The sequence below is a fragment of the Patella vulgata genome, chromosome 7 (genome assembly GCF_932274485.2).
Source record: "Patella vulgata chromosome 7, xgPatVulg1.2, whole genome shotgun sequence".
In the NCBI taxonomy this organism is placed as follows: Eukaryota; Metazoa; Mollusca; class Gastropoda; family Patellidae; genus Patella; species Patella vulgata.
In genome coordinates, this window is record NC_065885.2 from 55161382 (window position 1) to 55233470 (window position 72089).

The window sequence follows — 72089 nt, forward strand, 5'->3', positions numbered from 1 at the left end:
TGGGTGGCCGAATTGTTAAATCAGAAGGTCCGACAATGAGTCAAGTGCCGTTTTGTATCCCCGCTACGTGACAAGGAGTAGGGTCGCCTGTCCAACTGGGTTTTCTGCGGGTTCTCATTTGCTAAAGACCCCACGCGCAAGTGAATTATTGAAATATGTTAGTCCCGAAATGACGTAGTTGATGTCGCGTGGACGTTAAACCCCATTTCTCTTTGCCTCTTTTTGTTTGTTTTTTTGTATCATATTATTATTGTCATGTTATATTTAAACATACATTATGCAAGAGCAAAATATGCTTATTACAAGTCTTTCTTTAGGCCTGAAATGTTATCTCAATTATCAATTAGACATTAATTAACTTACCCAGACCATAATAAACTCTCGATGTCAAGGCTAGCCTTCGATGTTGGCTGGATTAGATTCCTATATACCGCTAACTGCCATTGATAAATAAATTTAAAAAAGTGGATAATCGAGACTATGCTGTTTATATTAATGATTTTAGTAATGATGACCGAGACTATGCAAAAATTTCACCCGCTTCTTTCTCGGCTCATAGTGGATCAATTTGACTGAAATTTTCAGAAAATTACCTTTACACTATCTAGTTTTTAACTATTATAGCGAGAACTGCCATCTCTTTATCTAATCTCCCATAATGTATCTTTAATACGTTATTAATATATTTTGTACAAGCACAAAAAGTGTAATCTGCAACATTAACTATATGACACAGTGACGTAATCGTTTAGTGGTTTGTTCATTATTTATGATCTGAAATTATATAATTATAGTATCCATTTTTATTTAGAAATAAATGAAATCAAATCAAACAGGGTTAAACGTCCAACTTTTCTGCATCAACTGTGGGGTAATGAAGATGGGCATAAGTCATTTAGTGTGCTATGAGTGAAATTTTGCCCGGACAGTGGCGTTTCCGTCAACTCATCATCGAATTCCAATCACCAAGTTTTCTTTTAAGTGCACGTCAACGTGTACATCGGACCTTGGTTTTTCGTCCCATCCGAACCACTAAATGATGTTCCTTGTCTTCGTCCAACACTAATAACAAGTGAGAAGTACGCTGAAAAATCTCGAGGGATTGTCTCAGTCAACACCGGAATCGAATCCCGAACTTAGTGAGTCAGCGATTTGCCCATTGGAGGACTGTAGCTTTCAGTTAACGTACCTTTTATAATTTTTTGACAATGTTTATTCTTTATTTGCAGAACGTAAACAACGTAAACGTTGATTGTATCTGTATGGTGGCTGATTGGTATCATATCGTGATGTAGTGATGTCGCCCTTTAAGGTGACAACCCGAAAATCCGACATCACAACAACCCGACAACACGACATTTTTCACCACTGTCAAAGAGGAATCAAATAACTGGTCTGGTTCCAATTTCTAACCCAGGGACAAATAACTCGTTTGAACTCGATTCTCTTTCAGAAACGGGTTGGAATTAAATGATTGGGATCAAAGTTCACTAAATTTCGCTTGATAGACAATCGAGTCTATGTTGACTTTCTAAAATTATCCACGTCACCCTCTTTAAGTCACCTGGACATTTTTTAAACGTCATCGTAGACTCGATTGTCTACCTATCGAAATTTAGTGAGTGGTGTCACTGGTAGACGGAATCTAGAGTAGTGAACTTTGATCCCAATTATTTAATTCCAACCCGTTTCTCACCTTAGTATCGTTCATATTGGCGTGCACGTAAAAGACTATCTGGCAGTTGGAATTCAATATAAGAGTAGACCGTAGCGCAATTACCGGACAAAGTTTCCCTCATAGTACAATACTGTATAGCGTATGTCCGTCTTCATTAGTCCAGTCGGAGCATAACAGTAGGATGTTAAACCCAATTTCATTTCATTTATTTTTCCAATCAGCCAGCGTATATCTGTACTAGATAACAATTTTATGTAACGACTCTAAAGTTAAACAACAAACGGGAATATTTGATTGTTTTTAGAGCGATTACCACATGAACAGTTTAGCGTAGGTGTTGTTAGCAAAATAAATGAGTAAGTATAAAAAGGGATATTCGTATTGTTTGTCGAGTGATCTACAAGTGAACAGTTTAGAGTGGGTAGCAATATAATCGAATTGTTTGATGTCCATGTTTAGCGACGCCCTCAAACCCATTATCTTTAATTATACCCATGTCTCAACCAGAAGACAAACATCCAATCATTAGCGCCATCTTTATATAGTTTCATTATAGTTCTTGTATCTGTTTTCCATGACCATCATGATATATACAAGTGCGGGTTCATTTTAAAACGTGACAAAACATAAGGTCAGGGACCGACATTGTAAGAGGCTAGTGCAAATGTTTGTTTCTGAAAATAATGTAGGTTGGAAATGGAGTGTAATGGACTATTAGGTCTTGTCAACAAAATAATTCGATCATTTGAAGGTTCAAATTTGGTGCAATTTATTTCTCGTTATTTGTGCAATGCTAAGGGGAATTTTGCCGGGGAAACGGTGATTCCCATCAACTGTACGTTATTCGATCATTTGGAGGTTAACATATGGTCAAATTCATTGTTACGTGTGCAATACTAGGGGGACAACGGTGTTTCCCATCAACTGTTATATTCGAATTCCACCCCCAGGGCTCGTTTACTTGCACGCCAATGTGCACCCATTTTCTTCCCATTCAAACGATAAAGCATGCGTCCCTTGTCCAGCTTGGAGGGGCTAACCCCGACAAGTCCCAAACTGGGACATTCTTGTCGAGAGGCCAGTACCACTGGACGGTCCTAATGTAGGTTAGTCAAGTGCAAATGTTTTTGAATTTATCATTCAGATGCTAATTTACAATTGTTGTAATTGGTTGGTTATGACGATCATAATGTACGTTATATAGGTTGAATTTAAAGGGCAACATGGTGAAGAGAGAGATATAAATAGGGTCGACACAAACTAGGTCATTTCTGGACTAGGCAACGTGGTGAAAGACCAAAAAATAAATATCAGCATTAAGATAGGGCGACATGACAAGCCCGATTATTATCACAATTTTGTTATATTTTAAAAGTTCAAACAAATGTAAGTTAATATTTCTTGAAATCGCGGGATTTTAGCGAGGGATTCGAATTTTAAAAAAAAAATAGTAGGTAATTATATTTTAGAATATTGAGTTTGAATTAGATATTGATCAAAAAGAAATTGTGCCAAGATTTTGAGAGATCAATGAATAAACACCAAAACATATTACGTGACATTTAACCATCTACATTTAGCGTAAATTGATTGGTGATATTTTGGCGTTTTGTTGGTCTTGCTTATCGTATCTTGATTAATGATACTTATTGTGTTTTGGGGTTTTACTTACTTTAGGCCTGAAATGTTATCTAAATTATTAATTAGACATTAATTAACCTATCCAGACCATAATCAACTCTAGATGGCATCGCTAGCCTGCGATCTTTAGTGGATTATGAGCAGATTTACTGCATAACTTTCCTTCACGATTTAACGATTAAATGGATAATCAAGACTATGCTGTTTATCGCACTGACTTTAGTAATGATAATCGAGGCTAGGCGGAAATTTCAATCGCTTAGTTCTTGGTTCATAGTAGATCAATTTGAATGAAATTTTCAGCAAATTGCCTTTACATTATCTAGTTTTTAACTATTATAGTGAGAACTGCCAACTCATTACCAAATCTCACATAATGTATCTTCAAGTTCTCGTGCCCTTCCATGCCCTATGTACATACTCGTGTCGCTAATCTTATTAACTCATTTGTACCCAACTAAATCCCGATATACCCGTTGTATAATTTACTCATTTTTCTCAACTAAATCCCGATAATTACAACATTGAGAGCAAACATATTTTCTTTGTAATTTAAATCTGTATATAATCACGATTATAATTTAAACAATGTATATTGATAGCTTATAAATAATTACTTACGGGAGATGAATTTATATATAAGCTCCGGCTTATTTTCAGATCCCATTATTATAATTGTATTATGTAAATATTTATTGAATATATAGTGTCACAGAAACAAACACTATTTGTAGTTCTGTTATATACATGGGAGCCGTGGTGACTCAGTGAGTAAGACCTGGAGGTCCCGTCTTCGATCCCCGTGCTGGCCGAGAAAGTTCATTGGTGCAGGACAGAGAGCCTGGCAAGAGACAACATATAGTCGTTCGGATAGGACGAAACCAAGGTCCCGTGTGAATTATTGGCGTGCAGGTAAAAGATCTCTTTGCAGTTGGAATTCGATAAAAGAGTAGGCCGTAGCTTCGCGCTATCCTCACCTTTATTAGCCCAGTCGGAGCAGACCAGTTAACCGTTAAACCCCATTTATGTCATTTCAGTTCAGTTCTGTTTTACCATTATCAGTTACAGGCATTTATCAATTGGAAGCATAAAAAAACTAACAATGTTATATGTGGGACAACAATTACAAGCGCACCTTTCGATAAAAGTCGTAATCATGCTTATTGAAACGTTAAACCTGTACATAGAGAGATAGAGAGGGGGTCACTTCGAGACCACCAAACCGCTGAATGAATTTTATTACAATAATTCGCTTGCACGTAGTGGTCTTTACCCGTGGAAGGAAACCGGGATATCAGGAAAAGAATCACGAAGATGGACAGGCGAACCTACTCCTTGTCACGTTCATGTGATATATTTAATAAACGAGTGCTTGAATTGCCGACCATATTATGAGCCCCAAAGGACAGGGTACACCACTACTAGTACAAATACTATAGAAGTTAACGCCCGCTTCCACCCTGGAATATATTGCAAACGGGGCATAAATATGTGCTAGCTGTGTTTATATTGTCATTGAGTCAACTGGCGTGGTTTCGAATCCCCGGTTGTACGTGGCAAGGAGTAGGGTCGCCTGTCCAACCTCGTGGGTTTCCTCCGCTATCCCGGGTTCCTTCCACTGCTAAAGACCCCTACGCGCAAGCGAATTATTGAAATAAAATTAAACCATATGTTAGTCCCGAAATGACCTAGTTTGTGTCGAGTGGACGTTAAACCCCATTTCTCTCTCTCTATCTCTTTATATTTAAGTAATATATATGAATTGGTCATATTTTTAGTAATATTTTAATACATTATAAATGTCAGCTGAAACAGAGATATCTGAGATGTTTATTTAGTTCGTTCTCTGGTCTATCTCAAATATTATAAGCTTACAATTCAAACAAACCTTGATAGATTAATAGCTTATTCAATTGGTTTGATATCGGTGAATAACCTGGATGATAGGACTGGTCTATCGTTTATAACCTTTTATTACTCTTTTATTATTATATCTCATATAAATTCAAAAGAGGCATTATAACTTTCAACATGAAAATGGACGTGATTGATTTTGTATAATCTATTAATAATGTTCATAAACTGAATTATTTATGGGATATTCAAGTTCAAATCTACTTAGAGCAAAGCATTTTGTATCATAGTAAGCTGAACGCCTTGAAATGAAATGAAATGAACTGGAGTTTAGCGTCCTACTATTCTGCTCCGACTGGCCTAATGAAGACGAGCTTAAATCCGCCATATATTGTGTTATGAGGGCAATTTTTGCCCGGACAGCCGTACCACGGCCTTATCGTACACCGAATTCCAACTCCTCCCTGGGGTTCTTTTACGTACAAGCCAATGTGTACACATGGCTTCGGTTTTTCGTGCGATCCGAAAGACTACACAGTGTCCCTTGCCAGGCATTTCGTCTGCATCACTGACACGAACGAACCACGGTCGGAAAATCCCAATAAACTTTCTCAACCCATAATGCCTTGCACAAATATTTCAATATTCAAATTAGAACAGATCTTTAAGAGTGTTCGAATTGAGATTTTTAGTATTCGTTATTCGATTTCAAGTTAGTTTGTATGAATTTTACGTGGCCATATTTATGTGAGTTTAAATTCTGCCATTGGTTTCGTACAAACTATTCATATTTTAATTATGAAATGTTTTGTTTGTTTACATCTTCTAAGGTATGCGGAATTACAGTAAAATATTACATTTCACTAATGTAATATCCCGGTGATGTTCGAAAACGTTTATAGGTTTTCCAGTCAGGCCCTGGTACAGAGAAAACGCCTAGTCGATCGGATGGGACGGAAATCCGAGATCGATCCATCACCTCTACAGGGTGCACGTAATAGAGTAGAACTGTCCTGGCAAAATTCTCCTTCCACAAAAACAAAAATAACAGCATGTTAGATTAGTCTAAAATGATTGAAGTATTGCGTTGTTGATTAACTGCATTCCTTTCCTTATTATTATGAGTACAATATAGATTACCCACTTGTACGTGACAAGGAGTATGCGCCCCAGGTCCAACCTTGTAGGTTTTCTCAGGGCCCTCCGGTTTTCTCCCACTGTTAAAAGACACCTACGTACAAGCGAATTATTGAAAAAAAATAATTAAACCATATGTTAGTCCCCAAAAGAATAGTTTGTGTCGATTGGACGTTAAACTCTCTTTGGAATTCACCTTTGCATATAGATCAATCTGATTAAAGATCTATATTTCGTTTCGTTTTTTATATTTTCGTTGGCCTACGCTACATGACGACCTGACCGGTTGTACTGGAAGGTCGCGCCAGGGGTCGTACGAGCTGCTTTTGACGCTATTCCGTCAGACATTGATTAATCAATGACGTTTCTAGTGGTTTACCATAGTTCCGTGCATCGCACGCTAAGAACTCGCCGTAACATACCATTTCATTGGTTAACCCCTCACTTCACCCTGAACGCCGGTAATATAACAACTCTCCCAGATCCTAGTGCAGTACAGACAAGTAAAACGAAATTTTGAACTATAAAAAAAGAAACGAAATAGGATCTGTGTTTTAATCAAATTGCATATAGATAATACCATACATGGTCTCACTAAGTACACTATCGGGATTCCAACGTGGTTTCCCCTTGTCAGTGGTGCAGAACGGAGGGCCTGACAAGGACAGCTGTCTAGTCCTTCGGATGAGACGAAAAACCGAGGTCCTGTGTATACATTTGAAAGCACGTAAAAGATCCCTTGGCAGTTGGAATTCGATAATAGAGTAGGCGATAGTCCCGCTGCCCGGGCAAAATTTCCCTCATAGCACACTGTATGGCATATGCCCGTCTTCATTAGCCCAGTATAGGAGCAGAACAGTAGGACGTTAAACCCCATTTCATTTCATTTCATTTCACACTATCGGGACCATGCGGGTAGAGTGTTGAACCTTAATAATGTACTTAATATTGATTTGTACAATCTAAAAACAAATTAAATATTTTATAACAATACGGTTAAGATAACAGATGATAACAGTATACAAACAGAGTTTTTTTTCAATTTAGTTTCTAATAACACGATATTTATAAATTGAATTTGTAAATAAATAAATGAAATGAAATGTTTTTTAACGTCCTACTGTTCTGCTCCGAACTGGGCTAATGAAGACGGGCATACGCCATACAGTGTGCTATGAGGGAAATTTAGCCCGTACAGCGGCACTACGGTCTACTCTTGTATTGAATTCCAACTGTCAAGTGATCTTTTACGTGCACGCCAATGTGTGCACGGGACCTCGTGTGCTATGAGGTACATTCACATTGTGCCTGGACAGCGGCGCTACGGCCTACTCTTAAATCAAATTCCGACTGTGAACGGTTCTTTTACGTGCACGCCAATGTATACACGGGACCTCGATCTTTCGTACATTCCGAAAGTCTATACAGCTGTACTTTCCTGGCCCGCAGTCCTGCACCACTGACCGGGGTCAAGTCGGAAAATCCCAAAGAACTTTCTAGGCGAACACCGGGAGAGAGAGAGAGAGAGAGAGAGAGAGAGAGAAAGAGAGAGAGAGATGGGTTTAATGTCCACTCGACACAAACCAGGTCATTTCGGGACTAACATATGGTTCAATTTTATTTCAATAATCCGCTTGCGCGTAGGGGTCTTTAGCAGTGGGAGGAAACCGGAGGACCCGGAAAAAATCCACGAGGTTGGACAGGCGACCCTACTCCTTGTCACGTACAACCGAGGAATCGAATCCACGCCAGTTCACTGAATGACAGACGTTATGATACAGCTAGCCATCATCTTAGCCACTGAGCCACAGCGGCTCCACACAGAAAAGAAGTAACAATATTACTATATATCCACACCACTATGACCATTTATTTTGAAGGAAGGGGCCGCAATGGCTCAGTGAGTAAGACGCTGGCGGTCGCAGGTTTGCTCCCGGTGTTGATCGAGAAAGCTCATCGTGATTTTCCGGCGTGGCTCTCCCTTGTCATTGGTGCAGGACGGAGGATCTGACAATACAACAGACAAATACAGAGCATAAACTATGTTTGATCGGCTGAACAATAACTGCTGATTTTATTTTAAGATTTTATAACAATAGAACAGAACATTAACTCCGGTCTTTTTGTGTCATTCATATACCCATAATGACGTATTGGGAAATTTCGGTGGGTCCCTTTATTTTCGTATAATGACATTCTTTAATGAAGCATTAGTTTCGTATTTGTTGTGTCAGAATGTATAGAAAGGTGTGCTCTTTATGTATATTGATATGATTAATAATTATATATTAATTGATCTCATATTGTATACGATGTCTATATTTAGATATTATTGTAATCGGACTACTTCAAGCTCGTCTATAATTTATTCAAATACCAGAATGACGTCGATTGCCGATCCATTCATGACTATAGGGATTTGATAATGTCGAAATAACAAAGGTCTTTCATCAGCGATTTCAAACGCGTCTATTATATAAAAACTGCTGATCCGGTTATCTTTTTTTTATTCGATTCATCAATCCAATGTCTGAACTAAATCCTTGATGATTACCATACCGGTCAAGGAAGTGTATCAGCATTTTTATTGTTTTCTATTTATAAAATATATATTGCTTTGTTCTTGATTCCACGCCCATCTATATTTAGGTACACGTACACGCGTCCCCACGTTTACAACGCAATAATTTTGATCAATACAGTGTAAGCCAATTTGTATTATGTTTATTGTATTTCAAATTTTATTACAATCATATTTATATATTTATATATTTTTATACTTTGTCATTTATTAATACGATATATTAATAAATGGCCATTTTCAACCCATTCCCTGAATTGTTGTATTATCCTGTATGACCCCGTGGATGTTTCAAGCCATCAAATCTGGTCCCCGGGCGAATTGGGCCCAGGACGACTTGGGTATCGGATGAATTTGGGCCCCAGGCAAAGTCGGGTATAGTGCTAAAGTAAAATTTCAAACAACCACCAATTATTAAAAAAAGAATTGGTGTCCCCATCGGATCTTATTCATCACGTAAACCAGCGATCGTTGGGTCACTTTGTCGTCTACGGGTACTTGGTTCAAAACTTATTCGTTGTGTTTGAGTCCAAAACTACCGATCATATATTTAAAATGAAACTTTTGAGTGAATTTAGAGGAAATCGTGGACACATTAAATCAAACTGTATTTTCTTTAAAAAATTATACTATTTATTTAAGACGTGATCCGAGTTCTGCCGCCTTATTTTTTATTGATGTGGTTACGCCAACACTACCTTGACCCCATCTTTTAGTTCGATAGTTCAGTGATTGAAGACAGACAGATCGTGATGTTGTCAGTAGTTTTTATAATCATTCATGTTTTGATATTGTCTATCGCCTCACCTTTATTTATATACGTCGTCTTGTCTGGTAATAACTGTGCGTTCAATTTGAATTTTGATTTTTTTTTAAAATGCGTAGGCGCAGTAGTAAAGTCATACTGCACCCATATCGTCAAAGGTTAAAAATGTATCCAAATTATATAAATTAGGACCGTCCTTGGTCACGAATAAATTGAATTATACCTCTCAAATAAATCATTTTAAATATCACATCTAAAGATTCGTTTGCTAGTTATTTCAGATCTTCCCGTCTTCATTATCTCAATCAGTGCCGAACAGTGGAATGTTAAACCCGATTTCATTTGTGGAGTTGGATGGCCGAATGGTTAGCACGTGCGCGCTGTATCATAAGGTCTGTCATTGAGTCAACTGGCGTGGTTTCGAATCCCCGGTTGTACGTGAAGAGGAGTAGGGTCGCCTGTCCACTGCTAAAGACCCCTACGCGCCGGCGAATTATTGAAATAAAATTGAACCATTATGTGTCGAGTGTACGTTAAACCCCACTCTCTCTCTCTCTCTCTCTCTCTCTCTCTCTCCCCCTCTCTCTCTCTCTGATTTCATTTCATTTCATTTCATATCTTAAAAACATAACCATGAATTGGAAAACATATATTACCAAGTAAAAATATATTTGTTTGAGATAGGTCACGTGAATGTTATGTTTGCTTCTTTTTTTTTTTTTTTTTTTTTTGTTTTTTTGAAAGCCTACGCATTTTAACGTCGCCGCCATTATGTACATAAATACACGATGATTAATGGACTGCTACTCGGCGAGAATGGTGCTGATTCACTACGGTTCCGGGTATGATCTAGAATTTGGATTAAGAAAGATCCTCAGGATTTTCCAGTATAATTTCCCTTTGTCAGTGGATGGTGGGTCGGGGGTTAAAATTAAGCGTCTAATCGTTCATATGGGATTAAAAACCGTGGGTTCCGCGTGTATTTTTGGCATCACGTTTAAGAACCCCATAAAAGTAGGCCGTAGTGGCGCTGTCCAGGACAAAATATCCCTAATAGCACACTCCATGATTTATGCTCACCTTCATTATCCCGGTTGGTGGAGAAAAGTAAGACGTTAAACCCCATTTCATGTTATCGATCATTTTTACATGTTTATACACGGTGAAATTAATCCGATCAAATCAATTAATTCAGATCAGCACCTGTAAGCTCTATGACGTTGCCCGTCTTCATTTTCATGGTCAGTGCAGAAAAGTGGGACGTTTAATCTCATTTCATTAATTACGTTTTTATGCTACACGGTATCCGACTTTTGGAATTAAACCGATCAATTCTCTCTAAACCGGATCCCCACCTGCAACCTGGTTAAAACACAGATCCTATTTCTTTTCGTTTTTATAGTTCAAAATTTCTTTACTACACTTGGATCTGGAAGAGTTGTTATTTAACTCGTGTTCTGAATGGTGTCAAGGATAAGCCCATGAAACGGTCTGTTACGGCGAGCTTTAGGCGTGTTTTTCACGGAACTGTGGGTAATCTACTAGTAACATCAATGCTGATTGGTTAATCAAATGTCTGACATCATAGGTTCATATGTCGGTCTTTTGACCCCTGACGTGACCTATCGCTACAACCGGTCAGATCTTCATGTAGTGTAGGCCATCGAAAGTATAAAAAAACGAAACGAAATATAGATCTGTACTTTAATCAGATTGCCCCACCTGCAAACTGTATGACGTTGTCCGTCGTCGTTTTCATGTTTGGTTCAGAAAAGTAGGACGTTAAACCCCATTGCATTTATCTATATTACGTTTTTACGCTATATACGGTATTCGACTTTTGGAATTAATCCGATTAATCTCATTAAACCGGATCCTCACCTGTAAAATGTATGGATTATAGGTAATATAATGATTCATTAACCTGGATCGTGATTAGACATTAGATAAATCCTTGAGAGAGAGAGAAATGGGGTTTAACGTCCACTCGACACAAACTAGGTCATTTCGGGACAAACATATGGTTTAATTTTATTTCAATAATTCGCTTGCGCATAGGGGTCTTTAGCAGTGGAAGGAAACCGGAGGACCCGGAGAAAATCCACGAGGTTGGACAGACGACCCTACTCCTTGTCACGTACAACCGGGGATTCGAAACCACGCCAGTCGACTCAATGGCAGACTTTATGATACAGCGCGCTCACGCTAACCATTCAGCCATCCAACCCCCCTAAAATCCTTGAAGGACGACTGAGACGTGAAATACTTGATTAATGATGTGTGAGTTTTATCCGTTTGCTAACGAATGATTTTTTGAAAGCACACATTTTCCTCACTTACTCGTGATTGCATGATCTTGTTACTGAATCAGCATGAATTTCCAATCAATGTCTCACAAGCTAATGTTAAGAAAAAGAAACAAATAAGATTGTCCTTGACATTATAACTGAATTAACTCGTTCTATGGTGTTCGGGGAGCGACATAATAAAAGGAATTCAACTTGGTTAATTAAATAATGATGACAGATTGGGTCTGATTCAAATGTTAAGTATAAGTAAAAGACTGGGGCCATTTGGATTTTTGTGCTAATGGATAATTGTAAAGAGAAATGTGATCCATCTTTCTGTGACATACTTATCGCAAGCCATGGTTCACTTTCACAAAGCACGGGCACCTGATTGCCAATTACATCATTTCCAGGAATTTTTACGGCTATTTTTATTTGTGGATGCCTCTGTGACACTGGTTCACAGACTAGGAAGATCCTGCTTCGATCTTGGCTGTGTTGGCTGCGAAAGTTCTTCGGTATTTTACAGCTTGGTTTACCCTTATCAGTGGTTCAGAAGGGCGCGAAAGGAAAGAAAACTACCCTATGGAGTGGAATTTACGACATGTGACAGTAAATTAAAAATAATAACAGAAATAGAACAAAACACAAATACCGACTGTAATAATTTAAAAAAAAAGTCATACAAATTAGCATTTTTACATGAGTAAATACCCAATTTAACATATGTAAGTAAGAATTTACATTCATATAAGCATATCATTATATGTATTACTAGGTTAGGAGTTAGAAATATGACGTAAATTCCGCTCCATACTAGTCGAGGTCTGGTATATATTATTGTTAGTACGTTAAATCATTGGTGAAATCATTTTATTTCGCATGAGATGTTAAATATATGGAGACGAAAGCCTTACCTGAACTGAATAGAGGAAGTGTCAACCAACGATAGTATAATATACAGAATCTAATAAGGTTGAAATAAAGGATGCAGATGTACTGTATCAAGAAAATGTCTTTTCCATATCATGTTATAAGATAATCATTTATAAGTATCATGGTACTGACCCATTAAAACGAGGTTATACTAGGATCTGGAAGAGTTCTTATATAACCCTGGTTGATGTGAGAGGTTAATCAAAGAAAACGAAATTTAGATCTGTATTTTAATCAGCATCTACCATAGAGGAAAGCGAAGGAGACACAATGAAGCACTTTGCGCCATGGTTCATCCAGATTTTCCGGCGTGGTTTCCCTTGTCAGTGATACAGAACGGAGGGCTTGACAAGGACAGCTGTCTTGTCGTTCGGATGTGGCGAAAAGCCGAGGTCCCGTGTACACATTGGCGTGCACGTAAAAGATCCCTTGGCAGTTGGAATTCAATATAAGAGTAGGCCGTAGCGCCGCTGCCCTGGCAAAATTTCCCTCATAGCACACTGTATGGCGTATGCCCGTCTTCATTAGGCCAGTTTAGGAGCAGAACGGTAGGACGTTAAACCCTATTTCATTTTATTTCATTTTGCGCCATGGGTTTAAAGTTTTGGCGGCCCGAGAATATTTGCACTCCACTGAAAAATAAAATCACTTGAACTTAATATGGCGTTCGACTTTAACGTTCTGATTCTGATTATATAAACAGTGGCTCTTATATATTACAAATAGACAGTAGCATGTTCCACGTAGGCTCGCTAACCTGGAAATCCTGTGTTCGCTGCCCGTGTTGGCCGAGAAACTTCTTTGGTATTTTTCCGGCGTAGTTCCCCTTTGTTAGTGGTGCGTAAAAATCTATTGGTAGTTAGAATTCGATATACGTGTATACCCCACCGCCACTGTCCGGGCAAAATTATCATTATAGCACATTGTATGGTATATGCGGTCTTTATTATCCCAGTCGGAGCATTCAGTTCCACATAGATCTGTTGACGATCTTTTGAACCAGACTCCTTTCATTTCCAAAAAAACATTCTTCATATACATTTCAAGAAAAAAAAGGGAAAGCTTTTCTTAGCATTATAATAACATTTATACAACAGATATTGAAAAACTACACAAAGAATGTTCTTATTAACATGTTGCCATGGAGACGCGTTATATAAGAGATTTTTATTCGGTCAAAACAAAGCTTCTATCATGTTATAAATGAATAAAAAAATATAACCGTCAGTTAATGTCAAGTCACAGTAGTTATTTTACTTGTTAACAATTATACTTATTAACAAAACAAGACCATTGCTGGGTATTGTCTAATAGAAAGTGGGGCATGATATTAAATGATATTATACTGTTTAAAGAGAGGTTTAACTGGTACTATATGCTGTATGAAGAGAGATTTAATTGGTATTTTACTGATTAAAGATACATTATGTAAGATTTAGATAAATAGCTGGCCATTTTTTGTACAATAGTTCGAAAATAGATAATGTAAAATGAATAATTTGAAAATTTCATTCAAATTACCATATTGCGAGCGAAGATATTGATTGACAAGATGTGTGCAATAATTTCACTCATCGTACTTGTTGTTCGAAGCTAAGTCTCGTTCCTCCATTTTTAGCTTAAATCAAAATATGGCTGAAGTTTTCTAATCTTTTTAATATCGGAGAAATCCGATGCCATCAAGAGTTGGCTTAAGTTAATTAATGTCTAATTAATAATTTAGAAACTATTTCAGGTCTAAAGAAAGACCTGCAATAGGCAGATTTAGCTCTTGCTATAATGTATGTTTAAAGATACTATACAGTTTAAAGATAGTTTTATTTGACATTATACCATTTAGAGGTTAATTGATTCTATACTGTTTAAAGAGAGGCTAAATTGATTTTATAGGTAGTCGCGGTGGCCCAGTGAGAAAGACGCTGGCTCGCTAACCTGAAGGTCCTGTGTTCGATCCCTGTGATGGCCGAGAAAGTTCATTGGGATTTTAGGGCGCGGGTTCCCTTTGTCAGTGGGGCAGGACGGCGTATAATCGTTCGGATGGTACGAAAAGCTGTAGGCCCCGTCTATACACTGATGTGCACGTAAAAGAACCCTTGACATGTTGGAATTCGCTGTCCGGGCAGAATTTACCTGATAGCATACTGTATGGCGTATGTCCATCTTCATTAGCCCAGTCGGTGCAGAACAGTAGGATGTTAAACCCCATTTCATTTACACCATGCTTCTGGTAGCTTCTGGGAATTAATTCCTGTTGTCAATTGCCAGGGGTCGCTTACAAGTTCAGCGTACTTCGTCGTATAAATGGCACGATAAACCCTAGATCCGTCCATCTGCACATTGGCGTACTTATAAAAGAAGGACTTGACAATCGGTGAATAGGAGCATAAACGCCCCTGTCCCGACAAAATTAACAACCCCAACATTACGCTTGACAATAGAACAATATTGATCATATTCTAAATCCCATTTCATTATTTCTAGATTTTATCAGTGGAGGGGGGGAATATATTTGAAAGATTTATTGAAATCACCAAAGATAAAATAAAATTCCAAAATAAGTTTGGACTAAGACTTTATAGCAGTTGTTCTCAACCTTTATTCGCCAACGGCACACCCTGGAACACATGAAAAAATAGCGGCACACCTGGTTAAATATATAACAATATTCGAATTTTGCCAAATAGAAACATGGCAAGTCATAGACGAAATACAACCGTAGACGCACAGACTATCATAGACACATAGAATGACTCAAACTAAATAAAGAAAAAACACAGTTATGAACTTATTTTATTGTAGTGTTTCGAATTTCATCAGACCAATAGCTGGCTTCTTTAGTGAGAAATTTTCTTAGTGTGCTGTTCAAAATTCCCAGGCACACTTAGGACGATCTCGCGGCACACCCGTGTTCCGCGACACACTGGTTGAGAATCACTGAATTATAGCGAAGTACAGCCGATAGTTTATCGTCTAGCTCTAGGAATTAAGATATATACGACCAAATAATAACACACATATTGCCCCAGCGTGATTAAAACTAACAACGAACTTCAATGTTTTCAATATAAATCAGTTAATTCCAGGAATGAACCAAATGTATCTATTTATAAAGTCAGTGATTCCCAGCGGGTATAAGGAACGACAGAAGATTGCAATATATAATTTATTTTCCACAAAATAACGTATTGTTATTCATGTAATTTGACTTTATTAATAAAACTGACTAGATGTACCGGTAGTTATGTCAATAATCGTAAAAACCCAACAGGACCGGGAAGGTGGTTGAGTACAGAGGTCTTTATACATACTATATCCTCTATTAAAACCATTCACAAAATAGTACATCACGATAACTCCTTAATATAACAGAGAGAGAGAGAGAGAGAGAGAGAGAGAGAGAGATCAGTTTTTATTTCAATAATTCGCTTGCGCGTACTTGTCTTTAACAGTGGGGGAAACCGGAGGACCCTACTCCTTGTCACGAACAACCGGGGAATCGAAACTCCGCCAGTTGACTCAATAACAGACCTTATGATACAGCGCGCATGTGCTAACCATTCGGCCATCCACCTCACCCCGCTATATAACATCGAAACACAGTAGGGATATTATTCGCCGACGGTGAAATGAAAACATGAAATGAATTGGGGTTATAAACTATAACACATACTTATGGAAGAACAATTACTGATTTATTTGGGCGACGTTTCGAGGAGTATTCTCTCAACGTTTTCAAGCAAGTTAAATGCCCTTTATTTCTGCCCTAATCGGGTTAATATAGGAGGATATACGACATGTGGTGAAGAGAGGGGGGGGGATGGCCCGGAGAAAACCCAAGGAGTTGGCCCGGCTACCCTACTTAAGCTAAGAATCGAAATTACGCCGCTTCGGCCCCCCCACCAGCAAACTCGAAAACAGGTCTATTTATTAATATATATATACTTACATTTTCAAAATTGTTATCGTTATAATCGTTTTTGTAACTTAGATAAGTTTGGTACCGAGTCAAACCAGGCCCCGAGTTCACAAAGCATCCTCTTAAGTTAAGAATTTACTCAAAATTGTTCGCCTTATTTTAGCCCCTTAAATGACTTTTATTGTATCAAATACATCAATAAAATACTATGTGCAAGTTTTGTGTTTTTGGATCAAAGATATAAAAATATGTCTCATAAACAGTGATTGAAAGTTGTGTAACTTTTTAAGTCAGAAAATGCTTTGTGACCTCGGGGCCAGATGTCGACACTGACCTTGACACCCAACTCAGTTAATCGGTTAATCCTTTCATTTCATAGTTATATAATACATGGTGCGCAGTCTTAAAATAGTACATCTGGAAAAACCCTAAGAATACACACGTCATCAAAATACAATACAATACAACAGTGAAAGTGTTTGCTTTATGGCTAGATAAAACTCTTTCATTGATCCGTTCGTATTGAACATGGATTTCAAAGTGATTTCTTTTTTACTTAAAAAAGAGTAATCTCTATGGGTTGAAACAGTATGACGTAAATGTGTGGTAAATATGTTGTCATGGTGATAAAAAGATTTATCATTCGGCCTAAAAAACAGAAATTGCAGTTATTAACCAATGGATGATGCCAAAGAATTCAATACCCCTTTGAATGCAAAGCTCAGAAGATTACAATACATTTTTTTTTCAAATATTAAGCTATTTTTGTCCATATCCGGTATCATATCGTTTTTGAACTTTTCTAGAAAGTTTCAAATTCAAAATCTAATTCCCGAAAGAATAATTTCTCGTGAAATACAATCTAATGTAATATTGAAATAACAAATGCGTCCGAAATTAAATATTATTTAAACATCATAGAAACGTACACCGTCGCCATGGCAACTTGCCCATTCTCCCGTGTAACAGACAATAATTAGGTCTCGCTTTAGAAAACAACTGTATAAATTAAAGCATCACTGATTTCGTGAAGGGTAGTCGCTGTGGCTCAGTGAGTAAAGATATTGGCTCGCTAGACTGCAGGTCCCGTGTTTAATCCCGGTGATGGTCGAGAAAGTTCAGGGTTCCTCCTTGTCTAGGATGTTGGACTGGGGAGGGGGGGGGTGGCAAGGGAGAACGTATAGTCGTTCGGATGTGATCGAGTATCAAGGTCCCGTGTACACATTGGCGTGCACGTTAGAGAACCCTAGACAGATGGAATTTGAAATAAGAGCAGACCATTTCCCACATAGCACACTGCATGGCGTATGTCCATCTGTATGCCCGTAAATAATTGAAATTGGTAATATAACTTTATTTTGTAAAATTGGTAGTGTATTTTATAATTTTGTTAATTTGGAGAGAGTTAATATAGGCCTAGTCTGTTCCCCAATCCTTCTCTGTCAATAAGATAATGTTTATATATATAAAAAAACAACACAATCTTTGAGATTGATCGATGGATAAATTATTATTATTATTGTACATTTTTATAGCGCACAACGTCCACGTCTAAAATACAAATAAGACATGAGGGCTGGCTGAAAAGTTCTAAGCTTATCTGTGAAAGATCAGTACAAAGTCGATGGTTTCTATTTATATTTCTACATGTAGTTTTTTCTAGTTCCACACACGTTTGCCAAGGATGTTGCAAGACCTGGATGGCGGTCAGAAAGAAATTTTCTTCAGCCAGCCTAACGCCCACTCGACACAAATCAGGTCATTTCGGTACTAACATATGGTTCAATTTTATTTTAATAAGTGGCTTGCGCGTAGGGGTCTTTAGCAAGGGAGAGAAAACCGGAGGACCCGGAGAAAACCCACGAGGTTGGACAAGTAACCCTACTTGTCACGTACAACCGGGGATTCAAAACCACACCAGCTGATTCAATGACAGACCTTATGATACAGCGCGCACGTGCTAACCATTCGGTCATCCAGCCCCCTACATTGAAATCAACTTAAAATCTTAAGTGTAAGGTGTTGTAGACCAGAATCCGTATAAACAATATCCAAAGACCTACAAACGGCTGGATGTTCACAAAACTGACTAAAACAGAACCTTTGTTTTTTTTATTAGTCTGACTCTTCACTATAGCCGCTAGCTTTCCAAATATGCTTTGTCTGATTTACCAAAGCTCTCCACTTGTACATAACGTTCTAATGGCTTCCTGGTTTCTGTTGAAGATAGTTATATGGCTTTGAACTGAGAGATAAGATAAACCACGTGAGAATATTAGAGTCGAGCTTCAGTCTTCCTCGGCTATTGGCATTTTCCTCCGGTTGGCAATCTGCCAATCCAATCTCATTGAATACAACCCAAATGGTCGTGTCCCTGTAACCCAATTAGAAGATAAACACATTATGCTGTTCACGTCACAATATGTTACGGGGATTTGCAAATCAGAAAAAATGAGGAATAATCTGGATTTCTTAAAATTCTTCGTTCTCTGGTTGTCCAAACGGTGAGAAACAACGCAGTGGAGGACTTAAAGAGTGGTGTTCGGGGTGGGGGGTGGGGTGGGGGGTACCTCCCGCCTCCTATTTTATTGCATGAATAAAGGGCATTTTAAAAAGAGACATATTTGAACTTTTCACGCTGAAAATATGAAATCTTAATTTGAACACTGAAAAATGATTAGATCTCGAGGCTATATATGTAACTGTATTTAAAAAAATATACGCCGATAAAATCGTAAAATTTTGCACTAAATATCCATTTTCTTTATCAATTAATCTACATGTAGGATACGACACATGTACGACAGGTTACAACAAGTAGGTTACGATAGGTTACACCATGTAGGTTACGATAGGTTGCAGCATGCAGGTTACGATAGATTGCAACATGTAGGTTACGAGAGATTGCAACATGTAGGATACGATAGGTTGCAGTATGTAGGTTACGATACGTTGAAACATGTAGGGTACGATCGGTTGCGACGTGTAGGTTACGATAGGTTACACCATGTAGGTTACGATAGGTTACATCGTGTAGGTTACGATAGGTTGCAGCATGTAGGTTATGATAGGTTGCAATATGTAGGTTACGATAGGTTACACCATGTAGGTTACGATAGGTTGCAACATGTTGGACGCGATCGGTTACACCATGTAGGTTACGATAGCCTACAGCATGTAGGTTACGATGATTAATGCAACATGTGGGTCACAATAGGTTACACCATGTAGGTTACGATAGGTTGCAACATATGGGTTACGATATTTCGCAACATGTAGGGTACGATCGGTTGCGACTTGTAGGTTACGATAGGTTGCAACATGTAGGGTACGATCGGTTGTGACGTGTAGGTTACGATAGGTTGCAGCATGTAGGTTACGACAGTTAATCTGTTAAAAACCTCAAATTGGTTTGTTTACATAGGCCTATAAATACAAGTAACTGGAGCGGGGTGAATTGTCACTTTTTATACACGTTATGCTTGCGTCGTTTAATTTATTTTACCATCAACACATATTTGCATCCAATCTACTTTGAATGGCTTTTATTTTTGTCATAATTTAAAAACATATTCAGAATCTTGTCAGCAGCGAATAAAACGTTAATGCGTTAAAACGCCCCATAATCTTAAGATCTATGTCATCCATATCTGTGACAGTAGCGGATTAGTGTTAGATTCATAATATGAACATTAACTTTATTGCTACCATAGGAATTATATGATTCACGAATGTTTAACAGGAGTTAGAACTTTCAACAAAATATAAATGTAATTCATTTTAAAGGGGCATTATGGAAGATTAGATAAAGAGCTGTCAGTTCCCACAATAATAGTTAAAAACTAGATAATGTAAAGGGAATATGCTGAAAATTTCAGTCAAATTGTTCCACTCTGAACCGAGATATTAGCGATTGAATTTTAGGCCTTGCTAAAGTCGGCACGATAAAAAAAAAACGTAGTCTCGATCGGATTAAAATCCAGTGACAATCGAACGCATAACATGGCATCGAGAGTTGATTAATAAATGTCTTATTAATAGTTTATATTACATTTCAGTCCCAAAGAAAGACCTGTAATAGGCAGATTTAACTCTTGCATTATATAATGTATGTTTAAATAGCATATTCACAATAAACCTGTGCTTAGCTAATTGCCGAAAATCGAAGAAATGGTCAACTTAGGACAAAGACACTGTTCACCGGCGTTCGCTGAACTATAGAAAACCACTGAAGGCCATAATGCGTATATAACTCGAATGGGAGCTTGAAGCAAATTGATGAATTGGTAGGTCTGTTTCACATTTTATAATTTAAACACTACAGACATATCAGTATCAAAGTTTTCAAAAGTTTTAATGCTTCTTCGCGTAAGGGTAGACCCAGAAAGTTCCCTAACAAGAAAAACATGTCTTTCGGATATAACGAAAAACCGAGATCCCGTATAATACCATTGTTGACAAGACGTTAAAGTTCTCTCAACATTTTAAAATCTAAATGAAAGCCAATCATAACGTCGCTCTCATAGGACATTGCTTGACGCATGACCCCCCCCCCCCCATCATTATCCAGGTTGATGCAGAAACTTAGACGTTAAGTCGTAAGTAGTGACGTAACATTATATGCTTACTTTTCCTAGAAGATCTAGTACCCCTTCTCATTTATTTGTGCTATTTAAATAGCTACGTTTATCAAATACGCAGGAAACACCCATATCTTCTGACTCTAAAAACAATACCGCATTAAAAGATTTAAATCTTAAAAGCTGTTCGCAACATTTGTCGAGTAGTGAGTCGCAATGCCAACGACAACTTCTAGATTTCTTGCAAGACACAACCGTCAGCTGAAAAAAACGCCTCCAGGAACGAATATGAAGTTGATGGTTCCAGCGGGGTAAATATAATATCATTGAACTCAAACCATATGGAATACAATCATTGGAATTTTGCCAATCTTTTGGAACAGACGATATTAGGGTGATGAGGTGAGTTGTCGAATAAATCCATTTTCATGGAATAAATATGTAGTCTGGGCCAAGTCGGTTGATTAAAGTTACACTAGTTCGTGCTATCAAGAAAACCTTCCTGTGTATACGAAATCACTTAATTATAAGTACAAGGTCATCTCGAGACGGAAGTTAAGCAACTTGGGGCCAGATTTTATTTTTATATAAATAATATTTTATGCATAGTCTCTCTCTCTCTCTCTCTCTCTCTCTCTCTCTCTTAAAAGATGAAAGGTTGACTCTCAAAGTAACTTGAATGATGTTAGCAAACATATTTAATGCCGTAATTGAAGTTAATAAAATTGGACAATTCGATTGATGAAATTCCTCGGAGAAAAATAATTTGCTTTAACTGTCGTTTAATAATTGTCGTGGGCCGTCCTAGATCGAGAATCTAATTGGTCTACCGTTATTACATTTTAATGTACATACAGAACAAAAAATTCAATCCGTTTACGAGAAGCGGAAGTGGATATAGGATATCCCAAATTACAGAAACTCTCATTCAATTTGTCAAAAAGACGTCAAAAATCTGCACTTTATCCATCAAGTTCCTGGTTGTTCAGCAACAGTTTTTGTGGATACATTGCTTCTGTTAAATCCGATAATTGTATAATATATGGTTTCGTGTTTTATTTAAGTGACCAATTATTAAAATGTCATTTACATGCATTTATACAATTAACAGAATTCATTTTGGGATTAACATACGGCAATTTATATTCCTATGATAACGTGTGCAACGGGATAATTTTGCTCTGATAGCCGTGTGTTTGTCGACTCGTCTTCGAATTTGATGTGTTAAGGCATCTTTTCTGTGCACTCCCAATTTCGTCCTAAACGCCCCTTGTCAAATGCGCCGGTGCCACCCCTGAAAAACCTTAATCGGACTTGAACAATTCGGGATTCCAACTCTTTAATCTCGTTGAGAATCTATTTCCCTAACCACACAAACACTCGGTCGAATTAAAAAAAAAAAAAAACTTTTAGCGAGAAAAACCCTTCGTGCTGACAAGAAAAGTGTTCTATTTATTGAGTTTGTACACTGACATGTACACGTAAAAGGCACCAACAGTGAGAAAATCCAGACAGGAAGTTTCTTGGCCAATACAAGGATCGACCCCGTAACCTCCTGCTTAGTGAATCAATACCTTACTAACCGAGCAACCGTGGTCCCAATACCTTACTGACCCAGCCACCCTGGTTACAATACCTTACTAACCGAGTCACCGTGGCCTCAAAACCTTACTAACCGATCCACCCTGGTCCCAGTACCTTATTAACCCAGCCACCCTGGTCCCAATACCTTACTAACCCAGCCACCCTGGTCCCAGTACCTTACTAACCCAGCCACCGTGGTTTCAATACCTTACTAACCGATCCACCCTGGTCCCAGTACCTTACTAACCCAGTCACCTTGGTCCTAGTACATTACTAACCGCGTCACCTTGGGCCGAATACAGTGGATCCAAAACCTTACTTACCCAACCACCCTGGTTACATTACCTTACTAAACCAGCCACCCTGGTCCCAATACCTTACTAACCGAGTCACCCTGGTCCCAGTACCTTACTAACCGAGCCACCGTGGTCCCAAAACCTTACTAACCGATCCACCATATAGTTTAGACATGGTATTAAGAAACAAAAATGTAACTTTTAAAATAAAAAAAAAAATAAAGAAATCCCAAAGTACACGAACATCAGTGGTTCATCTCATTCACCTGAACACGATTCGTGAGAAATGTAATATATTTAGTACCTGGTCGTGTATGCTGGCTATTATTCTCATCCTGAATGGAGATATAGACCATTTGTATATCGTTCTAATCTTTTGGTATTTATACTGGCAGATTTTCAAAAGGTCGGATATTAAAAATATATATCTTTACATGTGCCGGGCTCGTGATCTAGCACTTAAAAATGTCTTCCATAGATTTTGAAAAGGTCACCTTATGGAATAAAACAATATTTCAGGGCCTGTCACATAAAAATCTATTCCTATGAGATTAGTTAGGTCATACCTTTTAAAGGCACATTCTCTTGAGCTTAAATAGGTCACCTGTTGGACCCAAAACTCATTTTCATTACATTTTTTTTTTATGAAAGGTTAGATATGAATAACATATCTACGCGCATGCCTGGCCCATGGTCTGTCAATTAAATACCCATACTTTGGATTTTAATTAGACCACCTCAGGAACTCCCAAAATCTATTTTGTAGCAATAAAGAGAGAGAGAGAAAGAGAGAGAGAAGAGAAAAAATGGGGTTTAACGTCCACTCGACGCAAACTAGGTCATTTCGGGACTAACATATGGATTTATTTTATTTCAACAATACGTTAAAAGAATTGTCTGTCACTAGATAAGAGAACACGAAAGAAAAATAGGAAAAATCCGTGCATTACCATGTTTTTATTAAGTACAGAATGAATATAAACAAGGGAATGTACGAACTAAGATCCCTTGGCAGTTTGAATTCGATATAAGAGTAGGCCGTAGCGCCGCTGCCCGGGCAAAATTTCCCTCATAGCCCGTCTTCATTAGCCCAGTTTAGGTGCAGAACAGTAGGACGTTAAAACCCATTTCATTTCTTTTCATTTCTATTTTTCTCGTGTTCTCTTATCTAATGACATTCAATTACTTTTTTGAATTGTCAGATATCTTCTTACAGTCTGATAAAACAACTTTTGGTCTTGGAAGGAATTATTAGTGAGCAGAAATTCGCCCATGTATCTGTTATCACTCGTCACTTCAGTCAGTTATATAGAGGGATAACCCGTGTTTTCCTTTGGCGTTCGTCACTTCCGATTGTTCTGTGTTAAAATTATATTTAGAACGTGTTTAACCAGTTCTATCCCATATGTGATAATGACTGACAACAATATTGTCCTTTAATGACTGCAGTCCTTCGAATCAAGGAAGATGTAACGGAGGGCTTGGCGCACGCGCCAGTATGTGACATTTTAACATGTCTTCTCACTAATGATTTATTTAATAGATTATATCTGAATTTCAGACACAAAAGGAGATTTTTTTTCCCTTACTTTACATTTTTTAAACAGATTTCCAAATATTACAGACTAGATTCTCGCAGGAATAGATATATATGCCATAATGTATAGATATGAGATCTAATGAAAGCCATACACGCCATTCTCCTCAATTGATCTTTGCGTCCACGGGATTTTTTTTTATTTTTTTTTTATTTTGACCTAAATGTACGCGATGTTTATTTTGTTTTGTTTTTGTTAAAATAAAATAGGTTATCTATCCATGTCATAGAGTTGCCTACCTAACCTCGTGGGTGTACCCTAGCCCTGACAACTGAATTCCAATTACCTAGGAATAAACGACAATACTGATCGTGCACAATAAATGAAGTCTTACCAACTAGCCCATTGGTCTAAAAAAAGTGTCAAACTCCATCAATCGCACTGTAAGTTACAGTCATTAATACCAGGAGCCATCTTTAATTTCTTGTAATCGTCCGCCGATTTCTGAATGATAATACATTACCACCCAAAAACAGGATGGTATCCTAGCTATTTTTTTTAATCCTCTACATTTTAGGGCCTGACAAGGCATCGCGTCTAGTCGTTCGGGTGCAATCTGATTAAAACACAGATCCTATTTCGTTTCGTTTTTATAGTTCAAAATTTCGTTTTAATTGTCTTTACTACACTAGGATCTGGAAGAGTTGTTATCATTGACGTGTTCTGGCTGATGCGAGGGATTAGCCAATGAAACGGGTTGTTACGGCGAGGTTTTGGCCTTTTTATGTACGGAACTGTGGGTAAACCACTAGAAACGTCAACGTGCGTGATGTGCGGTCTGTCATTGAGTCAACTGGCGGGGTTTCGATTCCCCGGTTGTACGTGACAAGGAGTAGGGTCGCCTGTCCAACCTCGTGGGTTTTCTCCGGGTCCTCCTGTTTCCTCCCACTGCTAAAGACCCCTACGCGCAAGCGAATTATTGACATAAAATTGAACCATGTGTTAGTCCCGAAATGACATAGTTTGTGTCGAGTGGACGTTAAACCCCATCTCTCTCTCTCTCTCTCTCTCTCGTTCATCTCTTATTTTTGTCTTAATGGATCTTCAACTTGCTCTGTACTCCTGTGACCTCGACCCTTTGACTTAACACACTTGTCAGTCCTGCAGACACAGATCTCAAATATTTGGATTAGATCTCGAAAAGTCTGACAGAATCTTCCCGACTCACGGGACTACAACCATACTTCTGATATAATGTCTTTATAATTTAAAAAATCGACATGTCGGATCAGACAACGGTTTCAATTATTCTTAATGTATTTTAATGGAAAAGTTCTGTGATTAAGCTTTTGAATAATACACCTGTAATGTATTTGGTTGTGATGTATTAAAGGTACAATACAGAAGATTATTCGCGTATATCTCAAATTCAAAAATACGTATTACTTTAAACATACATTATGCAAGAGCTAAATCTGCCTATTGTAGGTCTCTCTTTAGGCCTGAAATGTTATCTAAATTATTAATTAGACATTAATTAACTGGCATCGGATTTCTCCCATATTAAATAGATTAGAACGGTTCAGCAAGATTTTGATCTAATCTAAAAATGGAGGAGCAAGATTTAGCTTTGACCAACCAGTGAGGTGGTTGAAATTATTCCACACGCCTTGCCAAACTTCCAAAGGCTAATATCTTCGCTCGCAATAGAGTAATTTGAATGGAATTTTCAAATTATTCATTTTACATTATCTATTTTCGAACTATTATAGCAATAATGGCTAGTTCTTTATCTAAATCTTACATAATAAATGTATCTTTAATTAGTTCAGCGGTATTCCTAACCACCGTGCTTACGAGTAAGCTACCTCGTAACCACAGTGTTTGCGATTAAAGACTACTTCGCAACCACAGTGTTTGCAATTAAAGACTACTTCGCAACCACAGTGTTTGCAATTAAAGACTACTTCGCAACCACAGTGTTTGCGATTAAAGACTACCTCGCAACCACAGTGTTTGCGATTAAAGACTACCTCGCAACCACAGTGTTGGCGATTAAAGACTACCTCGCAACCACAGTGTTGGCGATTAAAGACTACCTCGCAACCACAGTGTTTGCGATTAAAGACTACCTCGCAACCACAGTGTTTGCGATTAAAGACTACCTCGCAACCACTTTGCTTACGAATAAAGATTACTTCCTATAACCACAGCGGTTACGAAAACCTCTTTCATTAAAGATGGCCGTGTGAAAACAATGAAACCAATGTAAAATTTAATTGACCATAACAACAGTTGGAGTTGATCAATTTAAATTCTTTTTGGACCAACATACTTTTGATTAAGTATATTTAACATTTATACTGGCATAGTTGGGCTTAAATATTAATTCTATAGCAATGGGACCTGCACCAAGCAATTTTAGTTTTCTAACCTTATAATCTTCACGAAAAAAGTGTAATGATTTTTATATGTTGATATAATAACTCAATAATTCTTTTTTTTTCGATGCATTTGTGTTTTTGGTAACGAAACTTATTACTTCTCGTTTGCTTTTAAATTAAAATGACAATAAAACGAAAGCGTAGCAAGCAAAAACATCTTCGCATTTGCTCAATGATAGGGTGTTCTACGGAAAGTTGAACTCGGCACGGCAAATGTGCACGCTTCAGTGGCCTGTCTCGAAGTGATTTCTGGCTAATCACGCAGTACAATAACAGAGACTATGAGTTTATAAATAGCCATCGCACGTGAAATTCTCTACACATCTATTACATATTGTTGACGATTCGGAATAGCAGTAGTACTTAGCTTTTTGGTTATTACAGCAGCTTTAGAAATTACGTTCGGTTTATTTATTAAATTGCTTTATCGTTAACTATACCGTTAGGAGTAGCATATTTTGGTTTAGTACAAATAATATCTCTGAAACACTCGCGTTAGGCAATAACATGATACTAGCAATAGTTTCATTTTACTTTTACAAGGTTATTAAAACAATTGTTGAGTTGCCTAACGCGCGTGTTTCTAAATTCAATTTCTTGTTCCAGCTTTCTGTTATGTTTCGTAAAAAGTAGTCTTGATTATCCCGGCCTGTCAATCAGACGTAGAATGGTTGGTAGACTGGTAAAGTGAGACTAATTTCAAAACAAGTCCACTTAAACTAATTTTTACTCAAAAGTGCCCAGATGTTATGACCGACACCCGTAACCGTATTTCAGTCTATTATTTATGGATGATTAAATGCTCATTGCTTATTAGGTACAACATGGCCGTTTATTTAGAGAGAGGGAGAATGGGGTTTAACGTCCACTCGACACAAACTAGGTCATTTCGGGACTAACATATGGTTTTATTTTATTTCAATAATTCGCTTGCGCGTAGGGGTCTTTAGCAGTGGGAGGAAACCGGAGGATCCGGAGAAAACCCACGAGGTTGGACAGGCGACCCTACTCCTTGTCACGTACAACCGGGGAATCGAAACCCCGCCAGTTGACTCAATGACAGACCGTATGATACAGCGCGAGCGTGCTAACCATTCGCCCCCCTCCCCCGTTTATTTAGTGACTATAAATGTGCGAACCTAATTTAAGGCTTGGTATATATATAAATATTGTGGTGTAATTGTCGCACCCTATCAATGAATACAATTGTTGCTTTCACATTGCGAAAAGACGATGGCCATGTTAAGAGGTAGGTGTCCGTAATCGACCACCATACATGAGCCAACTTGACATTTTTAATACAAGTAAGATACAGCGATGCCCTGAAGCAAAACGTTAGTTCACTAGCCAGCAACTCTTAACCTAATATATGTCTCACATTTTACTGACAATAAATTCTTTTCGCACTGAGTATCTGGGTCCAATTTCAAGGGATCGAGAATGTTCTTCAAATAAATGTGTTTTATGAGGACACTCGATGTATCTTTCCATTAGGAATTGAATGGGGTCAAATGTCCTGTCACCACAATACTTGGGATATTTGGTTACAATGAGAAACCACTGTGGCTAAGTGTGTAAGACACTGGCTTGCTAGCCTGGAGGTCGCGGGTTCGCTCTCGGTGTTTGCCGAGAGAGTTCATCCGGTGTTCTGACGTGGTTTCTCCATGCCAGTGGTGCAGGATGGAGGGTCTGACAAGGACAGCTGTCTAGTTGTTCGGATGGAACGAAAACCGCGGTCCTTTGTATACATTGGCGTACACGTAAAAGATCCCTTGGCAGTTGGAATTGAATATAAGAGTATGTCATATTGCCGCTGCCCGGAAACAATTTCCCTCATAGCACACTGTATGGCATATACCTGTCTCCATTAGCCCAGTATAGTAGCACAGAACAGTAGGACGTTAATCCCCGTGTCATTTCATTTCTTTTTATAAACTAATTCATCTGGACAACGAAGTCTGATACTTGCAATGACCCTTTTCCAGTATTATTATAGATTGTCTTTAACAAAATGTCAAGGTCTTATAAACTAATTCACCTTGGCGAGGAGACACGCTGGCTTAATGAGTAAGGCATGAGGTTAAGGGATAAAAACTAAGGCCCCTTGCAGATTTCGTCATAGGTCACAAGATGTAATTAGGGTTAGGACACGTGATTGTTGACGAGAATGTGGGTGAGGGTTGGGCCTAACACTATTTACATCTCGTGACCTATGACGAGGATATAATTAGGGTTATGACACGTGATTGTTGACGAGAATGTGGGTTAGGGTTAGGCCTAACACTAGTTACATCTCGTGACCTATGACGAAATCTGCAATGGGTCTTAACTTTTAGCTTTTACCCGCTGGTTCACTAGCCATAAGGCCTCCGGTTCGTTAATCCCTAGGATTATTCAGCTTGGTTTCCCCTTTGACAATGGCATAGAACGGAGGGCGTTTACTCAATCGGACAAGGCGAAAAACCAAGGTCCCGTGAAAACTGGAATTCTATAAAGAGCGAGAGGAAAGGCCGCTGTCCAACACCTGGCCGAACAAACATGGCTCATCAAAACGTAAATTCTCGCTCAAAATTGAAATTAAATTTGCTTACATCAAGTTGCTATAAAATGCACGTTTTATTCAAAATATTGCGATTAATTATGAAAGCTTTATTTCTGGACTGCTCTTTAATTATAATAAAATGACATTGTTCCTTGTTCCCGTTTTAAAAAACCAAGTATTGGATAAGAAAAAAGCCTTGTCATAAACGACTATATTTTTAACATTATACTAAAAAGGGAAAATTTTCCTTGTTTGTTTGTTTTAAACAAAATCCTTATTCGTGAATGATGTATGTATTTATTGTCTATGCATATAAATAAACATTTGAAACCGCGTTCATCCAGTCGTATACAATATACGTCACAATAACATTCCTTTCACGCTATAGTTATATAAACGTAATTATATTCTAGACTTCATACACGAATATACAAGTTTGAGGACATTTTTGTCATTAAAGGGACAGAGTTGCTCAAATATAAAAATTGATGTGTCTTATTACTAGAGAATCTGATTAAAATACAGATCTATTCTTCGCTTCGTTTTTTATACTTTCGTATCTGATCAGTTGTAACGGGAGGTCGCGTCAGAGATCATACGAGCGGGATTAGATTCTGTGACGTTAGACATTTGATAACCAATCAGTGTTGGTGTTTCTAGTGGGATACCCACAGTTCCGTGCACCGCACGCTAAGAACTCGCGGTAACAGACCATTTCATTGGTTAATCCCTCATATTAACAAGAACGCGACTTATATAACAACTCGTCCAGATCCTAGTGTAGTAAAGACAAGTAAAACAAAATTTTGAACTATACAAACGAAACGAAATAGGATCTGTGTTTTAATCACATTGATTACTAGAGAAATTAAAAGAACAAGGAAAGGCCCGTGTTTTATTTCATGTGGCGGTTTCGCTGGGTACCTTACCTTTCTTAGTTATAAACACAACTCTCATTAGGCCTGATAATAATCGGGGTCACGGTGGCTAAGTGGGTAAGACGCTGGCTCGCTAGTCTGGAGGTCGGGTGTTCGATCCCTGAATTGGCCGAGAAAGTTCATTCAGATTTTCCGGCGTGGTTCCCCCCTTGTCAGTGATGCAGGACGGGGGGGGGGGCAAAAACCGAGGTCCCGTGTACACACTGGCGTGCACGTAAACGATCCCTTGACAGTTGGAATTCGATATTAGAATAGGCCGTGGGCCGCTGTCCGGGAAAAATTTCCCTTATAGTACACTGTATGGCGTATGCCCGTCTTCATTAGCCCAGTTCGGCGCAGAACAGTAGGACGTTAAACCCTATTTCATTTCATTTCCTGATAATAATGGGTTAATGTGAAAAAGATATAAATAATTATCAAATACAACACCAAACCAAAGATATATATAGTAATAAACAATTGTTTTGTTGAAGCAAAGAGAAAGGTCGCATTAAAAAGAAACCCCATACGAACACGGTGAACCAAACGGATAGATTAGTAACCGATAATGTTTCATCGGTTTAAGAATACTGAGTGTTTATTGGCTGAGCACTAAAATCAAAGCGTAAATTGTTGGCTGTTGGCCAATGAAAAGGCTACTTTCTTGCAATATTTAAGATTTTTGAATAAGACCCCGGATATCTATTAGTGAAATTTTCCCGACCACCAGACCAATTAATTGTAAAGCAGGTCCTTCCTAAATTTTCTGACCCATATCTGTCCATGTATTTTTAATTTACAGACAAGAAAGGACCCTAACAAATCGAACTATATTATACCATATGATATGATTAAAATTTAAACTGAATGTCTCTTCAATGTAAAACATCAAAGGACAGTGTTTATTTATGTTAATATGTTATAGTACCATAAAAGGCAATATACGCATGACTTCACGCATTATTCGTAGGAGTATGAGGCCTTTCATACGAAATGCAATTTGTCTAGGAAAATTTTGAGTTTTTGTTAACGGGGTCGTATCTTTTTTAGCACGATACCTGTTTATTAAAACCAGATCATTCTGGATCCCGTTAATTAATGTTTTCCGATCTGTTCGTAATATTCGGTTCAGTTTTAGAAAAAATTTATATACAGTTACGTCATTTTGAATTTGTAAACCAAAAACAACAGATTGAAAATAAACATTTTATTTTGTAGTATTAGAAAACATATTTACTAAGGTGGAATCAGGTGCATCAGGTGCTTTGGATACAAGCACTTGTGTTGTCCGCCCCGAAGGACGTTGACCGAGAAAGTTTATCGGGTTTTTCCGGCATGGTTCCTCCTCGTCAGTGGTGCAGGACCGAATGTCTGGCATGGGACAACGTATAGCCGTTAGGGTGAGACAAAACACCGAGGCTCCATACACATTGACGTGCACGTGTAAGATCTCTTGGTAGTTGTAATTTGATAAAAGAGGAGGCTGTAGCGCCGCTCTCCGAGCAAAATTTCCCTTATGGCACACTGTATGGCATATGCCCGTCTCAGTTAACCCAGTCGGAGCAGAACAAAAAGAACGTTAAACTCATTTTATTTGTTTTTATTTCAGTTCAGAGCTGCGGGGTTATAATAACCGTGCACTACAGACTTTGACTATAATGAACTGGTCGACTCGGGGGTAGGGGGAGGGGGGCTCAACTTCCATCCATGTTGAGATAAGGAGGGGTGGGGCAGAGGATAATCTGTATCTAATAACAATATTCATGATCTTCCCTTGGTCCAAATTTGAAATAAAGTACACATATAACTTATTTTGTAAATAGTAATTTAGCGGAGTGTGGGTGTGTGGGTGTGTGTGTGGGGGGGGGGGGGGGTATGTGTGTGTGTGGGGGGGGGGGGATCCAAAGGTTTGGGGTCTGTGCAATCTTAGCCTCGGCTGTCGAAATTCGGGGAAGAGTAGCTTATTTATAATTCGGGTAACAAGTTGCAATATTTAAAACCCAAAGAAAACGCCCTGTTCTCAATCTATAGAGAAGTGACAAAGCGAAACGGAATAAAAGAATAGAGGAGGACTACACCTAAGACTACTCATGAATTAATATGCGCATTATGTAACTTGAAACTTTATTCATAAAAAGCGGAAGAAACAATAATGATAATACAATTTATTTTTCTAAAAATAGTTCACTTTACTAACACATATTTATTAAACATTCAGTCAAAATGTTATTTCACATCCGCTTTCAAATTTAAACGCTTGATTGCGTCCAGGTAGAAGATTTTTATTCTGGTATCTTCATTTGAATAAACTCCTTATAGATTGGTCTAAACTGAATATTATTGTTGATGTTGACAACTGTACAAGGATTTTCCGTGTGCAAATAAAGTCTATTTATAGATGAAGGAACAACTTTGGGACCTTCTGTCTGAACGCCCAATCGTATGTTATGGAAGCAGTAGCGTGTGAAGAGGGTGAGATGGCCCCGGGCGTCCATATCAAGGAAGTATCTGATCAAAGAGTGAAATTTAAATTAAAGTTTTTGAAATTAGAAATTGTCGCTGTTAACTTTGGAGTACACGCTGCCCTTTTTAATTTCAGAGAGAGAGAGAAATGGGGTTTAACGTCCACTCGACACAAACTAGGTCATTTCGGGACTAATATATGGTTTAATTTGATTTCAATAATTCGCTTGCGCGTAGGGGTCTTTAACAGTGGGAGGAAACCGGAGGACCCGGAGAAAACCCACGAGGCTGGAAAGGTGACCCTACTCCTTGTCACGTACAACCGGGGATTCGAAACCACGCCAGTTGACTCAATGACCGGCCTTATGATACAGCGCGCACGTGCTAACCATTCGGCCATCCAACCCCCCTTTTTAATTTGAATAAAATATTTATTTCATCTGTTTTTACATATTTAAAATGTCGTCCTTTCTCTCATTTCTGAGTTCTAGCCCCTATAATGGAGTCCCGGGGGTATACAATCAAGGAGTTGGCCCCGGATATTGTTCCGTTCTACACCTACTATAATATAAACTGGATCCATACAGTTTTTTTTCAAGAATTCAAATTATCTTACTTGTTTGTAGGTTGATTCTACGAACCAATCAAAAAACAGTTTACATACCAATCTTGCGTAGTTGTTTACGTTCACCACAATGATCTTACTTGAAATAAATGCGAGTTACTTCCCTTCTCAAACTCGATTGGTCGATAAAAATAGCACAAGTATGAAGGGCGGAAAATTTGATTATTCGATAGATGCAAACCCCTTGCACATCACTGTATAGACGTATCAAAACAGAAAGGACAATATAGTAGATTAAACAAAAACATAGATTAACATTATAGATGAAGAACTTGATAATATTCTGTTTCCTATAGAAATGGGGGAGGGGTGAATGGCCGAATGGTTAGCGCGACCGCGCTGTATCAAAAGGTCTGTCATTGGGTCGACAGGCCTAGTTTCGATTTCCCAGCTGCACATGACAAGGAGTAAGGTCGCCTGTCCAACCTTGTGGGTTTTCTCCGGGTCCTCCGGGTTCCTCCCACCGCTAAAGACCCATACGCCGCAAGCGAATTATTGAAATAAAATTGAACCATATGTTAGTCCCGAAATGACCTGGTTTGTGTCGCGTGAACGTTACCCCCCCCCCTCTCTCTCTCTAGAAATAGATAAATAATCCTATCCACGAATTTAGTTCCAGGAAGAAGTCGTCTTGGTATACTTTAATTTCATTACTGTCACATTACACCGGTTTAACGTCCAATCATTAGTAGGCCTACCATCTATATTGTGATGACGACTTCGGACAGGGGCGTTTCCGCCTACTCTTCGCAAAATTCCAATTTTTTCTTGAATCTTAGCGTACCCCACACCCCTTTTCTTTTGGATTATGGACAGTATATTATGTATATCATACCCTGTCCTCTACACTAGACTATTTCTTTGACAAAAATCTACCTGTTATTCTCGCACATAACGGTTTTAAATTGCATTCCCAATCTCTGGCACCATCGCTTGGAAATTCATCATCGATGTTCTCTATTTATAGTAGCCAATTAACGGCGCTGTATCAAGACTTCCATCTTCCTGGTTTGTTTTGATCTTAAAGTACATGTATATACGCAAGCATATCATAAGACCGACATTGCTACTTTATAGAAACATTATGACATTGATTCCAAATTCATAACCAAGAAAAATGACAAGTAATGCGGGTTATTTTGATACTTTAGATTATCTGTATTGTAAAAACATGTTGGCCATTTACATTTTTCATGACCATAAACATATATCATATTTTGTCGGCCAAATTAGATAATAATCCTCGCCGGTATGCAAGGTATGGAGCATGTCGATTCCAATATTTGGAATTCAGTACTGTGATCAGACTCTACAGGAGTGGGGTTGACATGTAGACTATTGTTCAACTACTTTGACATAAAACATATATCAAAATTATTGTTGTACCTGCTATATAAATATGGTTTGGGTATCGTAAGAAAACATAACGTTGAAGTCAAAAAGTACTTTACAATGGTATCCAAGTCAGAGTCAACTAGTAGTCGATCAATGCGAACAAAAGATGTGCTACGACGTACATATCTGATTTGAATAAAGAAACTGTTGGATCTGACCTTCTCCTCTGGCCTGCAGTCTAAAAGTTATGTTATATTCCAGATACTTTTCTTCAACACCATTTACTAAATAAATCGGAGTTAGTGAATTGTTATGCTTTGACTTTACTGACTGAACCATAAAGATTCATAAGACGAGGAGTGGGGGGGGGGGGTAGCACGTGCGCGCTGTTTCATAAGACCTGTCATTGAGTCAACTGGCGTGGTTTCCATTCCTCGGTTGTACGTGACAAGGAGTACGGTTGCCTGTCCAACCTCGTGGGTTTTCTCCGGGTCCTCCGGTTTTCTCCCACTGCTAAAGACCCCTCCGCGCAAGCGAATTATTGAAATAAAATCGAAACATGTGTTAGTCCAGAAATAATTTAGTTTGTGTCAAGTGGACGTTAACCCCCCCCTCTCTCTCTCTCTCTCCCTCTCCCTCTCTCTCTCTCCATAAGACGAACAACTTCCTTGTACAGTGTACAGTCCCCGGCGGTAGCCTAGCTATCAGATCAGGAACAAGTTATTATTAATCGTTTCCGAGTGAATCTGTGGGCGTCAAACCTAACATCATCCGATGTGGTTTTAAATTAATTTGACTTGACCTTTCATGTAACCAATAAAAACAAGCGTCGTCGTTAATAAGGTGTGTGTGTGTGTGTGTGTGTGCGGGGGGGGGCGGGAGTAGACCAACCGTAGCGGCCTGAGACAGCTAGATTTTGACCTTTCATCTAACCAAAAAAAAACAAGCGTCGTCGTTAACAAGGTGTGTGTGTGGTGGGGGGGGGGCGGGAGTAAACCAACCGTAGCGGCCTGAGACAGCTAGATTTCGAATAGAACAGACAACTGGTAAGGAAGTATTATGGATTTCTGTGTAATGCAGACCGACATAAACCAAAACTGAAACGAACTGAATTTGGAGATAAGCAAGTGCTGTCTTTTATGTGGGGGGGGGGGGGCGAATGGTTAGCGTGTGCGCGCTGAATCATAAGGTTTGTCACAGAGTCAACTGGCGTGGTTTCGATTCCCCGATTGTCCGTGACAAAGAGTAGGGTCGCCTGTCCAACATTGTCGGTCTTCTCCGGGTCCTCCGGTTTCCTTCCATTGCTAAAGACACCTACGAACAAGCAAATTATTGAAATAAAATTAAACCATATGTTAGTCCCGAAATGACCTAGTTTGTGTCGAGTGGACGTTAAACCCCATCTCTCTCTCTCTCTCTCTCTCCTTTCTCTCTCTCTCTCTCTCTCTCTCTCCAGACTTACGTACGTGATAAAAGTTCAAGGTAAAGGTTATTGGTTTTGTGAATGGACATTTCTATAACAAGTTAAAGAGTTGGGGATCTTTTGTTGAAATTAGTAAATAATGATCCACACAGAAATCCAACTAAATACGATTATCCCTTTTCTGAATGAAAATTTCCATAGTATCTTTGTATGTTACAAGAATAATACAAAAATACCCCGAATAAAAAAAAATCGACTGTTAATTGCGCGTAGATCATTGTTAATTCTATAATGACGGTTGTATATAGTACAATGTGATAATAGATAAATGATAACTACATTATTTATAATACCAAATCATATTTATTACAAATAAGCGTGTGTTTAACTCAATTCATATTATTTCACACATTGCCCTTTTGGAAACAAACTGTCATAGACATTGACGTCAATTAATTTACGATGGTTTTTTTTCAATGTCGAACTTAAAATTGCGGATCACGATCTTGCACTTTTCACACAATATCTAATTTTCACGGCTTAAGCAACGTTAAAATGTATCCCAATTCATTATCTTTGACAATTAATTAAGAACGCGAAACTAAAATATTAACGGTAGATATAATCTCTCATCTATGGACGACATTCCTGTTAGTGGTTTGACTTCCTCTCTGTTATGGGGTTTAAATTCCACTCAGGTCTAAAATATGGAGAAAACCCAGTTTGGAATCAAAAGCACGCCAGTTGAGTTATTTTCAGGCCTCATGGCCAAAATCGCACGCGTTTGAACACTTGAGCCCCACCCCACCCGCATTATTTACATAGATATGGTTAATTGAAAATTTGTCAACATTCGCTATTCTATTCCTGGGATATGGACAGCGTGATGAATGTAACGTGGATTAAGTATATTGTCCGACAAATACAACTGACAATCAGCAGCTTAAATATTTCGCCTTAGAAGATATTTATAGTGCAAGTATTAAATATATAGTCAGGAACGTTAGGGATTAGTCGAGATTATCCACGTGGGCATTCAATTTGAAAAATATTGCATGATATTAAATTTTCAATCCATTAAGCTTCTTATATGAACATAAAACTGGACGGAGAATAGAAGATCTAAGAATAATTAGAAATATTATTGAAGTTTTGATGAAATTCGTTAGATACATTATTGTATCTATTGTATAGGACACGATTCTATTCAATACAATTACCGCTTATTACTTGTAGACGTTTTCATACTAGGCTTCCCTAGTCTCTATCAAACAGGATCTGAACAAATTGAGCGGACACAAAGAGGGGGTCGGGCAAAAATGCGACCTTAATCAATCGGATAAAAAGATTAAGGCTTCGGGGGGTAAATCAATAGCTTAGCTAACATCTCGGAATAATCTAAAGCTTATCGATCGCTGCTTGTTTCTTAAGCTTGATTAGATTCTTACAGTCGATATGCGTAGGTGTGGAAATAGGTCTATGGGACACTAGATATCAGGAACAGACTCGGAACTTAACAACTATCGATTTAATAAAGCCTTCTTTTGTCGTGTTATATTGTTATTTATGAGAGAGAGAGAGAGAGAGAGAGAGAGAGAGTGGGGGGTCTGTTCACTCAAACTACATCATTTGGGGACTAACATACGGTAAACCTTTACTTCAATTGATTGTTTCGTGTACGTTTATTTTAAGCAACAGGAGGGAAGTGACGGGGTTTCGATTCTCCACTTGTATGTGACAAAGACTAGGGTCGCCTGTCCAACCTGGTGGGTTTTCTCCGGGTCTTCCGTTTTCCTCCCAACGCGCAAGACCCCAACGCGCAAGCGGGTTTTTGAAATAAAATGTTACTCCTTAAATGAACTGGTTTGTGTCGAGTGGACGTTAAACCCCATGTCTTACTCTCTATCTCTCTGTTAAGCAGGCTTTATACAAGAGCTAAATCTGCCTATAGCAACAGTGGTAAGAACATCATTATTGGTGTTTACAGTAGCTGGACAAGTTTTTGTTGAACATTTCCAATGGTCGGCATTTGGTCTGCTTGACTTTATACTGAACTTGTAACCATTGTGTATTAAATATCGGCCACCTCGATTATTGGAGATAAAGCGAATCTTAACCTGAACGTTTGCCATTTTAAAATAAATATAATTTCGACACAGATCGACCATCTATTTATATTAATATAGTGAATTGAATTCATGTTTGAAATCATAACGCCGGCATGAACTGTGTTCAAAATGTCATTAATTAGTTGGTTAATAAATATTATTAAGAGGGATTAAGAGCTCATTAACGCTGAACACTAGTGAACAGTTCTTGAGTGACTACTTTTAAACAGACTATAGTTTTAAGATCAATCAAAGGATTAACAGTCTGTCGGCTAAGTGGGAACACACCGTTTTAACTATTATAGCGAGAACTGTCAGCTATTTGTTTAATCTTACCTAAAGCCACTTTAAGTATGCATACATATTTAATATATTTACTTTTATACTAGTTTATCTTGACAGTTTTTCCAATTTGCAAATCGGAAGACGCAACATTTTTTCTAAGCTCATCCAATCTAAATGTTTACAACAGAAATCAGATCTTATCTGAAAAACTAGACATTACGTATGGATATTGTATGTTGATAATTACCAAACAAAATTTCAAAGACAAACTCAGGAAAGCCTTATTTTCTGATATAAAATGGGGTTTAACGTCCTACTCTTCTGCGCCTAATTAATGAACATGGGCATATGCCATTCAATGTGCTACGAGGGATCTTTTGCCCGGACAGCGGCGCTACTCTTTTATCTAATTCCAACTGCTTGGGGTTCTTTGGCGTGAACGCCAATGTTTAGACGGAAATATCGTTTTTCGTCCCATTCGGACATACGTTGTCCATTGCCAGGCCTTCCGTCCTACATTACTGACAATGGGGAACCACGCCGGAAAATCTGGATGACCTCCAGTTTAGCGAGCTATTGGCTTAACCACTAAGTCAGCGCCCCCACCCCATCTGGAAGTACACCGGCTCTATAAAGAAATGTATAAACACAGTCCTGTCAATTATTGTGGATATTCCAATCGAATAGTAACCAGATATGGCTTAAAATCAAGCCCAAACTCTAGTGATTTTGAAATAGAGAGGCTATATATGAGACGATATCGATTTTTATTTTACTGTGAAATTTAGAATCGGACGAAGACACCTGGCTTTGCGGTCAGTCATGAAGTACACGAGTCCTATTTACATACAAATCGGGATTGTATTATCCAGACAAACATGATCTGAACATGATCTGATTTGATAATTCTATAATTAAGCTCGAACTTCGATCAATCGTAGGTTTTTTTTGTTTTGTTTTGTAAAAAAATGATTATCAGGATTATATTCCCTGTGTCACGATCGGCGATATTTACATTAACTAATGAACTTAAATGAGAGATATTATTTGATCAAAAAAATAATTATTTGTTTTTAAAATCACTTCTTCTCGGCAGTCCCGTAACTAGGGGATGGGGGTGCTGGTGGGGCACATTTACATTGACTAATAAACTTAAATGAGGGATATTATTTTACTTTGATCAAGAAAATAATGATTTGTTTTTAATATCACTTCTTCTCGGCAGTCCCGTAACTAGGAGTGGGGAGGAGGGTACAGGCGTGGCGAGACCTCCCCCCCCCCACCCAATCTTGCAAAAAGTTTCGCCCCCCTGTGAAAAAATTGTCGATCATAAAAAGAATAGATATACATTGTCCGTCAATTGTACAGCACCCCTGAGAACACTTCCCGGTCCCCTCGTTGCTCTGAGCTAGTTACGGCCCTGCTTCTTGGTAACTTCAGCTGTCCTTTGTTTTTAATGTCACCCCTTCAATGTAAAATAATATGCCGTTTGTATAGTACATACTGGAGAACCGCACTACACCCAAGACAAACCTGCGGACAAGGAAAACTACATAGACATAGCAAGAAATAAACAATAAACATCAAATCAAGTGACTGGATACAGGGGACAGTCGTACGGTGTTATCATTAATAGCAAGATTTTATTCCCTCCACTTCCTGGAATACGGAGGCTACGTTTTCTGATGTCCAAAGTGCCATTTTACATACTTAATGACTGGCAACTCATCTTCTGTTTTGTTTATAGATCTTCGTATAACTTCTCAACCTACAATCCTCTTTTGTTCTTTTCGTTGAATAAGCAGATTGTTTGCGCTTTAACAGATTGTGCGGGGCTTACCTTAACTGTGCAATAACTAGACATTTTCACAATAGACGCGATCATAAATGCAACATCACACCAGACTTCCAATATCTCGTTTTTACATTATACACGAGACTTAAACACGTCTATCTTGAGGTGATTTGAAAAAACCGACGATTTCATTGATCGTTTACAATACACAAGTAAGAACATGGCTAAATGATCAACATTTTCATATGTTAAGATAAATTACGTCTGTTAAAAATGAAATTCAGAATATAAAACGAAATGAAAAACATCTGATTTTAGCCTGATTGTTTTGTTTGGTGTGTTATAAATTACGCTGTAAGCATATGAACAGAGTGGCAAGGCTTCTGTTGAGGACTGTTAAAATGAAATGAAATGGGGTTTAACGTCCTACTGTTCTGCTTCTAAACTGGGCTAATAAAGACGGTCATACGCCATACAGTGTGCTATGAGGTAAATTTTGCCCAGGCAGCGGCGCTACGGCCTACTCTTATATCGAATTCCAACTGCCAAGGGGTCTTTTACGTGCACGCCAATGTGTACACGGGACCTCGGTTTTTCTTCTCATCCGAATGACTATACAGCTGTCCTTGTCAGGCCCTCCGTCCTGCATCACTGACAAGGGGAAACCACGTCGGAAAATCTGGATGAACTTTCTCGGCCAATGCAGGGATCGAACACCCAACCGCCAGGCTAGCGAGCCAGCGTCTTACCAACTTAGCCACGTGATCCCCCGAGGACTGTTGAAGGAGCATTATGTATTGTTTAATGGTCAAGAGCGAGACATTAAGTAATATAATTGTAACAACGAGTGTTTTTACGATATATTACGCTATGTCTTAAGCTCGAGACCATTAAACGACTTAAAATACAGACACCCCACACATGCTTTAACAGTGAAATACGCCACACGAGTCCAATATTTCACTAGTATAAATAATGTACACTTTGCAAGTTGCCCTACGATTATTTGAAATAATGGTACGCCAACATCAAAGGGTGGCGTCACATCTGTATTTTAAGTATACATACTTAAAGGGACATTAGGTAATATTAGTTCAAGAGCTATAAAAGTTAAAAAAAGAGATAATGAAAACAAAATATGCTGAAAATTTCAGTCACATTGCTTCACCCTGAACCGAGATATCAGTGATTCAGTTTTAAGCTAGTCTCGATCATTACTAACGTTGGTTTGATAAAAAAAAAACAAAGTCTCGATTATCTATTTTTACGTTAAATTATCCATCACAAAATGTATCCAAATCCATTAAATATCACAGGTTGATGGCATCGAGGGTTTATTATGGTCTGAATAAGTTAATTAATGTATAATTAATAATTTAGATAAAATTTCAGGACTACAGAAAGACATGCAATAGAAAGATTTAGCTCTTGCATAATGTATGTTTAAACAAGTCATATAATTAATGTTTATCGCCATAACATAACACAAAGATCCACCACAGTGCCAATATTCTAGATAGACCCCCGAAGATTCTAGCTACAGTACGTTTATTAAAACTGGTGTTCTAGAAACACGTTGGCACTTGTAGGGACAAACTGACTTCCAGATTCACTACAAACAAAAAACATAATATTAGGTTAATGCTAAGATTGCGTGACAATATCCAGTTGAAATTTGATCATATAAACCCATATTAAGTCATCTGTATTCATTCACAATGCTACATGCCTGAATTTATTGTTTATAGCTGTCAGTATCTGTGACACTGTTGCATATATCCAATCGTTAAATTCTCTTAACAGACACAAACCATTCGTGTTTAATTGTGTTTGACCTTATTGAACGTTGTTTGGTAACAACACGGCCACTGTAATTTTATCTTATGTAACTTCCGCTTCAATTGATGACTTCCGGTGTACGTTATATCGATTAAGTGCCTTGGTTTACTTCCCTTTCTTGTTGATTTGGCGACTTGAATCCTGCACAGCAGTGCTACTTAATCAAAACATTATAAATAGCAGATTGCCATTGGTCTCATTCTGTTTTATTGGTATTAATTCAATGCAACCTTATAAAATCATGCTGTGGTAACATAATTAAGAATATATGCGAGACAGGGAGGAATGGAAATCAGTTTTAATGTCTCTCTTTTCTGCACTAACCCGGATAATGAATGCGGGTATATGACATAATATACTATGCAGCGAGGGGACATTTTGCCCGAACAGTGGTTCCAACTGTCCACTAACCTTTTGCGTACTGCCAATGGTATACGTAGCATCTAGGTTTTTACCCCACCCCATCAGAGCGACTAGACTAGGTATCCTTGTCTTGTCAGGTCACTAAAAAGCATACAGAGACAATATGAAAACCCACGTTGACAGAACATACACCCACCTACAGATGAAGTCCAAGTTTCACTCAAATCTATTGATGCGTTTGGTGATGATGGCCAAATAGTTGATTAATTTTTTACCTACTCTACATTGGGTCATTCAGTGACTTGATTAACGCGACTATTCCATAATATCATGTATGAACTTTACGAAGAGGCACTTAAAACTCAGCTATAGCTTGCCAAATTCCATTGCTGGATGAAAATTCACAACTAAAAATGCAAAGCAAGTATAACGGAAGTTATAGAAATGAAATGAAATGCGGTTTAACGTCCTACTATTCTGCTCCGACTGGGCAAATGAAGACGGGTCTACGGTGTTACGGGGAAATGTTGTCCGGACAGCGGCTCTACGGCCTCCTCTTATATCGAACTCCAACTGCTAAGGTATCTTTAACGTGTAGACGAGACCTCGATTTTTTGGTCCCATCCGAACGACTATATGCTGTCCCTTGCCAGGCCCTCGATCCTGCACCACTGACAAATAGGAACCTCGAAGGAAAATTCCGATGAACTTTCTCGGCCAACGCAGGCAACGAACATGGAACCTCCAGATTGGTGAGCCAAAGTCTTCCCACTAAGCCACCGTGGCTCCCCCGGGAAGTAATAGCCTGCTTTATCCAGCACACGGTGACTGCAAATCATGACGTTTGTCTACAACTCCACCTGACAACCGGCCATCGAGATTTCTTTGAAAACTATGAGATATTCAGATAATTGCTCGGGACTAGAAAAAAAAATTCAACCAAAATTAAATATGCATTATGCAAAAACTAAATCTGTCTGTTGCAGATCTTTCTTTGGGCCTGAAATTTTATATAAACTATTAATTAGACATTCATTAACATGCAAAGACCATAATCAATTCTCGATGTCATCTTATGTCTCGGATTTTCACTGGATTTGAATCCGATTTGCTGCTCAACAACGCTTATTGATGATTTATTTCCAAAATTGGATAATCGAGACTATGTTTTTTTGATCGTATCGACTTTGGTAATGATGATCGAGGCTAGGACTAAAATTCAAACGCTGATATATCGGTTCAGAGTTGAGCAATTTGACTGAAATTTTCCGAATATTCCCTTTACAGTATCTAGTTTTCATCTATTATAGTGGGGCGATCACGGTGGCTTAGTGGGTAAGACGCTGGCTTGCTAGCCTGCAGGTCGGGTGTTCGATCCCTGCATTGGCCGAGAAAGTTCATCCAGATTTTCCGGCGTGGTTTCCCCTTGTCAGTGATGCTGAACAGCTGTCTAGTCGTGCGGATGGGACGAAAAACCGAGGTCCTGTGTACATATTGGCGTGCACGTAAAAGATCCCTTGGCAGTTGGAATTCGATATAAGAGTAGGCCGTAGTGCCGCTGCCCGGGCAAAATTTCCCTCATCGCACACTGTATAGCGTATGCCCGTCTTCATTAGCCTAGTTTAGGAGCAGAACAGTAGGACGTTTAACCCCATTTCATTTCATTTCTATTATAGTGAGACTTGTCAGCTCGTTATCGAATCTTACATAATGTATCTTTAACCAGTTTTAATCACGGAAGTATATCTGAAATGCCTTCTTTACTTATAACTGAAGAATTATTACAATGTATTTACTTGTGCTAGAGAAAAATAAGTTTAATGATTGATCGATAACCACCATTTCAGCTCTCTAATGATCCGTTGGTTTTACAGTCTATAGGGCATTTAAATTTGTCTTCCGGATAAAACAATAAACAGTGGTTAGAAAATTGAGTTTTACAACTCGTTTATTACTTGAAATCTTTAAGGATGCCAAATGTTATATACTTTATTGGTGACAGATATTGATTGCTTTGAATCGAAGAATGAATAAAACATTTTTTTTAATACTATTTTATAGCTTTTGTTATGGTTAACTTTAATATTTCCATCAAATGTTTTGAAAACGACTCACTATGTAAGTCTTGTAAAATATCTTGGTGTAGAATCAATAAAAAAAAAGAAAGAAAAACGAGCACGGGTGGTTTGCCAATGGGAAATATAAAACTCTCATTTCATCTTAACGACACGTGTTCTTGAAATATATCTTATAATATCTGGAAGACAGCAACGCTTTTCAAGCATTTTTATTTTTTATTCTTTGAAATTTATATGTAGTTTAATCGTAAAGAAGTGGAGAGGGAGAAAGGGAGAGGGAGAGAGAGAGAGAGACCCCTACGCGCAAGCGAATTATTGAAATAAAATTGAATCAATTATTAGTCCAGAAATAACCTAGTTTTTGTCAAGTGGACGTTAAACCCCATAACTCTCTCTTTTACGTGCACGCCATAGTGTACAGGAACATCCGAACGACTAGGCACTGTCACTGAACGGGGGGAGGGGGCATGCCGGACGATCCCTCGACATTTTCGTGGCCAACATCGGGAACGAATCCGGTACCTCCAGGTTACGCACTGAGCCACCGCGACTCCCTATTACCGGCTTAATGTACATAGCTGAAACGTGGGGAAGATAAGAATTGTAAACAATTAGATAAGCTAGAATAATCCAGATGTCAATTGAATGATATATACTGGGTATAAAACAAATCAAAATAGTGAAATATTTTGTATTCAATAGAGAACAATATCCTATTTGACGTTACAAAAGATGTCGAAACAACCTCCTTAATCTCCTGTTCTTGCCAATTTGTGTCATACTATCCCGAAAGCAATAATAAATGAATTAGAAATTTAAAAAAAAAGAATAATGAAAGTCGGTCATGGGATTCGATTGTGAGATAGACAAAGGCCAAGTTATCTATATTTGAACAATATACCAAATTTCTTTTATTATTATTTTTTCTGTACATAGAGCTATTAATTCGCCGTGTTTTGTCTAAATGTATCGCCTAACTTATTGTGAATTGGAAAAGGGATCGACCGTAACATTTTAGCTTCTGTGTGTAGGATCAAATTATCTTGAAACGGGTGAATGACCGAACGATAATAACAGGGTTATGTCCCTAGCGATGTAAATATGAAAAAGATTTAATTTGTTTTTCTAGATATCTACCCGACTTATAACCAGAAAAATGTGTCTGGTAAATACTTCATGAGGAATGTTGTTTTTAATTTTAATATTTTTTAATCGTTTGTTTACAACAAAATGACATCTAGAAATGCGAGGGGGGGGGGGCTGGATGGCCGAATGGTTAGCACGTGCGCGCTGTATCATAAGGCCTGTCATTGGGTCAACTGGCGTGGTTTCGGTTGCCCTGTTGTACATGACAAAGAGTAGGTTTTCTCATGGGTTTTCTCCGGGTCCTCCGGTTTCCTCCAACTACTAAAGACCTTTAGGGCAAGCGAATTATTGAAATAAAATTGAACCATGTGTTAGTCCCGAAATGACCTAGTTTGTGTCGAATGGGCGTTAAACTCTCTCTCTCTCTCTCTCTCTCTCTCTCTCTCTCTCTGCAACAAAATGACATCGTCTATAAATGCGCAAAATAATTTATTTTGTATCTTGTAAGAGTGATTATTTGGTCCAGAATGTAATGGTTAGTATTTGATCCAGACCAGAATGTAATGATGAAACTGACAATTAACGATCACTGTGTTATTATGGCTGATATAAAAGAAACATTCTAAAACATACCATACTTTTCTACCTTCAGGAAAACTTTTTCTTTTTCTGGCACATTCTTAACTTAAATTCATTATTGTATAAGACACACACCTGTGTAATTCCGGCTAATCAGGAAAACGCTTTATTTTTCTGGCAAATTCTTAGCTCAGAATCAAAATGATATAAGACGCCCATCCGGGCTATTCCGGATAACTTAGCTAGTATATTACATCCTGGACCAAATACTAACTATTACATTCTGGACCAAATACTAGCCATTCCATTCTGGACCAAATATACTAACCATTTACATCCTGGACCAAATACTCACCATTCCACCCTGGACCAAATGTACATTCCTTGGAAAAGCAAGTTACTGGGAAGTTATTTTACCTGTGACTGTTGCAATTTTCTTATTGCCCAAAATATGCGGTGAAAAATATACAGTAAGTCAGAGCTGTAATATACAGTCAGAGATAGACACAGTCAAAATTCAGTCAGAGATAAACACAGGGTCAGAGAAATACACGGAGTCATAAATATACAAAGATTCGGAGATAATCAATGTAGCAATAATGCCAATCTGATTAAAATACAGATTTACATTTCGTTTCGTTTTTTATACTTTCGGTGACCTACACTACATGAAGATCTGACCGGTTGTAGCGATAGGTCGTGTCAGAGGTTACACGAGCGGCTTTTGACCCTATGACGTCAGACATTAGATTAACTAATCAGCATTGATGTTACTAGTGGATTTACCCACAGTTCCGTGCAAAACACGCCTAAAGCTCGCCGTAACAGACCATTTTATTGGCTAATCCCTCACATCATTCAGAACATGTCAATGATAACAACTCTTCCAGATCCTAATGTAGTAAAGACAAGTAAAACGAAATTTTGAACTATAAAAACGAAACGAAATAGGATCTGTGTTATAATCAGATTGCAGTAATGCTGCATGACTAAAATCAGCCGAAAAAACTTTTACCATATATTGTCCCTTTAAACCCGATGTGGGTTGATTGCTCGAGGGTCATGGTATTTCCATATAAGAAGTGGATGTATAATGTCATATTTACGGTAATATATCTGTGATAACGCTGTAGACTAAAATATACTATATCAAGATCGTACAGATAAACCTTGATTAGTTTTTCCTCTTTTAATTTTAGATAAAACTAAAAATAATCTCAACAAGAAGATAATAGACCCAACCTTACTGATGACGTATTAACATGAAGGTTGGTGGGTCGGTCGGGGTGTGCATACCCCCTCATTGATATCAACTTTTGTAAACAAAAACAAATGTGCCGACCCACCCCCAATCGCCTCCTTTTCAGAAACAACGCATATTCTATTTAAAGAAGCTTGCCACATCTGATACTTGTCTATAATAATAATAATAATAATGAGAGAGAGAGAGAGAGAGAGAGAGAGAGAGAAATGGGGTTTAACGTCCACTCGACACTAACTAGGTCATTTCGGGACTAACACATGGTTCAATTTTATTTCAATAATTCGATTGCGCGTAGGGGTCTTTAGCAGTGGGAGGAAACCGGAGGAACCGGTAAAAACCCACGAGGTTGGACAGGCGACCCTACTCCTTGTCACGTACAACCGGGGAATCGAAAAATAATAATAATAATAATTACTTTATTTCAAAAGGGTTGAAAATTAGACCTTTCTTTCATTTTGCCCTTTAAACAATGAGAACATATTATCTACATTAATAAGATAGAAAAGAGATAGACATTTTTACATTAAAACATTTATACATTATATATTAAGGGAAATGGCTGTTCTGTAATGGAAACATTTAGTAGATACATGTACAATAAACATTCAAAATTACGACAGAAAAGACACTAAATTAATATTAAAGATCAAAGAAAGACATTTTAAATTACACGATAAAAATATAGAAATAAACCTTTAAAAGTGTCATAAAATCGATAGTCTGTTTAAGTGGAAATTCTAAGAGGTCAATCCCCGTTAAGATAATTTACCATCCGGGCCTAATTATAACCAATCCTTGATATACATAATAACATGTATTCTCCATCAATGGTCAGGTATACTTAATCTCACGCAATAAAACTTTCAAGAGACACAAGAATGTTCTGTTTTAATATTTCAATAGGTTTTGCAATATACACAATCCAGGTGAACGCCGATCAAGTACTTTTATAAAGTAAATCGGTATTTTGATCTCTGAACCTCGCCTTGTTTCTAGTTATTTTTAGGGCTGACGTTTAGAAGAGATTTATAATATAGATTTACACATGTTTTTTGTCAGTTTTTCCAAACTTTAGAGGCTCCTAGTTTTGAGGTCACGCTGATGCCCTTCCCGAAACACCTGCTATTATACAGTGGTAATATTCATCTACGACTTTTGGTGTGTCCAAAACAATATCACCTATTATTGCGAACTGATAAAACCAAGCCTTATCTCATTTCTGGCTCTCACTGACCGACAAACATTCACGATGACCACAGAATGGGATTTAACGTCCGTCCGATACCAACTAGGTCTTTCGAGACTAAAATAATATGATTTAATTTTATTTCAATAATTCGCCTCCGGGTAGGGGGGTCCTTAGAAGTGGGAGGAAAGCGGGGGACCCGGGAAGAATCACGAAGTTGGACAGGCGACCCTATTCATTTTCACATTCCTAGAAGCGAGGAATCGAACCACGCTACTTGACTGAATGACAGACCTAATGATCTAAAGTGCCCCTCCCCCATTTAAAAACACGGCTATTCAAATCTATCAATTCTGAGTTAAGGGTATCTAAACTTTAAATAAGTTAGATATGTTAATTTTGTACAGACCAGACCATTTTTTTTAAAAGAAAAAACTCTATTAATAACGCAATTACAACAGCCTTTACATTAGGCATACATTATACAAGAGGTAAATCTGCCTATTGTAGGTCTTTCTTTAGGCCTGAAATGTTATCTAAATTATTAATTAGACATTAATTAACCTATCCAGACCATAAGCAACTCTGTATGGCATCGCTAGGCTGCGATCTTTAGTGGATTATGAGCCGATTTACTGCATAACTTTCCTTCACGATTTAACGATTAAATGGATATTCGAGACTATGCTGTTTATCGTACTGACTTTAGCTCAGAGGGGATCAATTTGAATGAAATTTTCAGAAAATTGCCTTTACATTATCTAGTTTTTAACTATTATAGTGAGAACTGCCAACTCGTTATCAAATCTCCCATAATGTATCTTTAAATATTGTTGACCTTTAAATATATGTGAACGAGATGGCATAGTGGCCTAACAAAATGTCCGCTGAATAAAACTTAAAGTTTAAACCCCGTAATGACTTATGGGCTATGATTCCTAGGAAATGTATTTTTATATAATATCTACCACAAACATGTCCCCTTTTCTTATAGGATAGGTCTATTTTATATACTTAATATCACCCAGCCATTTATCAACCCAATTAGAAAATTGTATAATTTATTTTCATGATGTAACATAATATGGTGTCGATATTATGACAAATGATTGACGAGCTTAAATCAATTTAACGAATTAACAAATATTTATTTGGGTCGAAGGTCATATGAACAAAATTAACTCAAAATATGTTTATTATTATTAGTCAAATGTATGTAAACATCAAATAGCAGTCTAAAAGGTTGGGTTGACTTATATTCATGAAACGACATATTCTTCATAGGGTTTCCTGTACGTCGCTATAACCGGATTTCTCTCCGGATGCATGTAGGTTTCAAGTTCGGCAATCCCATGGCTGTATAATTCAATATTCTAAGATAAAAGGAGACATTTATTATTAATGTTTGTAAGTTGAAAGATAATTGATGGGTAACTTTTTTTCATATCCTTTATACTCAAAGTATCGGAATAACAACAGTCCTACATTTCTTGACACCGAAAATTCAAATTCACGTGTCGCTCTACTTTCACAATCGCATCCCACGTAAATGTGTCATTTATGCTATATCACTGTTGCTGTGCGATTTTAATCATCTTATGGAAGGAAGTAGGAACTCCCAATAGGTTGGGGTTTCAAAGATTTTAAAACAAAATATGAAAAAATAATGACCCAATTGATATTTAGAGGAGCTTAATATCTATGCTTTGGCGAAATACACGAAGAGTTCAAATTGAATGTCAGTCTTTGCCATCTGGTTATTCCAATCTATACAAATAGTATTTTCCTGTTGGATATGTTTAGCCTCGTTCATCGAGATCGAGTCATTTCATTACAAATGGTGCTCGAAGCATTCTGCATACGATTCGTGCGGCGACCAGAAAATGCACAAGATCGCCGACAAACGTGAACATAACGCCAGAAAATCCCCCCAAAAATTACAACTTTAAAAATCACGTTCTTACCGCGACTTGTGCGAATATACCGCGTTCTCACGGTAAATGCTTATGGCATTTCTATTGAGATCTATTGGCTTGGAAACGGCGATCAACGGCGAACCCACGGCGCTATAACCACGCTCTTGGGGTTCTTACCACCCGTCGACTACGTGTATCGCGACTTCACGTGCGTTTCTACGTAGTTGTCACGGCGACTATCATATTTTGGGAAATTTCAAGATGACGACATACACACTGATGTATGAACTCTGGTTTTATAGCAAGTCGTACATGAAAAACATGCAAGTTTGGTGACAGCGCCATGGTCGTATTAGGAGCTCCCTAAACGCAGTGGGAACCCCATAAGATCGCCATAGGCGAACTTGGAGCCCCATGCAGACGTGGTTTAAGTGCATAGCAGTGGTAAAATCATCGGAACATCGCCATGACAACGCCATAAGGACTCCAAACGATTGGTGGGGTTGTGGCAGACACGCGAGGGTGGTGGCGAAGACACCATAAAGTCGCCGTTGCAAATGTTACAATTTTCGCAGAATCTTTGCCACGTGTGTACAGTGCATGTACTATGTTCATGAAGATGTTACCACGCTTGTCTCGCGACCTTCTCTATCTCACCACGTTCTCGCAGCTTTCCAGGTCAGATCGCAGAACCTTGGCGTTTGTTTTGAACATGCTCAAAAACGGCGATCACTGGCGACCATGGAGACCCCAGCACGATATCTGGCGTTTCCACCGCGCTTATGGCGATCTTGACGCGCCTGGAGACCATTTTCCGTCACCGTAGTAGCACAGTAAAAACGCCACCCGGTCTGACGAAGGTATTTCATATACTGCTCGTAGTTCCGAATAGCAAGTTCTCTTCACTGATTTAAGTTCATTCAGATTTTCCGTCGTGGTTTCCCCCTTGTCAGTGATGCAGGATGGAGGGCCTGATAAGGACAGCTGTCTAGTCGTTCGGATGGGACGAAAAACCGAGGTCCCGTGTACACATTGACGTGCACGTAAAAGATCCCTTGGCAGTTGGAATTCGATATAAGAGTAGGCCGTAGTGCCGCTGCCCGGGCAAAATTTCCCTCATAGCACACTGTATGGCGTATGCTCGTCTTCATTAGCCCAGTTTAGGAGCAGAACAGTAGGACGTTAAACCCCATTTCCATTTCATTTCTTCACTGATTTGAGCTATCGTAGTCCACGACGGCCCAAATAGAGAAAAACGTCTAAATCTTATATTCCTAGAGTTATTCATGTTTTTTCATCACGCGATTGTCGAAACGATCATACGTCATGTGTTATGATTTTGAGCGTTGGTTGGTTAGTTATTCTGTGTTTATTGAAATTTCAAGCGCGACCTATTTTAATTGACGATTTCCCTCACGTGAAATCTGATTGAATATTTAATTAGTCGAAACAACTTACATTCGACAAACATCGTCAAATGAAATAATAATTTCGCAAGTTAAAGCTATATAGCTGAACTATATACACGAAATAATGTAAAACATATTTAGCTACCTTCTTGTATCTTAAACAGGGTTTTAACGTCCACTCAATACAAACTAGGTTATTTCGGGACTAACATATGGTAATTCTTATTTCAAAAGCCGCGGACTGCTAAAGACCCCTATGCGCAAGAGAATTATTGAAATAAAATTGAACCATGTGTTAGTTCCGAAATGACATAGTTTGTGTCGACTTTAAAATCTCTCTCTCTCTCTCTCTCCTCTCTCTCTCTCTCTATCTCTCTCTCTCTTTCTCTCTCTCACGCGCACCCTGTCAAATATGTTGATATAAAAAAGATGCACAAGAATTTGTATCAATATATACAATAAATTATTTAGATTCGTAAACATGCTTTCAAGCTTATATTAATCCCTCTTCAAATGATAATAAACTTGATATTTAAATTACACATGGCTATAGCACATATAATAATTACTATAATACCTTCTGTAAGCTTATATTAATTTCATGTCCACATTACGATATATCCGAGATAAGTTTTTGATCAATTGTAACATTCAGAGTATAGAGTTGTTTTGTGATATAAAGCTTTATAAAATTAAATAATGAATCTATATTCTTTTTCTTTGCAATTTAGTATGGAAGATTGAATAAGGAGCTGGCAGTTCAGTCAAATTGCTTTACTCTCAACTAAGATATTAGCCATTGAATTGTTACCTAACCTCGATCATCATTACTAAAGTCGGTACGATAAACATCATAGTCTCGATTATCCATTTTGGGATTTAATCATCAATGGGCGTTGCGCAGCAGATCGGATCCGACACATAGATTGGCATCGAGAGTTGATTATGGTCTTTTCGTGTTAATAAATGTCTAATTAATAGTTTATATAACATTTCAGGCCTAAAGAAACACATGCAATAGGCAGATTTAGCTCTTGTCTAAGGTGTGTTTAAACAATGTACTTACAATCATATTATGTAAATAACTTCTTAAGGGTGAATGAAGTTATATACGCTCCGACTTGTTTTCAAATCCTGTAATTGGATGTTGTATCTTTAAAGTATGTAAATATTTTTAGGAACAAATAGTGTAAGAGAAGAAAAACAACCCAACATAATATTCGATTTTTATAAAAATTATTTCTTGCCACCCGGGTCGCGAATATCATCTGCCCTTATTTTTAAGTTAAGGATAAGATAATATACTATAATTGTGTCGTCATCATCGTTTGATAGTAGTCGCCGTGTCATCATCACCATCATCACCACTATCACAAAAAAGAATTCAAGATTAGAAACCTTTTAGTATTCAGAAATAAGAGAGAGAAAGAGAGAGAGAGAGAGAGAGAGAGAGAGAGAGAGATGGGATTGAACGTCCAATCAACACAAACTAGGTCATTTCGGGACTTACATATGGTTTAATTTTATTTCAATAATTCGCTTGCGCGTAGGGGTCTTTAGCAGTGGGGGGAACCGGAGGACCCGGAGAAAACCCACGAGGTTGGACAGGCGACCCTACTCCTTGTCACGCACAACCGGGGATTCGAAACCACGCCAGTTGACTCAATGACAGGTCTTATGATACATCGCGCACGTGCTAACCATTCGGCCGTCCAACCCCCCATTCAGAAATAAAAATTGCGATATAAGATGAACAACTGTCATGTCGTTCTGAATTGGTTCTCCGTATATCCGATGTCACGTGTAAAAATCCAGTTAATATCTGTCTAATCATTGTGACGTTTGTTATTATAAATAATATGGGATGGTTTGTTTAATCTATAGTCATGTTTATGGGTCTTTATCGTCCACTAGGTGCGTTTTGTTGATTTGACCCAATTATCATCATCGTTAGACAAATATTATTGCTGTAATTAATTATTAATTTTATTTCATTAACCAAACGCGTTTTACCGTGAACACTATTAATAGGTAAAGTTATTTGAAGTGGAAAACCTATCCTTTCCTACTAGTTAGTATCAACGTAGTTTACGGTACAGAAAGTAAAACGGGATAAATATGTCAGAATTTTCGTTTCGTATTCCAAATTTACGGTCGTCAAATTTAGAGTTTGAGAATAAATAAAAACGAGAGTGCCATCGTTCCATATAAATAAAGAGAGAGAAATGGGGTTTAACGTCCACTCGATACAAATTAGGTAATTTCGGGACTAACATATGGTTTAATTTTATTTCACTTATTCGCTTGCGCGTAGGGGTCTTTAGCAGTTGGAGGAAACAGGGGGACCCGGAGAAAACTCACGAGGTTGGACAGGCGATCCTACTCCTTGTCACGTACATCCGGGAATTTGAAACCACGTCAGTTGACTCAATGACAGGCCTTATGATACAGCGCGCACGTGCTAACCATTCGGACATCCACCCCCACCCCCCTGCTTTATAAACACAAATTTTCAAATTTATAGTCTATTGTCAATACAACTATAAATATTGATAACATACAGGAAGAATCCAGATATATGGCAATATATATTGTCATGGGAAATATACCCCACCCACCCCCTCCATATAAATAAACCAGTAATTGTTATACCATAAATGGTGTGTTACTGTTCAGTTACTAAATACCACTGAAAGAAGTAAATATTCGTTGAAATTGAAAAAAAAAATGTTTTAGCTTCGGCCATTTTGAGCGATATACTTTTAAATAGAATGCGATGTTAGACAAATCTATAAAATAATAGTAAAGTTTACATTCTAAGGGAAACATAAGTACTTATCAAACATAACAGTACGGACAAAGACAAAATAATGTCGATATCGTTTTAATTAAATTGCAATATAAAAATACTGCCCACAAATTAATTGACATCCGCGTCCTAAGTTTGTTTACATTCTAAGGGAAAACATAAGTACTTATCAACCATAACAGTACGGACAAAGACAAAATAATCTAGGAATAAAATGTCGATATCTTTTTAATTAAATTGCAATATAAAGATACTACCCACAAATTAATTGACATCCGCGTCCTAATTTTGTAAACAACCAGTTTTTAGTTGTTGATAAACAGACACTCCCACAATCCTCCAGTGATGACGTTTAATCTCGATAATAAGTAAAGGTTTATCATTTGACCTCTTGGTATACGAACGTCTAACTAGTATTCAATTAACAATGTACTCAATATCCTTCGTAGATGACATAAGCGATCTGTTATAAACGTAACGCCTTAGCTTATGAAACTGTTAAGAAAAAGATCGATAACTTAATTCAACAGCGGATGTATCAATTATCCATTAATCAGGAAAGACGTAAGCGACCTCAACCTGATAATTCTACAGTCAGCTTACGTCATCACTATCTGCAATCATTCATCTAATACGCGTAATCACTTTTATGAATGAAGTTGTCTTTCAATAATTAATTGCATAAAGTAATTAAGAAACGGCAACAATCATAATTACAGTTTCATGTCCTTGCTTTTCACAATATGTGTTTGGTTTATTGCGGAGGTAGTTCTAATGATCCACTACCAACATTTTTTTTTATTATTTAAGATGCATTATTCAAGAGCTAAATCAGCCTATTATAGGTCTCTCTTTAAGACTTATTAATTAGACGTAAATTTATCAACTTGCCAAGACCATAGTCAACTTTAGATGCTATTAGATGCTTTAGGTCTCCAACAGATTTAAATACGATTGGCTGTTAATAATTTAATTTAAAAATGAGGGAGAGACAGAGAGAGAGAGAGAGAGAGAGAGAGAGAGAGAGAAATGGGGTTTAACGTCCACTGTACACAAACTAGGTCATTTCGGGACTAAAACATGTTTCAACTCAATTTTATTTCTATAATTCGCTTGCGCGTAGGGGTCTTTATCAGTGGGAGGAAACCAGGGGACCCTGAGAAAACCCACGAGGTTGGACAGGCGACCCCACTCTTTGTCACATACAACCGGGGATTCGAAACCACGCCAGTTTTAAGTGGTCGGAGTACTAGTACTAGAATGTCTTGAGACAAAACCCAATCGTGCGCCATACAAAATCTGGAAGCCACGGTGCAGAAGTGATTATAGCACTGATGCTAAACTCAAACTCGGCCGCCGTGGCCATACATAACCTTCCTGCTTGTGGGAAGCACAAGAATCAATCCTGCCGTGGACCAGAAACCGAGTGTTCCATTCATAATCTTCTTGCTTGTGGGAACCACAGTGGTTATGTGGTTACTGGTACTAGAATCAATCCTGTCGTGGACCAGAAACCGAACCGAGTGGTCAATACATAATCTTCCTGCTTGTGGGAACCAGAGTAGGGATGTGGTACTAGAATCAATCCTGTCGTGGACCAGAAATCGAGCCGGGTGCTACATACATAACCTTCCTTCTTGTGGGAACCAGAGTAGTGATGTGTTTACTGGTACTAGAATCAATCCTGTCGCGAACCAGAAACCGAGCCGAGTGGTCCATAAATAATGTCACTGTTTGTGGATACCACCGTTTTTAAGTGGCTAGGATACTTGAATCAAAATTAGAATATCCTTGGATGAAATCGTATGAAGTTAACGCAGGCCTTCTATAAATTATACAAACGTGTTTACGAAAGTTTTCAAGTGGTGTCTTTTTTAGAAGTATAAGATTTGCTTTCCTACAAAGACAACAGAATAATCGGTGGCTGGGCTAAAACGGTAGCTTGAATGTCACTGTATAAAACCAATAAGATAGAAACAAGATTTGATAGACAGGATGTGTGGTACAGTTGCGATACTAAAATAAATGGTGACAATTAGTAAATGTGACGACTCTCTAACTTAAAAAATAGTTGACGTTATGACTGGAAGTATGTTTAATATTATGTGCAGGAGGACCTCACCGCGCGCAAAGAAAACTCATAAGACAATATACAGACATTGGCAGCAATAAGCAACAAATATTAAAATCGGGTGAACGAGGAAAGTTGTTTGTTCGAATCCATATCCCATAATGCTTTGCGGCCAAACTTCACAATCTTATGAAAAAAGTGTTATTAGTATTTCCGGCAATTAGCCCCGACATCGTTTGATTAGACCCATATGTACAGCAATTTTCTATCGTCAATATAAAAATAACGTCCCAGGCGACCTTGACGAAATCTGCAGATGGCCTTAATACTTAGATCTGACCATATAAATTATTAAATAGACATGTATTAACCTGACAAGACCATAATCAACTCGCGATGTCATAGGATGACTCCGAATTTAAGTAGAATAGAACGATCCAGCCATTTAATGATTTAATTTAAAAATGGAGAAATGAGGCCAAGCCTCGAATAACCAGCACCGTGGTTACGAAAATAAACAAACAATGCATACATCTTGTCAAATCTAAAAACATTGAGAAATGAGGCCAAGCCTCGAATAACCAGCACCGTGGTAACGAAAATAAACAAACAATGCATACATCTTGTCAAATCTAAAAACATTGATAATTTCACTCAGAATAAAATAGTTTTAATGAACTGTTCAATATATTCATTTTGAATTTATTTATTTTTGAACTAAATATAGCAAGAACGACCAGTTCTTTATCTAAATCTTATATAATGTATCTTTAAAAAACAAAAAAGACTAAAATGGATTTTTTAAACTCCATTTAACAACAAATGTACATTATTCATAAATATGTATAATAGTTGAGTTTTTTAAACCCCTCGCTTCGTATAAAAAAAATGTCTTATCTCTTTTCCTTTACGTCACACAATGACGCTTTGAAGATATGACCTTCATAGATTATAATTCTTATATTTATCTACGGGATTAATCCGACGATGTCCTCGAGGAATATTAACCTCTGATAAACCATGAAAGACGCGGATAGATCTAATCAATCGAAGATTTGTTCTATTTTTAACATTTAATATTTGTTCGAAGATTGATGAAGAAGATAGATATAATTTGAATCGGCGTTTTACACGCGGAGGGTTCCATAATGGCGACAGGACATGAACACATGTAAATTTTGGATTAGGATAAAAGAAAAATACAACAACTGTGTTGTGTTTATTAATTTCGGATATTCTTGAAATATCAAGTCATAATTATTTTATGAAATGAAATGAAATGAAATGGGGTTTAACGTCCTACTGTTCTGCGCCTAACCTGAGCTAATGAAGATGGGCATACGCCATACAGTGTGCTATGAGGGAAATTTTGCCCGGGCAGCGGCACTATCGCCTACTCTTATATAGAATTCCAACTGCCAAGGGATCTTTTACGTACACGCCAATGTGTACATGGCACCTCGGTTTTTCGTCCCATCCGAACGACTAGACAGTCGTCCTTGTCAGGCACTCCATCCTGCATCACTGACAAGGGGAAACCACTAATTATTTTATTGTTAAACATATAATACAATAGCCTTTCGTTTTCAAAGATAAGTTATGCTATTATCCGAATTAAACCTCCGTGTGATGTTTTACGTGTTCCGAATGACTATATTGAAAAACGTCTAGTCGTTAGGACGGGACGAAACAGGGAGTTCCATCCGCATACTAGCTGGCGTCCCTGTAAAACGACAATATTGACAGTTGAACATCGAAGAAAAGAAGAAAAGTCGAAGGGAGGTTGACTGACCGAATGGTCTAAGGCGTGGTTTCGATTTCTAGCCTGACCAGAGTATTACGTGGGTTTTCTCCGAGACCTCTCACTACTAAAGATCTTTACGTCCAAGCGAAGTGATGAAATAAATTGAACCATTTGTCAGTCCCGAAATGACTTAGTTTTTATCGAGTGGACGTTAAACCCCACTTTCTCTCTCTCTCTCTCTCTCTCTCTTTTAGTAGTTACATTGCAAATATTATTATTTTGTCAACTACAAACGAAGTATTTACTTTATTCTACAAAGGATTTCATAGATCAACATAATGTAAAGAATACTTTTTCTGTGGCACTATTCTATTTCTAAAAGTACATATTTTATGACAAATTTATCGGTTAAGTTGACAACTATGGAAGACCAAACAGCTCTTTATTCAGTGTTCTTAATTCTTAGTTCTTAATTAAAATTCAAAGTCCTCGATTCTTAGTTCTTAATTAAAATTCATAGTCCTCGATTCTTGTTTCATCATTTGTTGTCGTATTTCCAAATACAAATCTTGCAAAACATTTCTCCCAAAAGCATTCTCCCAAAACATTTCTCGAAATTCGTCGAACTAGAAGATCATGACGACATGAGCGGAAATCAACCTGGCATATGATAAGTCACCATACAATAATGGGGAATCGAACAAGCATTCAATAAGAAAAATTCGTCGAACTAAAACATCATGACGACATGAGCGGAAATCAATCTGGCATATGATAAGTCACCATGCAATAATGGGGAATCGAACAAGCATTCAATAAGAAAAATCGCTCGATGACCGTGACTTTAGTGTAATCACGTGTGTCTTGTGGCTAACCCGATCTAACATTAAATAAAATAAATTGAAAGTAGTCCGTTTAGTTCAGCCGCCAACCTCAATATTTTAAGTGAACCTTAAAATTGTATACAAAGTTTTTTTCTATGATTGATTTTAGTAGCCTAGGATGTCCTCTTTCAGGGGTGACCTAGGTTTACTCTGCATATGAATAAAGAGCTGTTTGGTCTTCCATAGACAGAATTCAGATGAAGGTCATTCAATTTATATCGGAGATGGAAAAATCGAACTTCCGCTTATTGGCAAACGTCTATCTTGAGAAAATCTCAATAACAAATATATTTCTTGCGCTTACGAATGTAATAAAGTAAAACTTGATAAGCTTTTAGTTCGGTGATTATTGTAAAGAATAGCTTGTATATTTATATGATACATAACCTACTTATTGATCGACCATTAGGTTGATGACCTATTAAATTTCTAGTAATCGGGGGGGGGGGGGATTTTTTTTTCAGACGGATGTGGTCTATTGCTTCAATCTGTGAAATGATTTGTCTATTCTTTATGGACACAATTCACCGTTACTAATTCAAATGGGATTTATCGTCTTATTTTCCTATACTAAACATTTAAAGTGATATTTGATGTTCCGAGAAATAGCTATACATTATGTATACATTGCGAAGTACACACAACCCATCCCTCCACAGTTCCTTTGGGTTCATCTGAAGGGACCGTTAAAAAAAACTACAAATAACGTATGGGCTTCTTATCAGTTCCCTGACTAAAGGGGTGGGGGTTGAATGGCCGAATGGTTAGCACGTGTGCGCTGTATCATACGGTCTGTCATTGAGTCAACTGGCGGGGTTTCGATTTCCCGGTAGTACTAGACAAGGAGTAGTGTCGCATGTCCAACCTCGTGGGTTTTCTCCGGGTCCTCCGGTTTCGTTAAGCGAATTATTGAAATAAAATTGAACCATGGGTTAGTCCCGAAATGACCTAGTTTGTGTCGAGTGGACGTTAAACCCCATCTCCCTCTCTCTCTCGCTCGTTCTCTCTCTGTCCTGATTAAAGGCAGCCCAAATCCAAGAATTATTCACCGGGGTAGGGAGATGGCATCTGTTGATGACCCGAACGTACTAATGTATTGTACATAGATCATAAAGCATACAATTCCCATATAATGTCTTCGTGAAGACATAACCAGATAAAGAATTGGAACAAGTCAATATTTTTGTCTAGATAAAGTCTCTCTGGGCTTCGGATCAAGACACTTCCTGGTTATATAAATTTGTTAATGTCGGGTAATAAATGGTATTATTAATTATTAATTCTGCTTCGGCTGGGCTAATGAAAAAGGTTATTAATTATGATTATAATGTGAAACCATTTAATAGTATTTAATACTACAGTTCTAAGAAATTAAACACTGCATTTATATCTCGGTGAATAATTGCTATCAGTCTCGACTTGTTTTCAGACTACCTAATTATAGATTGTATCTTTATATAATATAGGGAAGGGGCTGGGTGAGTGGATGGTCAAATGGTTTACCACGTGCGCTTTAGATCATAAGGTCCGTCATTGGGTCTACTGGCGTGCTTACGATTCGAAGCGTGTACTTAACAAGGATTAGGGTCGTACAACCTGATAGGGGTTCTCCCACTGCTAAAGACCCCTACTAAACCCAATTTATCTCTCTCTCTCTAGGGGGTTGGATGGCCGAATGGTTAGCACGTGCGTGCTGTATCATAAGGTTTGTCATTGGGTCAGCTGGCGTGGTTTCGAATCCCCGGTTGTACGTGACAAGGAGTAGGGTCGCCTGTTTTCGCCGGGTCCTCCGGTTTCCTCCCACTGGTAAAGACCCCTACGCGCATGCGAATTATAGAAATAAAATTGCACCATATGTTAGTTTGTGTCGAGTGGACGTTAAACCCCATTTTTCTCTCTCTCTCTCTCTCTCTCTCTCTCTCTCTCTCTCTCTATCGTTTATATATATAATATAATGTAAACATTTTCTTTTGTGGTATTCAAACGAGTTATCAATGCATATGTTGATATTAAATTATGCTTTTTCTCTGATACCTTGAAGATGGAAAACATTGTCTTAAATCTTGGTCAATACTAAGATGGCGAAATACACTAGGGATCGTATACAAACATCAAAATCCATTTGTATTTTTCTAAATGGGTCATTTTCATCGACATTTTTTGTGCTCCCAGTGTAGGTGAAGCATCGCAGACAAATAGCGACCATATTGATTTTTTCAGGGTTGCGTGAGTTCTATTTTGGCAGCGCGAATCGTTTAATCCAGTATATAATATTTCGATCGATATATTTACATCTTTTATTTTCACACGGTTCCATTTAGTCTGCCTATTATTGCTATGATTTAATAACCTTGTTAAGTTCCATAATTCACTTATACATATCGATTTTTGCCCGAATCGAAGCAGGAAGTTCGTTGACTCTGATGACCTAATATATATTTTGTTTGGATGCGATTACGTACCATACTGGTACTGCGCAATCTGTAGTTGTTCTTGTTGATCAATGCTTTTGAAGACAGTGCAGTTTGGGTTTGTTTTCTTTAAATCATGTTAGCAACGTGACCACGTGGCAGCCGAACCGTAGGAGTTCTAGACTCTCGACTGGAATGTTTGAATCCCCCGAGGTCAGAGAATTTTGATTCCCCAGCTTTTACTCGTCAGGGTCTGCGGCCAAATGGCTAACAATGATAGTGTGCCTAGTCGATCGGATTGTACGAACAACCGAGCTCCATGGGGGGTGGGGGTGAATGGATAGCGCATGTGCGATATCATAAGGTCTGTCATTGATTTCATTTGGTTAAGGGTTGTATCTCTGCGCAGCCGTGAACGTGAAGACGAAATGAAATGACAGTTCTAATGAAAGAAATTAACACTTAACCAAATGAAATCAACAATTTTATTTTTGATGAACACGTGTACCTAATACTTCCTGTTATTTTCATCAAAAATAAAATTGTTGATTTCATTTGGTTAAGTGTTAATTTCTTTTGTGTTATGACAATCTACAACTGTTATAAGTCTAAGGGGGTTTAACGTCCACCCGACACAAACTAGGTCATTTCGGGTCTAACATATGGTTCAATTTTATTTCAATAATTCGCTTGCGCGTAGGGGTTTTTAGCAGTGGGAGGAAACCACTGACTCAATGACAGACCTTATAATAGAGCGCACACGCGCTAAAAATTCAGTCACCCCCCTCCCCTTTGTGTTATCAAGGGCAACCCAATCTTTCTTTCGTTCCGGTTTATATAATACCGTTGGCCTACACTACATATTATATCTAAGATCACCCTTAACTGGTTACCTATTCTAACAACGGACAGGGGAGATCTGGGCCTTCCAACCAACTTGTTCTCTTAGTCCCCAAAACAAAACTAGCTACATTCTCAATCTTTCCCGCACCCCACCCATAGATCATTTTCCTCCTCTGATTTAGGCCATTACATTTTTTTTCCTTGGGTCCGCCCCTGGTGCTTTGTAACAATCCATTTTTACATTCCGCCTTCGGTTATATGTACCAACCAACATTAGTATTATAATGGTGTTAATATCTGCCAATCGCTAAAATAAATAATGTTTCTTAAATTAACCACTTCAAGATCAACTGGCTAGCAAGTCGTTAACCTTTCACAACTTTTCAAGCCGTCATTGGGTAACGACGTTAATCCCATCTATTGTTTTTGTTGATTTATATTGTTTAACAGTTTATGCATTGTTCATCTATCGACATGTCAGTTTTAATTACAAAATTTACTTTTATCCTATTATCGGAGTTTCCTTAAATATAACAAAATTACTCACTAGTTAGGATCCCTTACTAAGTGCAGTAACTGGCCTGTCAGTACTGTATGACGATATATGTATATTTACGTTCCGGTATATTAAAGAATTGAAGAATCATTCGAAGTCTGTTATATCCGAAGAGAAGATTTACACCTCTAAAGTATCCACCGATTTAGCATATGGAATAAAAGTTAATTTTAACATACAAATCTGTGCTATGGTTGATAAGAAGTGACACCAATAAAAGAAATCAATAAAAAGCGATTACAAGGTCGATGTCTTAACCAGTTAGTTGGCATGTAATGAAATGAAATGAAATGGGGTTTAACGTCCTACTGTTCTGATACGAACTGGACTAATGAAGACGGGCATACGCCATACAATGTGCTATGAGGGAAATTTTGCCCGGACAGCAGCACTACGGCCTACTCTTATATCGAATTCCAACTGTCAAGGGATCTTTTACGTACACACCAATGTGTACACGAGACCTCGGTTTTTCGTCCCATCCGAACAACAAAACAGCTTTCCTTGTCAGGCCCTCCCTTCTGCATCACTGACAAGGGGGAACCACGCATTCTATTTTCAATTTGTTCCGATTGTACAGCACAACAAAACAAGGATTAAACTTTAGAATAATTGAGATATATAAAATATCAAAAGCATCTTTAGAATATTTTGATATATATAAAATCCCATAGGTATCTTTAGAATAATTGAGATATATAAAACTTCATAGGCATCTTTAGAATAAATGAGATATATAAAATCTCATAGGCTAGGCATCCTTAGAATAATTGAGACATTTAAAACCACATAAGCGTCTTTAAAGGCATCTTTAGAATATTTTGAGATATAGAAAATATACGTAATTGTCTTTGATATATGTACTGCGCAGAACAAGAAAATATCATCATGATGTGAAACTAAAATGTTAAAAATACGTTTAGTGACAAATGGAGAAGCTGAGATTGTGTCAATTACGAGGCATGCTATCTTCAACAAATTGGCTAAATCTACCAGTATTGATAGAATGACACCATAGATAAATCGCTTCATCGCAGATTGCCTTCATTATAGATATTCTTTGCGCCTACCGTTAATGACATCACTTTATAGTTGACGTGGTCGCCTTTAAAGATGCATTCCCACGTACAAGCTGCGTTATTTGAAGATATATTTGTATATAAATATTCAGACTACTTTATCTAGCAGACTTTATGTCTCCTATGGTGGTGGTTCTTAGTGTTTAATGTCCCCTTCCACCGAAGGTGATATTGCAGACAAGTCTTATTTTTAATTTTCATTATCTCAGCGTTTCAACCTAACCAACCTCTCAACTCTCGTATCCTTCCGCCTCAAAATCATGAATAAAAATAGCTTTGACCCTTGTTTCGTGGGTGACGGCGTAGGAATATTAGAGTCAACGAGGAAATTAATGGTTAACTGTGGCCTTTTTTTATTATAGCCAAGACGTTATTTAAATCTCATATAGTCCCCAACATCACTAAATTGTTCATGTTAGCGAGTTACTATTTGCAAATCAAACTTGAACCGATTTGTATTTATAAATATTATCTCTGTTGGACCGGAAGACGTACTGTTTGGGGAATCTAATATTTGTGTTTGGTTGATTCAGTTTTATAGTTTCCATTCGTAACAGTCTAGATCACACTGCCCCGTTGTTAACCTATCCACTGTACTGGATTTGGTCAGGGACTGGGTATTCAAACAAAGAGGAATTCCTTTGATCCTCGGTTGTGTCACTTCCGGTCCATAGAAATTGGTATTTACAAATTGACAACGCTTTAAGTTTGTTTTGTAAAATGAGCAATTTGGTCACAATAGACTAAATAAAGTCTTGTTACATTCAGGACCGTAACTAGCTCAGAGCAACGTGGGGGTGGGAAGTGTTCCCATGGGTGCAGTAAAATTGATGGACACTGTCTATCTAGGTGGGTTTTTTTTATTGTCGACAATTCTTTCACGGCGGGGCGAAACCTTTGCCCCGCCCCCCCCCCCTGCGCCCCCACCCCCTTAGTTATGGGCCTGGTTACATTAAAATCGATGGAAAGTAATAGAAGTAGTGAGTAGTGTGAAAGGTAGTATACTGTAATATTATTGTCAAGATACTGTAAAAAAAATTATAATCATCTCAAGAAACCACCGTGAGAAATACGTACTAAACACTATCTCAGACATTCCCCGGGGTCGCAAACCAGTGACGTATCTAGTGTAAGAACAAGGAGAGCAGATGAGTACATTTTTCTGAAGTGGGGCCTTTTCAGTCTGATTAAAACACAGATCCTATTTCGTTTCGATTTTTATAATTCAAAATTTTGTTTTACTTGTCTTCACAACACTAGGATCTGGAAGAGTTGTTCTATAACAGGCGTTCTAGTTGATGTGAGGGATCAGCCAATGAAACGGTCTGTTACGGCGAGTTCTTGTGGGTAAATCCCTAGAAACGTCAAAGCTGGTTGATTAATCAATGTCTGACGTCATAGGTTCAAAAGCCTCTCGTATGAACCGGACGTGACCTCCCAGTACAACCGGTTGGATCTTCATGTAGTGTAGGCCATCGAAAGTTTAAAAAAAAAACGAAACGAAATATAGATCTGTATTTTAATCAGATTGGCGCTTTTTCAACATTGTTTTACTTCTGTAATATTATTATTATTGTTTTGGGGGGATTCTTTTAAAAAAATTAGATTGCCAGTAGAGACATGGACTCAATATAATCGATTCTCTTGTTAGGCTATAACTGTTATTAGGCTACAGTTTGGTTTCTACTACCCAGTCGTGTCTGCTTTTGGGATCAGTATAGAAAAATCATATTTAAGTACAATTTGTTCACTCAAATTTTCATACTTAGGCCCATTTCATTTTAGTCGATTTCGCAGCGATAGTGTAAATGTAATGGGACCATTTCCGTGAAAACGTGCACCGAAACGCCACGAAAACGCGTACATGGAAAGCGGGCATTATCACTGTTGGTGAAATCCAGATCCTAGCGATCGCTCTATTTATCTCGAAGTAATGATGTTTGGTGAAAGATGCAGCTTATGCTTACTTTCTGTAGACCACATGATGCCTCTTACCCTTTAAGCAAACTCTTGCAGTGCCTTTGGAGGCAGACCACCATTAATTTCCCCATTGATTTCAATGTTAATTCTGGCCTCTTTGCCCAACTCCAACTTTTCCCCAAATTTTCGTTGGGCTGAATGCTTTTCACTACAGACAGATTTGTATGAGGTTGACCACTTGAAGAAGCATACTAAAAACATGTAACTAGTTGCCGTACATATCGCCGTAGCTAACCTGATAACCCTCTTATCCTTCCGCCTCAAAACCATGAATATTTACCAAAACCTGGCAGAAAATGTTAATTCAAACCCTCTTCGTCCATTCTAGACAAAAAAATCAACAAAAATGAGCATGCAAAAGGGGAGAAAAGAGAGAGAGAGAGAGAGAATTGCTATAAATAGACGAACTACAATTGGGTACCGAGATGATGAAATTTAATGGTGGTCTGCCTCCCTTTGCACTCAATCAGAAGTCGATTAGCATCATTTAATTGTTGATGTTGTACTCCTTTGTCATATTGTTTTTATATATGACATGAATTGACTTTTGATCCCTTTGAAGAAGATGCAGACAACTGGAACCCCCTGTTATATGATAGCAACAATTAATCCAAATTAACGTAAACCAGTGAATTATTTATCAGTTTCGTCACGAAGTTTTCTCGAGGGGTTTTTGGTTGGTTGTTCTTTTTTTTGTTTTTTTCTTTTTTGATTTTTTTTTTGTTTGTTTTTTGTTGTTGAATCAAATATCGGTGTGTTTTCAGATTGCAATTACACTTGGAATTAGAAACCATGCTGTTTCACTAATGGTTTCCGTAGCATTGTAGAAGTGCAGGAACAAGCCACCGGCTATAAATATCATCCGTACAGATGTTGTTGTGACATACTGTTACACAATTCCATTAGTGAGTACAGCAGAACCGCAGTAAATATAAACATAGAAATAACAGACGACAAACCCGCGTACATGATATATAACACACTGACATTGTCTTCTTTAGGCCAGTCGGTGTAGGATGCTAAACCCTATTTCATTTCATTTGCGTAACATCATATACAATTAAATTGTATATGATGGGATTTAACGTCCACTCGACACAGAGTATGTCATTTCGGGACTAACATATGGTTTAATTTTATTTCATTAATTCGCTTGCGCGTAGGGGTCTTTAGCAGTGGGGGGAAACCGGGGGACCCGGAGAAAACCCACGAGGTTGAACAGGCGAGAGAGAGCGAGAGAGAGAGAGAGAGAAATGGGGTTTAACGTCCTTTCGACACAAACTAACATATGGTTCAATTTTATTTCTATAATTCGCTTGCGCGTAGGGGTCTTTACCAGTGGGAGGAAACTGGAGGACCCGGAGAAAACAGGCAACCCTACTCCTTGTCACGTACAACCGGGGATTCGAAACCACGCCAGTTGACTCAATCACAGGTCTTATGATACAGCAAGCACGTGCTAACCATTCGGCCATCCACCCCACCCCCCACCCAACTGATATAGTTATTATTCAAGTAAATAGATCCGGGGGCCGACTGACCGGGTCTGTGGTCATTCAGGCTTCACATATCACAAGGGAGGCAACGCAAAAACCTCAAACAGTAAAGACATTTCTCAAACATATTTTAGTGTACTGTGTGTTTACATCTCAACAAGTCGTTGATCAATTGCTGCGCGTGTCGAACCCACAATCAAAAGTAGAATAAATGAAATGAAATGAAATGAAATGAAATGGGGTTTAACGTCCTACTCTTCTGCACCTAACCTGGGCTAATTGAAGACGGGCATACGCCATACAGTGTGCTATGAGGGAAATTTTGCCCGGGCAGCGGCGCTACGGCCTACTCTTATATCGAATTCCAACTGCCAAGGGATCTTTTACGTGCACGCCAATGTGTACACGGGACCTCGGTTTTTCGTCCCATACGAACGACTAGGCAGCTGTCCTTGTCAGGCCCTCCATTCTGCAAAAGTAGAATAAACCCCAAACCCGGAGTGGTAGCGCAACGGAACTGCCAGGTCTTATCACCCGAATTTCAATCTCGAGCAGCCATATTGTTGCCACAAACCCCGAAAACAGGAACGGAAGTAGTATGCAAAAGATGCGACATATCTACCGCATTACGTCACAATACTGACTCTAATAAGGGGCAATATCCCAGCTAGAATTTCAAAACATTCCTTATAATATTTTTAATAAATATAGAGGGAGGCAACAAAATGTATTATTTAACTGTATCATTGCACAATATATGATCAGCTATATTTCTAAGAAATCTCAGTCTTGGTTAAGTTGAAGAAATGGAAATCTAGAAGTCTCTTTAAAAAGAACACATCTGTTACAACCTAAGCAGTACCTTTAAAAAAAAGTCATTTTGTTCGAGAAAGAAAGAGTTTTTTTGTGGTTTCTATTGTTACTCCTGTGAATAGACTATATTGTACATAATAACATCTGTTACTCGTAAGTGAAAATATATTTGATCTCTTGTAAAGAGTAAATAAATAAATTAAATCAAATTTGAGTGTAAAATCGTTTATGCAAATGAGTTGGGGGGGGGGGGGGTTGTTGGGTTGGGGGGCGGGGCGAGAAAGTTCCTTGGAAATTTTCAGCGAGAGAGAGGGAGGGGGAGATCACGAGACACAAATTAGTTTATCTCGGGGTCAAGCTTGGCCATGACATGGTTCAATTTTAATTCAATAATCCGCTTACGCGTGGGGTATTTAACAATTAGGGGGAAACCGGAGGACCCGGAGAAAATGTACAAGCGAGGAATAGAAACCACGCCATTTGACTCAATAACAGACTGTATGATCTAATGCGCACGCGTGAAACTATTCAGCCACCCAATCCCCTGCCTATCAAAAAAGATATTATATGGTAACAGGTTGACATTGTAAAGATGCAAACATCCAAGAACTGGTTTTTGGTTGATCTAAATTCCATTCATCTACGTGATGGAATCTGGGCTAATTGCCGATACCGGTCTTTGCAGGTATATGCCGGTCTTACCGTTACCAAGTAAATAACAATGGCGGGGTCACCTACCATTTTCTGTTCAAAAATACATTAAAAAACACACTAAATAAGATCTAAATAGCCGCTGTCGTATGTCTCCCATAAATTTTCGTTTGGGCCGCATATAATACGTGATGAAAAGTGAAATGAAAATAAATTGAATTTAATTTTGTTTAAAACCCTACTTGTCTGCACCAATTAAAATAATAAAGAGGGGCATACGTCATACATTGTGAATCTCTACCCCAACTGGGCTGTCCTCCCCAACCGGCCTGATCACCAATCGGACTGACACCCCGACTCGTCGACACCCCTCCCCAATGGACACTATTTATACCATACCATCGTGGGAGGTACGGTGGCTCAGGGAGTGATGAGTGGACTCGATAACCTGGTGGTCCCGTATTCGATCCCGCGGTGTTGGTCAAGGCAGTTCATCTGGATTTACAGGTGTGCCCCACCCCCTTGTCAGTGGTGCAGGACGGGGGGTCTGGCAAGGGATGCCGCACAGTCGCTCAGACATGGGTTGGAATTTGAAATAAGAGTAGGTCGAAATGACGCTGTCCGGGCAACAATTTACTGTTACTACTACTAATTGAAACAAAAAGTTACCTACGATTCACGCACTATACACATAGCCTACATAACAGAACCATATAACATCATAGAGGCTATCATACTAAACCTAGACTGCCTGTCTACAGTTAGCTCCGCTTGAGAACAGACAACGGACACTAAACTAGTTGTCCGACATTTTAAGGCCTAAATCGACGAATTTAGTCGAAAACACCAAGTATACTTCGAGAATTGTGAGAATTTTTTCCTGTTCCCATTTATTGGAATTGAATAGGTTTATTTAGTCTCTGTGTGTATGCCAGATGTGAAACGGAGTAGAACCGCATTATAAAACAATATACTATTTTTTGGACATGGCGGCCATTCAGGACAGAGATTTATTCTCGAAGTATGAAGAAGATGGATCTCTGTATGCAGAATGAGAGGCTATAATACCAAAAATTGCAGGCCTCTAGCTTTTTACTTGGCTGCAGTAAAGGCCCCATGGCATAGTTGTATACTGTGTACGAGCCTATGTTCGGCGTAGTGTATCTTGCCAAATTGCATATAACTGACGAAAAACATTTTTTACTTTGAATATGACGTCAAACTTCCAGCCAATCAGAGACCGAATGGAAGTGCAATGCTGGGTGAGTTGGGAAAAAAATCGCGTCCTGGCAAATTTTACACCATAGCAGAATGTATGGCGCATGTCCGTCTTCTTTAGGCCAGTCGGTGTAGGACGCTAAACCCTATTTCATTTCATTTGCGTACCATAATATACAATTAAATCCTTACCAATCCAAGCATCGCTTTACATCGATCGGGTTACCCTATTCATGTATTGGGGAAGTCAAAACCTGTGTCTCTAGCATCACTTTTTCTAAATTACGTTTTATTTATTGATTGACTTCTCTATGGGTGACTTCGCCGAGAGAGAGAGAGAGAGGGGGGGGGGGGTAACGTCCACTCGACACATACTAGGTCATTTCGGGACTAACGTATGTTTTATTTTTATTTCAATAGTTCGCTTGCGCGTAGGGGTCTTTAGCAGTGGGAGGTCATTTCGGGACTAACGTATGTTTTATTTTTATTTCAATAGTTCGCTTGCGCGTAGGGGTCTTTAGCAGTGGGAGGAAACCGGGGGACCCGGAGAAAACCCACGAGGTTGAACAGGCGACCCTACACCTTGTCACGTACAACCGGGGATTCGAAACCACGCCAGTTTACTCAATGACAGGCCTTATGATGCAGCCCGCATGTGCTAACCATTCGCCCCCCCCCCCACCTGCTTTATAAACACAAATTTTCAAATTTATTATAGTCTATCGTCAATACAACTATAAATATTGATAACATACAGGAAGAATCCAGATATATGGCAATATATACTGTCATGGGAAATATGGGAACTATTTCAATATTTGATAATAACAAAAACAAATCAATGACATCGTAGCCTAATTTGCACTGCGCATTCTGTTCTAGGAAAAGAAATTTACAGGAATTTAAAAATAAGTTAATATTATTTAAAAACATAATAATAATAAAATAAACATATCGTACAAAGAAAAACAAAGTGAAGGCTATGTGGATTCCAGAAATAACAAATTGTGTAAATTTATGCTAGAACAAAGGAAGCACACTCTGCTTTTGTAAGGGGGTGGGGCGGAATGGCCTGACGCATG